Source organism: Cnephaeus nilssonii, assembly GCF_951640355.1.
Source record: "Cnephaeus nilssonii genome assembly, chromosome: 8".
Classification (NCBI taxonomy): domain Eukaryota; kingdom Metazoa; phylum Chordata; class Mammalia; order Chiroptera; family Vespertilionidae; genus Cnephaeus; species Cnephaeus nilssonii.
The window spans coordinates 100,917,567-100,989,655 of record NC_137079.1 but is presented as its reverse complement, the minus strand read 5'-3'; the positions used below and the strand labels follow the sequence as shown (position 1 = coordinate 100,989,655).

Below are 72,089 nucleotides of genomic sequence, written 5' to 3'. Positions count from 1 at the left end.
TGGAAGTGTTCCTTCCACTTGAATTTTTTGGAATAGTCTGAGGAGGATAGGTTTTAGTTCTTCCTTGAATGTTTGGTAAAACTCTCCTGTGAAGCCATCTGGCCCCGGGCTTTTGTTTGCTGGAAGCTTTTTGATGACTGCTTCAATTTCGTCCATAGTTATTGGCCTATTGAGCTGTTTACATTCTTCTTGATTGATTTTTGGAAGGTTATATTTTTCTAGGAATATGTCCATTTCCTCCAGATTGTCCAGTTTGTTGGAATAGAGTTGTTCGTAGTATTTTGTAACAATCCTTTGTATCTCAGCGGGGTCTGTTGTTATTTCACCTCTTTCATTTCTGATTTTGTTTATTTGGGTCCTCTCTCTTTGCTTCTTGGTGAGCCTGGCTAGAGGTCCATCAATCTTGTTTATCCTTTCAAAGAACCAGCTCTTGGTTTTGTTGATCTTATGTATTGTTTCTTTGGTCTCTATGTCATTTATCTCCGCTCTGATCTTTGTTATTTCCTTCCTTCTGGTTACACTGGGCTTTTCTTGCTGCTCTTTTTCTAGCTCTTTGAGTTGTAGGGTTAAGTAATTTATTACCATTGTTTCTTGTTTTTTGCAATAGGACTGTAGAGCTATGAACTTCCCTCTCAAGACTGCTTTCGCTGTGTCCCATAGATTTTGGATTGTTGTGTTTTCATTGTCATTTGTTGCCATGATGTTTTTTATTTCTTCCTTGATCTCTCTGGTGACCCAGTCCTTGTTTAATAGCATGCTGTTTAGTGTCCATGTGTTTGATTTCTTTGGATTGTTTTTATTGTAGTTGATTTCCAGTTTTATGCCACTGTGATCTGAGAAGATGCTTGATATAATTTCTATCTTCTTGAATTTGAAGAGACTTTGCCTGTGACCCAGAATATGGTCTATCTTTGAAAATGACCCATGTGCACTTGAGAAGAATGTATATTCTGTGGCTTTGGGGTGAAATGTTCTGAAGATGTCAATTAATTCCATCTGGTCTAGTGAGTCATTTAGGATTGCTGTTTCTTTGCTGATTTTTTGTTTAGAGGATTTGTCCAGTGGTGATAGTGGGGTATTAAAGTCTCCTACTATGATTGTGTTGCTATTAATCTCTCCCTTGATATCCTCCAGGAGTTTTTTTATGTATTTGGGTGCTCCTATATTGGGAGCGTATATGTTTACCAGAATTATTTCTTCTTGTTGGATTTCTCCCTTTAGTATTATGAAGTGGCCTTCCTTATCTCTTGTTATGGCATTTACTTTGAGGTCTATTTTGTCACATATAAGTATTGCTACCCCAGCTTTTTTTTTCATTTCCATTTGCCTGAAAGATATTTTTCCATCCCTTCACTTTCAATCTGTGTGAGTCTCTTGTTCTGAGGTGGGTCTCTTGTAGACAGCATATATATGGGTCGTGTTTTTTTATCCATTCAGCTACTCGATGTCTTTTGATTGGAGCATTTAGTCCGTTTACATTTAAAGTTATTACTGAAAGGTATTTGTTTGCAGTCATATCTATTTTTGTGTCTGTATTCCTTCTTACCTGTTTATTTCTTCTTTTTACAGTATTCCCTTTAGCAATTCTTGCATTGCTGGTTTGGTGGTGATAAACTCCCTGAGGCTTTTTTTGTCTGCAAAGCTCCTGATTTCCCCTTCAATTTTGATTGATAGTCTTGCTGGATATAGTATTCTTGGATTCAGTCCTTTGCTTTGCAACACTTTGTATACCTCCTTCCATTCACTTCTAGCTTGTTGTGTTTCTGATGAGTAATCATTTGACAATCTGATGGGTGTTCCTTTGTAGGTAACTCTCTGTCTCTCTCTTGCCGCCTTTAGGATTCTCTCTTTATCATTTATATTTGCCATTGAAATTATGACATGTCTTGGTGTGGGTCTTTTGGGGTTGATCCTGCTTGGGACTCTCTTTACTTGCGTAACTTTTATCTTTCCCATATCCGGGAAGTTTTCTGTCATTATTTCTTCAAATAGATTTTCTAATCCCTGCTGCTCTTCTTGTCCTTCTGGCAGCCCTATTATACGCATGTTACTTCGTTTCATGTTGTCCCGAAGCTCCCTTAGGCTTTCCTCCTGCTTTTTAATTTTTTTCTCCAATTGCTGTTCAGCTTGAGCTTGTTTCTGTACCTGATCTTCTAACTCACTAATTCGGTCCTCTGCTTCTTGTAATCTACTGTTGAAACTTTCCATGGTGTTTTTGATTGTAGCTATATCACTTTTCATTTCTTCCTGATTCTTGCATAAGTTGTTGATTTTCTCATCCATCCGATGTATAAATTCCATGACCATTACTCTGAACTCCTTTTCGGTCATGTTGCAAGCTTCATTTTCACTAATTTCCTTTCTTGGCGACTCCACATTTTCTTTCCTCTGTGAGTTATTTCGTTTCCCCATTCTGGCTATTACCAGAAAGCTCAAGCTTCTGTTTGCGTGGACCTGGGTCGTGTGCTGTGGGGACTTCGCTCCACCCTAGTTTCACTGAAGTGCTCTGACACTAGGACGTGTGACTGTCTTTGGTTGGTGGGAACCAAACTTGCCCAGGATCAGTGTCCCCAGTGTTCCGTGTGGTCTCGTGTGCACATTTAGAATCAGGGGCCCTGTCTGCACCACACTGTTGGTATGTGCCGAGAATGAGATTCTTAGCATGTGCCAGGAGTCAGAGTTTCCCTGTGTCTGCACCAAGACTCGAGTGTCAAAGTCTCTGTTGCCTTGTGCGGTTTCTCGTTGAGAATCAGGGTCCCTGTGTGTGCACGCACCAACAATTGGGGTCGCTGGCTCTTAGTGTGAATGCGCTGTGAGTCAGGGATCCCAGGCAGCTGTGTCCGGCGTGCCAAATTCCCTGAAGTGGGGCTGCGTCCTGTGTGTGCTCTCTCTACTGAGCCAAACCGGCTAGAGCGCACATTCTTAAAAACCTGAAGGTGAGCCGGCTCAGTGCACTCTCCCAAAGTCCCAGAAGGGGGGCGGAGTCCGTCCTGCGCGCCAAATTCCCCAAAGGGAAGCCCCTCTGTGCACGCTTTTAAGAATCTCCGAAGGGGGAGCTGTGCCCCGCGAGCCAAATTCCCCCAAATTCCCCGAAGGGGAGCCCTCTGTGCGCACTGACAGATTTCCCCGACGGGGAGCTGCTTCTGTCCTGTGCGCGAGCGCGCGCCAAATTCCCTAAGAGGGAGCGCGTCCCTGCGCAAAGCTCGGCAGCTTGGGCCAGGGGCGGGTCTATCAGTTACTATGACGCTGTCTGTGCGCGCGCCTGTGAGCAGCTTGGGGGAGGGGCGCGTCTATCAGTTACTATGGCGCTTTCCGCACGCCTGTGGGCGCTCAGCAGCTTGGGGGAGGGGCGCGTCTATCAGTTACTATGGCGCTATCAGCGCCTGCGAGGAGGGGGATAGGCTCTTTGACTCACGGAAATCTGCCGGGAAGTCTGGATTCTTGTTTGTTTGTCTGAAGCTGTGATAGCAGTTCTCTGTCCCCAGTGGCTGCAGGGTCCTGGTTTGTGTCAGAAGCCAGGATCCGAGTCTTGGGCAGCTCTGTTTCCCAAGATGGCGTGGTCTCTGCGTCCGCACCAGCCGCCGAGAAGTGTCCGCTTTGTGCGCGGGGCTCCGCCGTCTAGGGCTGCCCTGTTCGGGAGCCCCTTGGAAGACCTGCAGAATCTAACTGACCCTATCTCATACACACACACACACCACACACATCTACACTCTCCTCTATGGGTTCCTCACTCACACTCTCTCTCTCCCTACCTTCCTGCCGGTCGCCATCTTTTTTCTTGAGTCAATAAATGGGGTTATTTATTTAAAAATTTTATTAATTTTTTACAGAGAGGAAGGTAGAGGGAGAGAGAGTTAGAATCATCGATGAGAGAGAAACATTGATCAGCTGCCTCCTGCACACCTCCTACGGGGGATGTGCCCACAACCAAGGTACATTCCCTTGACCGGAATCAAACCTGCAACTTTTCAGTCCACAGACCGATGCTCTATCCACTGAGCCAAACCAGTTAGGCTGGGATTGTTTTTTAAATCTCTCTTTCTGTAATTTCACTATTGGTGTATAAAAATAGCATGGATTTCTTGGCATTAACTTTGTATCCTGCTACATTGCCAAATTCATTTATTAAGTCTTATCATTTTTTCATGGAGTCTTTAGGGTTTTCTATGTAGTGTCATGTAATGTGTGAATCATGACAGTTTTACTTCTTTTCCAATTTGAATATCTGTTATTTTTTCTTCTTGTCTAATTGCTATGGCTAGCACTTCCAGTACTATGTCGAACAGGAGTGGTGAAAATGGGCATCACTGTCTCCTTCCTGTTCTTAGGTGAAATGGTTTATCTTTTAGCCCATTGAGTATGATGTTGGCTGTAGGTTGTCATATAAGGCATTTATTATGTTCAGGTATGATCCCTCTATTCCCCTTTTGCTAAGGGTTCTATGAAGAATGGGTGTTGGATTTTGTCAAATGCTTTTTCTGCATCAATTGATATGACTATGTGATTTTTATCTCTCAATTTGTTTATGTGATATATCACATTTATTGATTTGCAGATATTGTACCACCCTTGCATCCCCGGGATAAATCCTACTTAGTCATGTTGTATGATCTTTCTGATGTTATGCTGGATCCAATTTGCTAGAATTTTGTTGAGGATTTTGGCATCTATGCTCATGAGGAATATTGCCCTGTAATTCTCCTTCATTGTGTTGTCTCTATCTGATTTTTGGTCTTAGATAATGCTGGCTTCATAGAATGAGCTAGGAAGTGTTCCTTTCTGTTGAATTTTTTAGAATAGTTTAAGGAAGATAGGCTTTAATTCTTCTTTGAATATTTGGTAAAACTCCCATGTGAAGCCATCTGGCCCAGCGCTTACATTTACTGGAAGCTTTTTGATTACTGCTTCAATTTCCTCCATAGTTAACAGCCTATTGAGATTTTTTTTTATTCTTCCTGATTAAGTTTTGGAAGGTTGTGTTTTTCTAGGAATATGTCCATATACTCTAGGTTGTTTAGTTTGTTAGAATAGAGTTGTTCATAGTATTTTTTAACAATCCTTTGTATTTCTGTGGGGTCTGCTTTTATTTCACCTCTTTCATTTCTGATTTTGTCTATTTGGGTCCTCTCTCTTTGCTTGGGCTGTGTGCAGCTCCTTCTCCTTCAACAGGGGCGGGCTGCTCATGCTTCTGCTGCTCCTTGGACAGGAGCAGGCTGCTTACATGGCTGCTGCTCACATGGTTGCCGTCCCCTTTGCTAAAGTGTTGAGCTAGCCAGAGGGGAGCATGCTTTGGAACTCATAGGGGCCTGAGTCAGGGTGGCTGGTGTCTTGGTGACCATGGGACCACAACTGGGGCAGCAGGTCCCTGGTGCGGGTGGCTGTAGAGTTCTAGTTTTTGTCTGGGCGCACCCTGGATGGAGGTGAGCCTGGGTTCCAAGTCACTGCAGCTCTCCTCTTCAAAAAGTTATGGCCTCTGTGGAAGAGCCAGCCACTCCGGGACTTTGCCATGGTAGCAGAGACTGCCTGGTTGGGTGATCCCATTCAGCCTGCCCCTGAATGTCCTGTGAAATCTAACTGTGCCTCACTAACACACATCCCCACACACCCCCAGGTCCACACACTCCTCTTTCACTCCCTCACTCACTCACGCGCTCTCCCTCACTGCTGCTGTCTTCCTGCCTCTGTAGTTGGATCTGTTCATGGATGGAGTCTCTTCTCCGGGTGTCTGGTTATGTGGCTTGCTCTGTACCACATTGACCAAATAGGACAAAATGCAACTCGACAAGACACAACACAAAGGGAACAAAACACAAATATACTCTCAACACCAACAACCCCAATATACGTGAACACCAGAGAAAAGAGAATTAGCAGAGAGAAAATAGAGCACAAATGATATTGAAAGAGAAAAATGGTATGAGAGGAAAGAAAAAGGAGAATAAGGAAGAAAAGAGTCGGTTGTTACGCCTCCGTTTTGCCGTGAGGTGTAACAACCGACCGCGTAACGACTGGATCACAGATCTGTAGGAGGTTGGGCCAGCAAACTACAAGCAGGTGACGGAGAGCTATAGGAGGGGACAGGGCAGCAAGCAAGTGGGAGGCACAGAGCTACAGAATGAGGCAGGGCAACAAGCTATGGGGGACAGGGGGAGCCACAGGAGGGTGGGGCAGCAGGCGGAGAGCTACAGGAGGGCAGCAGTGACCTAGTGGCACACAGATTCATGCACAGGGCTACTAGAGAAAACACCAGAGAACAAACAGATAAACCAAATCATACAAACACCAAATACCCAGTAAAAAGGGTGGGGGCAGAATCTGTAGAGGCAAAGCTTATATACAGAAAATACTAGTAAGATTAAGGAATTAGGTGAATATGGGGAGGACCTCAGTTCTGTATAGAGGAAGAAGAAAGATGATGAGTGGATAAGAAGAAAGAGAAAGAGAAGAAAAAATAATAAAATTTTAAAAATAGGAAAAAAATAGAATGATGAAAAATATGGTGAAAAGAAATAGAAAATAAAGAAACAAATAAAAATTAAAATAAAGAAAAAAGTAAAGAAGAGATAATAAAATAATAATAAAATAAAATAAAAATAAAAACAAAAAAAGTGAAGTGTCGTTCCTTTTCACAGTGTTTTAATTCTCCATGAGGGCTGGTTGAAGATCCCACTCTTCTGTACTGTCTGCCACTTCTCAGTTTCCTTTTGCTGGGACTGAATGGTCTCTCTTTAGGCCAGTCCCTGAGGACTCTCAGTGAGTATTCAGCTTTTTTTTTTGTATCCTTTGTACCACTCAGGGTGTAGTCTGGGTGTGGCTGGATTGGTTGCCTGGAGACTGCAGGGAGGGGCTATCTCTTCAGGATAAAATGGCTATCTAGGTCTGTCATGTCAGGTATGACTCAACACCAGACTTGCAACCACCTCTCCCCGACCTTCTCCTCTCCCCAGCCTGTCCCCAGACTCCACAGGTCTGCACCTCCACCTGAAACTTAGCCATGGGTGGGTGTTTGTATTTGAAAGGTCCTATGAACTAGGTTTAGCAAATAAAAGCAAAGACCAAAAAGAGGGGAAAAAGCTGCACCACTGCAAGCCCCTCTCCCTTCAGCATGGTGTGGCTTGGGCATCCATTCATGCTGCTCCTTAGCTCAGTCTCTCGTGGCTATTGACTTAGATCTAGAATCCCCTGCTGCCAGTAGTCCAGTGGACCTCATTTCCACAATCAGATGCAACGTCTGTCCCCAGGGTGCGGCTTCCTTCTGACCCCATACAGATTGGAAGTGAAGGGATGGAAAAATATTTTTTAGGCAAGTAGAAATGAAAAACAAGCTGGAGTAGCAATATTTATTTCTAACAAAATAGACCTCAAAGTGAAGGCCATAACAAGAGATAATGAAGGCCACATTGGAATACTAAAGGGATTGATAAAATAAGAAGATATAACTCAGACAAACATATTCACCCAATAGAGGAGCATTCAAATACATAAAAATCTTCTGGGAGATATCAAAGGAGGGATTGAAAGCAATACAATCATAGTAGGGGTCTTAAATATCCTATTGACATCATTAGTTAAATCTTCTAGACAAAAAATAAACAAAGAAACAGCAATTCTAAATGACTTAGATTAGAATGGAACTCATTAATATCTTCAGATCATTTCACCACAAAGCTATGGAATATAAATTCTTCTAATGTGCTCTTGGGACATTTCCAAAAATAGACCACATGTTAGGAAATAGGCTATGTCTTTACAAATTCAAGCATCTTCTCAAATCACAGTGTCATAAAATTAGAAATAAGCTACAATAAAAACACCCCAAAATAATCAAACACATGGACACTAAAAAACATGCTATTAAACAATGAATGGGCTACCAAAGAGATAAAAAAAAGCAATAAAAAGCATCCTGGAAACAAATTACAATTAAAACACAACAATCAAAAATCTATGGAACACAGTGAAAGCAATCCTAAGAGAGAAGTCCATAGCACTACAGGCCTACCTCAAAAAATAAGAAAAACTGGTAATAAGCCAACTAACTCTTCAACTTAAAGAATTATAAAGAGAGCAACAAGAAAACCCCAGAATAAGTAGATGGAAGGAAATAATAAAGATCAGAGTAGAAATAAATGACATAGAAACACACAAATAAACAAACAAAAAATAATACAAAAGATCAATAAAACCAAGATCTGGTCCATTAAATGAATACACAAGATTGATGAACCTCTAGCCAGGCTCACCAAGAAACAGAGAGAAACAGAAAAGGTGACATAACAACAAACTCCACAGATATGTAAAGGATTTTTAAAAATAATATAAACAACTCTATTCCAGCAAACTGGACAACCTAGATGAAATGGACATATTCCTAGAAAAATACAATCTACCAAAACTCAACCAGATAGAATCAGAAAACCTAATAGACCAATATCTACTGATGAAATTGAAACAGTAATAACAAAACTTCCATCCAACAAGCCCTGGACCAGATGGCTTCACAGGGGAGTTTTACCAAACATTCATAGAACTAACACCTATCCTCCTCAAACAATTCCAAAAAAATTCAAGAGGAAGGAACACTGCCAAGCTCTTTCTATAAGGCCAGTATTACTCTAATCCCCAAAGCAAATAAACACACTACAAAGAAAGAGAATTGCAGGCCAATATCACCGATGAACATAGATGCTAACATCCTCAACAAGTATTAGCAAATTGGATCCAGCAATACATTAGAAAGATCATACACCATGACCAAGTGGAATGCAAGGCTTGTACAATATCTGCAAATCAATAAAAACTATCCTACTGTAACAACAACAACAAAAATATTCTTAGGATTAAAATTAACCAGAGTTAAAATAACTGTACTCAAAAAACTACAGGACATTGAAAAAAGAGAGAGGAAGATATAAAAAAGTGGAAGAATATACCATGTACATGGATTGTATAATTAACATCATTAAAATGTCTATACTACCCAAAGTAATCTACAGACTCAATGTAATCCCTATTAAAATAGCAACAGCATATTTCCCGGACCTAGAACAAACTCTCCAAAACTTTATATGGAATACAAAAAGACATGGAATAGCTATAGCAATCTTGAGAAAGAAGAACAAAGTTTTAGGAATCACAATACCAGATATCAAGTTATACTACAAAGCCACTGTTCTCATGGTAGTAGCACAAGAACAGACATATAGACCAATGGAACAGAACAGAGAACCCAGAAATTGACCCACGCCATAATGCTTGACAAAGGAGGCAAGAACATATAATGTAAACAAGACAGTCTCTTCAACAAATGGTGTTGGGAAAATTGGACAGATACATGCAAAAGAAATACAACATATACAAGAGTAAACTCAAAATGGATAAAAGACTTAAATGTAATAAATGAAACTATAAAAATCTTAGTAGAATGCATAGGCAGCAAAATACTAGACATCCCTCTTAGTATGTTTACCAATACATCTCCTAGGACAATGGAAACTAATTAGAAACTAAACAAATGAGGCTATATCAAAATATAAAGCTTCTGCATAGCAAAAGAAGCCATCAACAAAACAACAAGACGCCCACTGCATGGGAGAACATATTTGTCAATGGTACATCCAACAACGAGTTCCAAAATTTATAGGGAACTCATAAAACTTAAAAGGAAGATAAACAATCTAATTTTAAAATGGACAAAGAATCTAAATAGACACTTCTCCAAAGTGGATATACAGAAGGCTAAGCAGCATATGACAAAATGCTCAAAGTCACTAATAATCAGAGAGATGCAAATCAAAATGACAATGTGGTACCATCTCACACTTGTCAAAATGTCTATCATCAACAAATCAGCAAATGACAAGTGCTGGTGAGCCTTTGGTAAAATGGAACCCTCATACACTACTGGTGGGAATGCAGACTGGTGTAGCCTCTGTGGAAAACAGTATGGAGTTTCCTCAAAAAATTAAAAATGTGGAGAAACCAAGATGGCGGCATAGATAAACACCTGAACCTGCTGCCTGTACAACCACTTCAAAACTACAACTAAAAGACAAAACGGACATCATCCAGAACAACAGGAAGGCTGGCTAAGTGAAAATTCTACAACTAGAAGGAAAGAGAAAAGCACAATGAGACTCAGAGGAGCTGAGGAAGTAAAGTGCAGAGGTACAGAGGCGCGCGCATGGAGGGCTGACAACTGAGTACTCGGCTGGCTTTTTCAATCTGGAGGGAGAAACAAGCTCCTGACTGCTCTGAACTCCAGTTCCAGGCGAGACTCTGGGGACCCAGACTCATATGGGGAGAAACTGGACTGTCTGGCAGCAGGCAGAACTCGAGGGCGGCTTTCTCTCAGAGATGCTTGCAGTGACTACCAAGGGACACTGTGACCCGGGGCCTCTTAGGGTAGGGCTGACAGGAAGCCATTGATGTTTGCTCTGCCCTTAGACTCTGCCCTATCCAAGCTGTGTGCAGAGGCTTTTGCATATGAATGGCCTGGTCCTTTGAAATCTAAACTTACCTAACAAACTGCAGCTGAGTCAGAAAGACCCAGAACATCCAAAAGAAGGCCCAAGGTTCACAGCAGCTTTCATTGCTTCACAGCTGGGCCTCATCTGGGCACCTCCAAAACACCAGCAAAGAAGAAGAATCTCCATATCTCTCCGTAGCTCCTGCTGGGTGGCCTCAGGCAGAGGCTAAATTAGCAACTCCTTGGAGATCCAAGAGCCAGTGCACCAAGGGGTCAGAGTAGGACCATCCGGATTACATCTCCTCAGATCCATAAGGGACACACTCAAGGGGCAGACTCAGTGAGAACCAAAGCCCCTCTGAAGCAAGTCTTGCCCCATAAGGGTGTCTCCAGCACAGAAGTTTTCCCATTGTAGACACAGCTGATCCACACAACCAATTGTCCTGGAGGTCAATTTCTCCCACTGATACCAACAACAATCAAGGCTTAAATACAACAAGACTGTGCACACAGCCCACAAAGGGGTGCACCAAGAGTGTCCACCTCAGGTAACTGGGGAAGCTGAGCCACTGATCCCTATAGGACACCTAGCACACAAAGCCACTCTATCAACTTAGGGAAGCAGCCAAAATTCAGAGACAAAGAAACAGGTCACAAATGACAGAAATGGAGGAAAGCAAATGACTGGATATAGAGTTCAAAACCATGGTTATAAGGTTTTTCAAGAATTTTCTAGAAAAAGACAATAAATTTAGTGAGACCCTTGAGGATCTGAAAAAGGACCAACTAGAAATTAAGCATACACTGACTGAAATTAAAAAATAATATACAGAGATCCAACATCACACTAGAGGATCACAAGAATCAAGTCAAAGATTTGAAATACAAAGAAGCAAAAAACACCCAACCGGAAAAGCAAAAAGAAAAATGAATCTAAAAATATGAAGATAGTTTAAGGAGCCTCTGGGACAACTTCAAGCATACCAACATCTGAATTATGGGGGTGCCAGAAGAAGAGAGAGAGCAAGATACTGAAAACCTATTTGAAGAATAATGACAGAAAACTTCCCCCACCTGGTGAAAGAAATAGATTTACAAATCAAGGAAGTGCAGAGAACCCTGGACAAAAGGAATTCATAGAGGACTACACCAAGACACATCATAATTAAAATGCCAAGAACAAAAGACAAAGAGAGAATATTAAAAGCAGCAAGAGAAAAATAGTTACCTACAAGGGAGCACCCATACGACTGTCAGCTGATTTCTCAACAGAAACTATGCAGGCCAGATGGGAGTGGCAAGAAATATTCAAAGTGATGAATGGCAAGAACCTACAATCAAGATTACTCTACCCAGCAAAGCTATCATTCAGAATTGAAGGTGAGATTAAGAGCTTCACAGATAAGAAAAAGCTAAAGGAGTTCATCACCACCAAACCAGTATTATATGAAATGCTGAAAGGTATTCTTTAAGAAGAGGAAGAAGAAGAAAAAGGTAAAGATAAAAATTATGAACAACAAATATGTATCTATCAAGTGAATCTAAAAATCAAGTGAATACAAAATCTGATGAACAGAATAATCTGGTGAATATAATAGAATCAGGGGTATAGAAAGGGAGTGGACTGAATCTTTGAGGGGAAAGGGATATGGACGGTGTGGGAATAGACTGGACAAAAATCATACACCTATGGATGAGGACAGTGGGGTGGGGGTAAGGGCATGGGGTGGTGTGAGAACCGGGTGGAGGGGAGCTATGGGGGAAAAAAAAGAGGAACAACTGTAATAATCTGAACAATAAAGATTTTTAAAAAATAATGTAATTCCCTTTTGACTCAGTAATCCCATTTCTATAAATATATCCCAAGAAATCAGAAACACTAATCATAAATAATATATGCATCCCTATGTTCATAGTAGGAAAATTTACAATAGCTAATATTTGGAAACCTCCTAAGTGCCCATCACCAGATGAGTGGATTAAAATCTGTGGTAAAGCGACACAATGGAATACTATGCAGTTGTAAAACAAGAAAGAACTCTTACCATTTGTAATAGTGTGGGTGGACCTGGAGAACATTATGCTAAGTGAAATAAGCCAGTCAGAGAAAGATAAGTATCACATGATCTCACTCATATCCTATCTAACAAAAGAGTAATATGCAAATTGACCATCACCCCAGCACACAAGATGGCCACCCCCATATGGTCAAAGATGGCTGCCTCCATGTTGACACAAGATGGCTGTCTCAAGATTGCCAGCAGGGGAGGGCAATTGTGGGTGATCAGACCAGCAGGGGAGGGAAGTTGGGAGGGACCATGCTTGCAGGAGAGGGCAGTTGGGGGAGACCAAGCCTGCAGGGGAGGACAGTTGGGGGGGATCAGGCCTGCATGGGAGGATAGTTGGGGGGGATCAGGCCTGCAGGGGAAGGCAGTTGGGGGGAACCAGGCTGTCAGGAGAGGGCAGTTGGGGAGGAACAGGCTGGCGGGAGAGGGCAATTGGAGGAGTCTAGGCCTGCAGGAAAGGGTAGTTTGGGGCAACCAGGCCTGCAGGGGAGGACAGTTAGGGGTGACCACGCCTGAAGGGGAGGGCTGTTGCGGGGGTACCAGGACTGCAAGGGAGGGCAGTTGGGGGGAACCAGGCCGGCAGGGGAGGGCAGTTTGGGGGGGCAAGGCCGGCAGGGGAGGGCAATTGGGGGGAACCAGGCTGGCAGGGGAGGACAGTTGGGGGGGGACACAGGCCTGCAGGGAGGGCAGTTGGGGGGGACCAGGCCTGCAGGGGAGGGTAGTTGGTGATGATTAAGCCAGCAGGGGAGGGCAGTTACGGGTGACAGAGCCAGCAGAGGAGGGCAATGGGGGTGACCAGGCCTACACAGGAGAAGAGTTAAGGGCAACCAGGTCGGCAGGGGAGGGCAGTTAGGGGTGACCAGGCCAGCAGTGGAGGGCAATTAGGGGCAATCAGACCGTCAGGGGAGCAGTTATGCATTGATCAGGTTGGCAGGGGAGAGGTTAGGGGGTGATCAGGCTGGCAGGCAGAACCAGTTAGGAGCAATCAGGCAGGCAGGCAGGCGAATGGTTGGGAGCCTGCAGTCCTGGATTGTGAGAGGGATGTCTGACTGCCCGGGCAGTCGAATATCCTTTGAGGGGTCCCAGATTGGAGAGGGTACAGGCTGGTCTGAGGAACACACAACCCCCGTGCAAGAATTTCGTGCTCTGGGCCTCTAGTCTATATATATATAAAACCCTAATATGCAAATAGACTGAACGGCAGTCAGAACAACCGAACAACTGGTTGCTATGATGTGTGCTGACCACCAAGGGATGCACATGGAACATGGCAGGCCTCAGCAGCAGGTGGCAGAGCGAGGAACATGGAGGGCATCTGCTACAGCGGGATGGTGAAGCAGGTGAGTGGGGGTGCCAGACCAAGGCTGGTCGCTGTCATCTGGGCGAGCCTCTGGTGGTTACTGAAAAATTCTTTGCTCCCGCACGGTCCCAAAGGGCGCTCACACCTGCTGCTGGCGCTGGTCCCACTTGCACCTACTGCCAGTGCCCATTGCCAGCCCCACTTGCATGCAGCCGGCACCCAGCACCGGTCTTGATCACTCAGCACCATCAGGTCAGTGGGTGCAAGTGGTAGTTGCCAGCCCCTATCACCCCTGAGGGCTTTTCGATCTCTCCCTGCTCCTGAGAGGTGATCTGGGCTGCAGCTGCCACTCGCACCCACTGATGGCACTGGCCCCAATTGTTCTGCACTGTCAGCTGGAGGGAGTGGCGGTGGCAGGAATGGGGCTGCTGGCAGACGGGGGACCAGGGGCCACAGGGGGAGTGACCAGATGGGGGCACAGAGGATGGGCTGAAACCCGTCCCTGTGCTCACCACAGCCTCGAGGACCACAGTTCCTGTTAAGATGCACAGATTCGTGCACTGGGCCCCTGGTGTGGAATATAATGCATAAACTGATTAACAAAAATAGATTCAGAGTTATAGAAGCCTCAAACAGACTGTCAAACTTAGAGGGATGGCTGGATAGGGTGGGTGGGAGGAAAGAGATCAACCAATGAACTTGTATGCATATAAGCAGAACCAAAGGACAGACAAAATGGGGGTGATGGCCTGGGCTGGGCTGTGGGGGCAGGATGGGAGAGGTCAATGGAGGAAAAAGGGGACATATGTAATACTTTAAACAATAAAGGATTAAAAATAAATAAATAACTATCTGAGAAAGTAAGAAAAAATTTTTAAAACTTTTTCAGAACCAAAGAGACAAAAACAATTGAGGGGAAAAATAACAGTCAAAAATAATTAGGCTAAGAAGTTCAACATCTCTCTATTAGTCTTTTCTGAAAAAGAGAAGAAAGAACTTTTAGGGAGATTGATTATAGAAAAAAAATCCAAATCTAATAAAAACATCTCTTTAGATTAAAAGGAATACCAAGGCAAAACAGCAAAAACACTCAGTTCATTCATGATGTTATTGGTGAAATTTCAAAATATTTTGCATCAGACATTGCCATTTATTCACTTGGTACTCTGCTCCTTTTCACTCACTGGAATTTGAATACATTCAGATATTTATTGGGAGGCAATATCATAAGAGAAGGCTGAAATCTCCCAACCACATAAGATCAGCCACATACTGCCCACTTGATCACTGATTGAGTGTAGATGTTTGCCAGTTATGACCAATAAAATAAAAGGAGTTGGCTAAGGGAAGCTTTGAGGGAAAATTTCTTTCTGATTAAAAGAAAGAAAGAGGTGGTACAGAGGAGGATAAAGGAAGATGATATGAAAAAGGAAGAAGATGAGGAAGAAAAAGGAGGAAAAGGAATGAAGAAGAGAAGTCTTTCATGCTTTCAAGCATGCTCAGGAGGCCATGATGCTTATGGTTGCTGCAGTTGACTTGTAACCATAGGATACAGCCTAGCGGCTCTCAGAAAATCTTACTTAAAACCCTCAAATCAAGTCCAGAAGCACCTATCTTTATATTTTCTTTTACATTACAAATATAAACACCTTATTATGTTATTTTATTTTTTAGCTGCAGTAAAAAATAACCGGACAAGCACAAACAAGACTTAGAAGCTCCAAAAGTTTTGAAAGGGTAATATCCCCATAAGAATGAGAATGAAACCTCTAAATACTTGATGACCATAGAATACTATTTTTATAAATTTTAATAAAGTTTAAAAATAGATTATTATAAATTTTTATTTATTTAAACCTGGGATTTTATAGCTTCTAAACTGTCAATTATAAAGGTATTCAAACATTTCTAGTTCTAAGATATAAGATGTCAAACCTAAGAAAGATTGAGTAGGCATATGGAAGAAAGAGAGAAAATAAAATCCCTGAATGACAGTTATGCATTAGTCATAAAATTTAATTTGTCCAAAACTGACCTTTTATCACGAAGCTGCATAATCATAAGTGCAGCGATAAAGAAGCATATATGTCTTATTGTTATGAGATTAAAGTAAGCAGTTAAAAATTCCACGAATTACAAAAGTGTATAAAAATTCATGATCCAAGGAGGAAGCAATGAGGTATGATTTCTAATGAGTGATGAATTTTAAGAAAATAGATGTTTTTCAACTTTGGTACCTTCAAGATTCTCCTTTAAACAGCACAGAACTTTTAAGTAGTTCTACTGCATGCTACTTAAAAAATTGTTCAGAATAAGCGCAGAGTGTCCATGGTTTCCCAAATGCAGCACTATGACACTTGTGTTAGGTGATTCTCTGCTGTTCTGTTCATTGCAGGATGTTTAGCAGCATCTCTGGCTTCCCCCCAGCATGTCTTTAGCACTCCAGTCATTACCACCTCAAATGTCTCCAGTCATCACTACAGTGTCTTTTCATAGGAAGGTGGTAAAGTTGCTCCTGGCTGAGAATCTCTTTTCTATACAAAACATGGAGGTATTTTTTTTAATCCAAAGAAATTACATAAATTTTGAATATGTTACAGTAGGGGTACATTGAGAGAAATTGGGTGATGGGCTCATAAGAAGTAGATGAAAGTAGAAATATAATATTTCTTCTTACACAGAGGGAAATTGAGATACTATCTAAAGGTCCTGAACCAGTAAATAAGTATTAAGGTTATTTTAAAAATTTAGACAATAATCAACAAACTAAAACAATATGTGTATTTTAAAAGACATTGGGAGGAGAAATGACTACAAGGGATAATGTATTTTTTATAATTGATAATAATTAAATATTGCTAAACAGTTATAAATAAAAATTAATGACTTAAATACATTATTTAGAGTTACTGAATTTACAACTACGACTATTAAAATAAAAATAGTCAAGGAAGTTTTTACTCTAAGGAAGAAAAGTTTGACTTTTTATTTTATAGTTCTCTATCTGTTTGTGTTTACACATACATACTTTACATTCATTAAAAGCTGAAATAGTTTTTTAAATAATAGATTTTATTTAACTGTAAATATCTCTTGGTATCTTTGTTACTCAAATTATCTTTGGGATCATTAGATTACATGGTGAAAGTAGTTATAATAGCATTAAAAATTGGGATTTTAGTCAATCTCTACTAATTTTTCCTTTTCACATCTACTTGGCCAAATTTTTCTTATATCAGAATTTAAAAATATTTATAGAATATTGTAGTTCAATTCCTCACCTGTTTGATTCATCTTGTTTTCCCGGCATCTATTCTTCATGTGTCAATGAGATAACTAAAGTTTAGGACATTTAAGATCTTTTAGTAAACCATTAATGCTCATTTAACCTCAAATTAGGGATCAGCAATTGAGCTCATAGTGAACAGCATCTGAGAGCTCACTGAAATGGATATAAAAATAATCCTTTGTTGGCAGAGGCTTTAAAGACAGCACAGAGAGTTCATTATGTAAATGCAATTGTCTAGATCTACTAAAAGTGAGGCTAAACTGCATGGACTCTAGGCATAAATATCTTCCTAGTATACTCCCCAACATGCAAGGAGACATCAGGATAGACTTTCTCGGATTTGGATATATATATTTATTCTGGAACTTATGAAGGACAAAAAAACTTATCTTGAAGATGAATCACAGATAGCTTAGAAAACTGGACAGAATAAAAAAGCAGTGAATTTTGTTTATCATATCTAGTCTTCAATGAATGCTTGAATATCCTGAAGCTCTGAAGTACTATTTTTTAAGAAATACATATAATATACAAACACATACACATTTGAATTCATTAAACACTTAAGTCAAATATATATGTACTAGAGGCCTGGTACATGAAATTTGTGCACGGGAGGGAGGGGGTTTCTCAACCCGGCCTGCCCCCTCTCACAGTCCAGGAGCCCTCAGGGGATTTCCTCCTCTGCAGGAGGCAACTGGGCTGATCAGGGAAGCACTGCCCCCATTACCCCACTGCTGCTGCCACTGCTGGCCACTGCAGCTGCCAGCCCTCAGCCCTTGCTTCTTAGTGCTGGCCCCGCCCCCCCCCACTGGTAGGTGGGGGGCAATCTGAGACCAGGCCGGTTGGGGGAGGGGCTGTGGGAGGTTGAGGCACAGCAGGTTCCATCCCGTCCAGCCTCTGTGGAGGCGTGGCACCTGGACCAGTCCCATACTGCTGCCTCTGTGGCTGCCTCTGCGAAACGGGCAGCACTGGAACCAGGCCACAGTGCAGCCTGTCCCACGCCACTATTGCGGAAGGGGGCGTGGTGCTGCCTTCTCGCTGCCTCTGCAAAAGGGGCTGTGGCGCCGGCCCGGCCCACTCCTCCCCTGCGAGTGCCAGACACACCCGCCTCTCCCATGTGGCACTGGCCCTAGGCCCTCGCAGCCACTGTGGCTTTTTCCGGATGGACATCTGGATGGACATCCAGAAGACATCTGCCATAATTAGCATATTACCCTATTATTAGTATAGACTAGAGGCCCGGTGCACGAAATTCCTGCATGGGGGAGGGTGTCCCTCAGCTGAGCCTGCACCCTCTCCAATCTGGGACTCCTTGAGGGCAGTTGGACATCCCTCTCACAATCCAGGACTGCTGGCTCCCAACCGCTCACCTGCCTGCCTGCCCGGCTGCCTGATTTCCCCTAACCACTTCTGCCTGCCTGCCTGATCACCCCCTAACCACTCCCCTGCCAGCCTGATCGATGCCTAACTGCTCTCCTGCCAACCCGATTGCCCCTAACTGCTGTCCCTTGCTGGCCTGGTCACCCCTAACTGCCCTCCCCTGCCGGCCTGGTCACCCCTAACTGTCCTCCCCTGCAGGCCTGGTCACTACCAACTGCCCTCCCCTGTTGGCCCAGTCACCCCTAACTTCCCTCCCTTGCCAGCCTGGTTGCCCCTAACTGCCCTCCCCTGCTGGCCCGATTGCCCTAACTGCCCTCCATATACTGCCAGTCTGGTCCCCCCAACTGCCCTCCCCTGCCAGCCTTGTCCCTCCCAACTGCCCTCCCCTGCCATCCCGGTCACCCCTAACTGCCCTCCCCTGCTGGCCTGATCGCCCACAACTTCCCTCCCCTGCCGGCCATCTTGTGGTGGCCATTTTGTTTCCACATGGGGGCAGCCATCTTTGACCACATGTGGGCGGCCATCTTGTGTGTTGGAGTGATGGTCAATTTGCATATTAGTCTTTTATTAGATAGGATGTTTATATATATAATTGAGTTAATATATATGTATATGTGCTGCATATGTGTGTCTGATTGTGTGTGTGTGTGTGTGTGTGTGTATGAGAGAGAAACACAGTACCCAGTAGCTGTGTGATGTGGGGCCAGTTACTTATAGATGATAAATTTCCCAATCATCTTATCATTCCTTATCATTCCTTATCACAAGCCTCAGTTTACTCATTATACAATGAAAATCATAGAAATATCATTCTAAAGTGTTTGCTCATAATGTTTTTGTAAGGCTAACACTAGATTACTTATGTGTAACATTATTATTTCTTAGATTTTCTGAAAATTTTTAAAAGCTTTATTTCTAAGTTTATTTACTTTAGGCATTACTTTGAGAGACTTAAAATGTGACGTGCTTAAAAAATATGCAATCACTGTACAAGTTCTCAGAATATAATTCTTGTGTGAATGAAAGTACATTCAGTTGAGCTATATCATCCACAAAGCCATGCAATGTCACCACTGTATGTCAAATGCACCTTAGATAGAGCACTTTTATGTCATGGACACTAGTGGTTACTAAGATTTTACATGAACCAAGAAAGACTCCATGTTACTCACCAGATTGCCTGTGATAGCTCCAGAGTTTATAGTACCTAAGCTTGAGAAATAAAGATTAGGATATAAATCAAGTACCAATTAAGACAAGATGATACTGGTTTTTGTTCATTCAAAATGGAAAATAAATATTTCCTATATAAAATACATATTTTTAATAATAGTTGGCCTATATGGTGACAATTGTGGCATACATTGTTGGTGCTAGTAGAAATTGATCAATATCTGGAAAGTGGTATCAAGTTATTGAGACATGCTCAATCACTTTAATGTATCTTAGAGAAATAAATTATGTACAGTTGTGTATAATACTATTTTAATGTATATGCTAATAATTGCAGAATAAGCTAAATAAATAAATCTTAGTATGTCCATAAATATAATAGATAATGAAATATATATGTGTATGTATAATATACAGTGTATATTGTGAGGATGTTTTATGGTATAATTTAAGTAAAATTTAAAAAAAATGTAGAAATATTAACTCTCATATCCCCCCAATGCATACACACAGCATACACACACACAAATTAAGGGGGGGAGTATCTGCTTTAAATATCACTAGTACGTTAATAGTTCTTTTTATTTCATAATGATTATACTTTTTTTCATGTATCATACAATGTATATACCACTTAGTAATCAGAAAAGTATTTTATAAAATGACAATTTAAAAGTAATATTTTTCTGTATTTGTTTTTTTTCCCCTGTTGGCTTATTTCCAACATGAAATATTCTTTTAAATGGGATGAAATGGGAAATGTTTGTTTTGAGCCCAGAATGTACATATTAAAGTAACTGAAAGCATGCAGTTTTCAAAAGTTAGTGACATTATTTAAGCAATTCATGTGTCTTATTCTTTCAACCGGTTTTTATAGAAGATTCAAATTAAATGACCTTTTCTAACTAAACATATGTGGCTGTAGTCACAGGTAATGATGGCATTATGTAAGCCCATTATCTGCAATAAGTCTAAAAAAGTGCATTCTTCTAACTAGCAATTTTCCCAATCAGCTTCTTATTTTACTGTGCCCCATTCTTTAAAGTCCTAATAATGGAGGTGGCTCTGTAGAAAGAACTGCGTTCCATTTGAACTCAGTGGGTAATGAATGTACAAGAACTGAATGTGCTATTTGCTTTCTGTAGCACAGTGTGTTTCCCCTATTTTATAGTCATTTTCTCCAATTGAATGCAAATTCTTGTAATTTTCCCCCAGAAATAAATGCTATTAAATGCCCTATTTCTCTCTCTTTTGTCAGAAACTTTATACCCCACCATTGGCTGTATTTTTTTCAAAATTAAAAATCTACGTGTAAACCAGAAACAACAACCCCAAATAGCCAAAGTTGTCAGCTAGGAATAAGTGAGACTTCCAAAATGCAGCAAATACTGGCAAGCAAGTATTTCTCTGTGATTGGCATTGTCATTCTTCATCTCTCCTGCTGAATCTGGTTGTTTTAATTTTAGGTCTAACTAAATAGCTTACAAGTTACCACACACACAAAAAACACACACACACACACACACACAAAAAAAACAACCTAATGAAAACTAGCATTATGATCACTTCCTAAATTTTAATCATTTCTGATTTATGATGACTTTCTTCAGATTTTATTTAAAGAAATAGGAAAACAGCTTCATTGGTAAAGGACTATTGCTTGGCCATATTCTACTTCAGACTAAACGAAAATTCTACAATAATTTTGGAGCCATTAAAAATGTTTTGGGATTTTTTTTTTGAGAGATTATGAAGCTATATTAGTCTAGATGTTAGTTAAACTAATATGTAGAGAAAGTTAAAGGAGAGCAGATAGAGGAAGCTGATCCTAAATAATTATTTTTATCATTATTTTGAAAATTTCATTAACCCTAAGAAATAAATGTAATGTGGCATGTCCTACCTGGAGAAAGATCAAATAGGAATACATAAAACATGAGTGCAAGTATTTATTTGCACTACAGATAGCTGACATGGCTGTAGTCATTGATCTCTCCAGGATAGCACCAACTAAGGAATAGTAGATTGAGGAGTAATAATCTGATTAGAAAGTACAATATCCTAGGCAATGAAACTTTTCCCTATAAAACCACATTGCTTATACTGTTCATTAAAAAAAATTAAAATGAATGAATTAAGGAAGACTTAAAAAACACACTTGTATATGACTACTCTTAATGCTTTACAAATGTTAACTTATTTAATTCTCATAACTCTATTTACAGTTGAGAAAACCAAGACAGAGAATTCAAATGTTAAATGGCCTCACACGGTTAGAAAATGGTGGAGCTTGGGTTCAAAACCAGACAACCTAATTCCAGAGATTATTCTCCTAATCTCTGCACCATATCACCTAGTTTGCGCTATTTTTGCATAGTTTTAGGGAGCCTAGCAGTTTCTTCAATGTGTTCAAAAGCTGACATCTGTGATTTTGCCATGGAATATCTACTTTTGTTTGTTTTATACAATTGAGTTATGTGTTAAATTGTATTTTTTAAACTATATTTTTATTAATTTCACAGAGGAAAGGGAGAGGGAGAGATAGAAACATCAGTGATGAGAGAGAATCATTGATTGGCTGCCTCCTGCACGCCCCACACTGGGAATGGAGCCAGCAACCCAGGCATACACCCTGACCTGGGATGGAATCATGACTTGTGGTCCACAGGTTGAAGCTCAATCACTGAGCCTTGCTGACTGGGCATGTGTGAAATTGTATTTAAAAGGAGAGGTGCATACAGTGTATTTTACAAAAATTCCTACATGTTGTTATGTCCCCAAATCCTTCAGGATCTTACAGTACCTCAGAATCAACCCTGCAAACATTTATTTGCACCACAGATAGCTGTTTAGACATACTAGGAAAGCAGTGGAAATGGAGAATAGTGGATGTGTCCTTTGTCTTTATAATTGTTTTTGTAACTTTATAGTGGGATGGTTAAGATCTTTAAGGTCAGACACACTGAGGGAAGTTGGAAGACAGTTGTATTTACTGGCTCCTATGTCAAAGGTCAAGCACAAGCTATGATGCCTGTACTTTTTCTCCGAGTTGAAGCTAACATTAATTTCTATTCAGATAAAACTAGGCATGACACAATATAATACTACCTATTAGATATGCTCTGTAATTTCATTTTCACCCCTTTATTTTTTTTTTCGGTTTTGGCATACTTCTCAGGGTTTATGTTTCGACTATATGTAGAGCCTTCTTAATCTATAGCGTATGTGATTTCAAATAAAATATATTTAATATTTATGATGTACATTGAAATATTTAAATACAATCTAGCTGCAGGCACTATTCAGATCTCCAAATAAGATTTTAGCTTAATTTATGACTTTATCTAATGACCAGGCCAAAAATTGTCTCATTTATTTGTCACTATAAATGCAGAGTTGCTCACAGTACAGATCTGTCTAATTGATCATACTGAAAATGACTCTTAACTTTGCTCAAAAAAAATTGTCTATTTTAAAACAGCGTATTTTGTAATTGCATATAAACATAACTGTAGACTTATATTTTCACAGATGTACTATTTTTTCCTGACATGTAATATTTTTCTTAAATAAAGCACTGTTTTAATATATACCACAAGAATAAATTATTTATTTCATTTCATTAATGTTTCTCTTATACTGCCTAATTTATTTCTAAAGGATGAATTGTCAGTTAATTTTTCTCCTATCAAATACAATGCACAAGAATGTTTATAATTTTGAATTAGTGCTATTTTGTCCATATTTATATTTCTTAATGGATACTAGTAAAGGAGATCAGACCGATTCTTGAGAGTATTCTTCCATGTAGATGATAAAATTATATTTTTGTATAATTACAGGTAATGACCACTCAATAAATCACAAATATGTGAAGAATCAAAATAATATGCAGTCAAAATATGGTTTATAGACAAAGAAAGGGTTATCACAGAAAAATATGAATTCAATGTTGAGCTTGAAAAATTTGTATTAGCAATAAGTTATGAAATAGCATGTCAGGGCATGCTTATGAAATGTTGAAAGAAAAGTAAGACATCCTATTTAACTCGGAGTAGCAGTATTTCCACCAACTACAGAGGGGAAGAATAGTGTGAAGCAGCAGCATAAATATGTAAGCTTTAAACAAAGCACAACTGTAGCAAAAGATGTGTAGCTCTTCTTTTCATGTTATTTATTGTCCTTCAGAGAGTACACTCGCAAAAAAAGATCATGACAGCCGCATGTCTGTTAACCTGCAGAATAGCTGTTAAAAATCTTAAAACACAGTGGTTACTATAATCATCTGATTAGCATCTTTGTTGAGAATATTCTAGCCTACATAGCTTATGATGACAAATGCTACAATTAGAATTGCATTAAAATAATAGCTATTTATGTGTGGAACCTGTGTAATAATATCCAAAGTACTGGAAGATGATAACATCCTATTGGATTGACCAAGATAGATCACAATAAAAGATGATAACCCAATACTACATTTTTAAAAAAATTTTCTGCATTGTGCATTTAAGTAATTAGACAGAGAGCCAGTTTTCTGGTTCCAAAGGCAGACGAAGGTTTAATCCCCAGAAAAGTTTCCAGATAACCAATGTAAATGATTCTTTAAGTCCTGATATTTGTCTGTTTTAAAATTATATTTATTACGAGTGCCCCAGTGCACAGATTCATGCACATGGAAGGTAAATTAATTAGAGGGTGGCCAGCAGGTTGGGACTGGGCAAGATGGGCCAGACATGCCCTGAAGCCAACCTCCCGCGATCCCTCCAAGCCACCTCACCTGGGGTGGCACCATGGCTCAATGGGCGTCTGCAGAGTGAGGGGGTCCCTCTCTCCAGCAGGTGGGGTCCCTCGGCCTGGCCTGCAGGGATCGGGCTGAAACCATCTCTCCAACATCCCCCAAGGGGTCCTGGATTGCAAGAGGGCGGTTCTCAGGTGATGCACCCTGGAATCCGTCTCTCTCCCCTCTGGTTCCGAGATGCATCACGCAAGAACCGCTGCTGCCAAGTCACTGCAGCTCGGCAGCATCTGTGTTGAGCATCTGCCCTCTAGTAGTCAGTTTGCGTCATAGCTACCAGTCTCAGTGTCATTGCATGCCATAGCTACTGTTTGGACGGTAGGATGGTTGCTTAGCCTTTTATACATATAGATAATTAAAATATTTCTAAAATATATCCCATTTTTCTATGACTTTTGTTTATTGTTATACTCTCACAGTGCATGACTCCTTTGGAAGATAGTTATTTGTGGTCATGTAAAACTTTCAGCAAGATTCTGAGGTCTTTAGTGTATTATAACAATTAAAATGATAACTGTGAATCATTAAGATAATATTAAGTTACATTATATGCAACCATATAAATTATGTCATAAAATATGTAATGCATGTTAGAAAGGCAAATATGTTTTTATTAGCATTTCAGATTTTTTGTCTTTCTTCCATCATCCTCTGCTGATTTTTAGTAATCACTGTTCAGGTATCTTTTGTTGTTGTTGCAATGGTAAATGGGATGGTTTTTTTCAGTTTCTTTTTTTGAGAGTTCATTGCTGGTATTTCAAAATGCCATCAATATTTGGATGTTGATTTGTGTATCCTGCCACTTTGCCAAATTCATTTATTATATCTAGTAGATTTTTGGTGGAATCCGTGAACGATAACAGTTTTACTTTCTCATTTCCAATTTGGATGCCTTCTATTTTTTATTTTTCTTGTATGATTATTGTGGCTATGACTTCCAGTATTATATTGAATAAGAGTGATGAAAGTGGATAACTCTGTCTTGTTCCTATTGTGGGAATCAGGACAGAGTATGCTGGATGGCCAAAGCCAGTTGAGTGTAGAGGCCTTGTTCAGAATATGCCTGATGTTCAAGGCCACTCTGAGCGTGGGACTCCTAATTAAAGTGTTCAAAGTTGAGATGCTATACGCAGGTGCAAAGATGCAGCAATTTAGACTGCGCAATGGTGCCCTTCCAAAACCCAAATGATTAATGTCATTATTTGATGGAAAACCTTTTTTTTTTAAGTAGTATTAAAGTATGTAACTATGGATACAGAGAGAGGGCTACAATTACTGTGTTAGTCTGTAGGTCTAGAGGTAGCACACTGCTGCTCAGATAGCAGCTGTAGAGACAGAGGCTGCTGCTACTTTGTGGGAAAAATGTATTGTTACCTAGCCAGTGTGCAGCTACCTACTGTATGGGACTATACTTTGGAGAACTGCTTTATCTAATGGCACCTTGTTAGCAATGGCTACAGGGCCACTGGCTTCTATAATAAAGACTCTTTGATACACCTACAACTTCTCATGGCTTCTCCATCTACCATCCAGCATCCAAGAAGGTCCAGCCCCTGGCAGAGGGGCTCAGACCTGACAGCTGGTGTAGTAGGGCAGGATGAAGGGCCTGTGCTTCCAACAGTGGTACAGTGAGCAGGGCTCAAGGAGGAACTTGCTCTCACAATTAGCACTGTGAGCAGGATTTAAGAGTAAGTACTCTAAGAATTAGACCTTGCTCTGAGAACTGGCAGACATGATCAAGGAACTGTCTTCCTGACACCTGTTCTTAAGGAAACTCTTTTAGTTTTTGCCCATTGAGTATGATGTTTGCTGAGGTATGTTATATATGGCCTTCATTATCTTAAGGTATGATCCTTCTATTCCCGCTTTGCTGAACGTTTTTATCAAAAATGGATGCTGGATTTTGTCCAATGCTTTTTCTGCATCACTGATATGATCATGTGATTTTTTATCTTTCACATGATATTTATATATCACATTTATTGATTTTCAAATATTGTACCAGCCTTGCAACCCCAGAATAAATTCCACTTGGTCATGGTGTATAATCTGTTCAATATATTACTCAATCTAATTTGCTAGTATTTTGTTGAAGATTTTAGCATCTATATTTGTCAAGGACATTGGCCTGTAATTTACATTTTTTGTGTAGTGTCTTTATCTGGTTTTGGAATCAGGATAATGCTGGTCTCATAAAAAAAGCTTGGAAGTATTCCTTCCTCTTGAATCTCTTGAATTTTTTGTAATATTTTGAGGAAGGTAAGTGTTCTTCTTTTAATGTTTGGTAATAACTGCCTGTGAAGTCATCTGATTCAGGAATTTTGTTTGATGGGAGTTTTTTTTTATTACTGTTTTAATTTCATTAGTTTTTATTAACTGAGCTAAGCATTCTTTTGAGAAATTAAATAGAAGCCCCAACTTGCAAAACAAATTGTACTGTGATTTTCTAAAGAGATAACCTGTACTAAAGCATAAATGCAAAGAAAACTATCTAAGCTCAGAAGTTTGAACAGCAGCTCTTTGAGATACATGTTTTCCAAGACCAGACCAGAGATAAACTCTGAAAGGACTCCTATGATCCAAAGATATGACCACTATCTTTCTCCTACCCCTGGATCCTCAACTCATCCAGATCTGACTTTCATATCTACACCACACTTAACCAATTTCTACTTTATGAAGACCCTACATTTAACTTCAAACCCCAAGCCCTAGGAGTACCCATTTCTAAATTCCCCTTTTGAATCATACTAATACCTTATCAAGACTATGTTCCTTTTGCTTATATAGTTTTGTGAACCCTGGTATCTTAGTAGCCTCCAGGGCTTCTGACTCTTCATTCATTTATCAATTTATTCCACTCTGTTGAGATAAATACTGGAAAGTAACCAATGGATTTGTCTCTATAGAGTTCATAAATGACATCAACAAGCATTTTCATTGGAGCAGTGGGAAAACAATCTACCATGGGCTCAAGAGGCAATGGAAGATGAGGAATTGGGGAAAGTGACTATATATTTTTTAATTGTTCCATAAAATAAAGCAGAAACTGGAGGGGATATAATTTGTAGCATGTTAATATGACAATAAGAACAACTCAAAAAAAGAGAAAACAATAGTGCAGGGGAGTAAGGGTAGAATTTCAGGATTAAAGAACTTAAGTGGTTCAGAGAAAACAGCATCAAATGTCTAAGAAGCTGACCTTACATAGGGGATGAATTGTTAATAGAATGAATGATTTCAAATATAAACAGGTTGGTTACTTTGGTGGCAAGATGAGAAAATTCTCTTTGAATTTCTTTTCTGACTAATCAGATAAAAATTTGTAAGTGAAAAGGGAGAAATAAAGGGGGGGGAAATTAGAGAATATGATATAGTGGAAACATTGGGGTCCAAAGTTAGAAGTTTAGATTCAAGTTTCTTCTATAACTAGAAGCTCAGTGCACGAAATTCTTGCACTGGGCGGGGGGGGGGTCCCTCAACCTGGCCTGCGCCCTTTCGCAGTCTGGGAGCCCTTGGGGGATGTCCAACTGATGGCTTAGGCCTGCTCCCCGTAGTCAGGGCGCGTCATAGCGACCGGTCGTTCTGCTGATCAATTTGCATATTAGCCTTTTATTATATAAGATACTAAGTAAATGCATGACTACTTCATCCTTCTAAGTTTTTATTTCTCTTTCCAGAAAATCGGAATAATATTACTGTCTATTATAAGTAGTACACTACACTGCCTCCTTGAAACTTTTTGTACATCTTTTTCTATTGTACTTATGACCTGGCATTCTAGTTGTGTATTAGCATATCTAACTTTTTTCATAACTAAAAGACTTTAAATTATTTGAGAGTAAAATTTATGTATAGATTATAACCTTTTTAAAATCCTAAGCATCAGCATATTAGGCCATGGCTGATATCAAATAAAGATTGATTGATTGATTGATACTAGTAAAACTTATAAAACACTAAGTGTGAGGCAGGCACTTTTCAAATTACTTTCTATATATTTATGCATTCAAGACTCAAAACAAACCTACCAAGGATTATGAGTGTCTTCATTTTAGAAATGAGAAAACAAGTAGAGAGAGTGGCAAGGCTTGGATTAAACTGGGGAATCTGATTCCAAAAGCTGAGCTCTTGACCTCTACATCTTACCATCTTTTTGTAAACTCAATTAATTTATATGTTGCAGATGAAAAAATCATGCTGTATGACTTTGGACTTTTGAGTTAAATATCTAACATAGGCTTCAGTATGAATAACATTTGAAATACTGATTTAACCTTTAACCAATAGCTTAAATAGTACATGGAGGATAGCACAAAGTTTGTTGTAATTACATAGTAGTAGTTTACTATAGCAGCAATCAGCATAGTTCATCATATCCTCAATATTCTTAATAGCTGAGAAGTAAGAATTTATAATAATTGATGAAATTTATTGAGAATTTTCTGTTTGGCAGACACTGAGCTAAGTGCTTAATATATATCATACTAGAGGCCCAGTGCATAAAATAAGTTCATGGGCTGGGGGGAGAGCCCTCAACCCAGCCTGCACCTTCTTGCAATCCAGGACCCCTCGGACATCCCTCTCACAATCTGGGACTGCTGGCTCCTAACTGCTCCCTGCCTGCCTGCTTGATCACCCCTAACCACTCTGCCTGCCTACCTGATTGCCCCTAACCATTTGCCTGCCTGGCTGATTGCCCCTAATCACTCTGTCTTCCTGCCTGATCACCCCTAATCACTCTGCCTGTCCACCTGATTGCCCCTAAAAGCCTCTGCCTCTGCCCCGCTGCTGCAGTGACTTCATCTGGAAGGACGTCCAGAATGACGCCCGGAAGGTCATTCAGCTGTCTGGTCTAATTAGCATATTATGCTTTTATTATTGTAGATTATTTAATTATCACAAAGGCCCAATTGTATTGATTTTTTTCCTCATTTTAGAATGAGGATAGCTAGTACCTGTTAGAGCATGAATTACAGTGCTGGTGTGCTGAGTCCAAATTCTACATACTTCATTTTTTTGTTCTATTGAGTGGGGACAGATGATCTGGAGCTGACATAGCAAGTGCAGGAGAAAGGCTAAAAGACAGAGCAAGTCTATGGTAAATCATTCAGAAGGCTCTTTGTGACTCAGTTTCTAATCATTATGAATAAAAAAGAATTATAAACAAAATCCAGCATCCATTTTTAATAAAAATTTTCAGCTACCTCATCAGGTTGTCATGGGATATAAATGAGTTAATAAAACTAAAGTGCAAAATAAATGAGATATTACTGTTGTTAATATTGTATAGTAGGATGTGTATTCTTGTTTTTATTATTATAGTTAATAATTACTGGATATTAGAATTCTTGGGAATTTAGTTTAGGAAAAAGAGAAAAAATAGCAAAGAAGTGACCAGATCCATTTGTTTCAAGTCAGCTACAAATGATGTAAAAAAAACCAAAAAACTAATCTAAAATTTTTCTCAGTGCTATATAAAACATACAATTAAACCAAGATTTAATAATTGAATTATTCATGCTGAAGAACAAGTTCTTAAATTATTCTTTTATTATTATATACATTTTAAAATGTTTTATTAGTGCCAGTACATATTTATACTAACATCTGTATCTCAACTTTGCAAAATACCCTAAGAATAAATAATAAGAGCATTACATTTTATATCTTTTCTTATTTTATAAGAATATCTTATGTTGTTATGTTTCATGCATTTTTATTCTCATAATGTTTCATATACAAAGTATTTCTTATGTTTATTAGCTAAAGTATTTCCTAGAAACTTCTCATACACTGAAGTATTACTGTTCTGGTTGGAACTATTTCTAATGATTTATGATTTGTCGGTGGAGAACAAAATTAGATTTGGGGATTATCTAGTTTATTTTATGTGAATATCCAATGGAGTTCTTTTGAGTCTTAGGACAAAAATACGTTTGACCTGCATTTTCCAACTTTATTTTTTGTACTAAACAAATAAGGCAACCAAGAAATATCTTCAATATGTGCTGAATTTCCATACAGTCAGTACTTATTTAATTCACCAGTTACTGCAGTCAAAGAACATATTTCCATAAAAAGAGATAAAGCAAGCACTCTAAAGCATTTCTTAGTCATTGCCTGGCTGATTTGCCTTCTCAGTTAATGTACTATTTATAGAGAGATGAAATTATTCAGTGTTAGTGGTCTGCATTTTCAAATCAGCTTTCTTTTATGGGTTAGAAAGTATTTAGTCTTGTATCTTGTTTGTTTGCTCTCTCCTCCCATGCCATCCACATGTGGTATATGGTGTAATGTCCTAAGAATGCTAATGTTTTATTTTAAAAAGCAAAATAGGCTTTGCCCAACATTTTAAAAAGGCAAAAGGACAGGAGGCATTGCAAAGGCTTCACATTCTGATTAGGCAACAGTTAGCAAGTCCCAAACTCTCTTGGGTTTATCATATCTAGGCTTCTCCTCCTTGCTTTAGTGACTTCTCAGGTCACATTCAGTGTCTAATATGCCTCTGCACTTTTCCACATCTGCTTAGCCCTTGTCTTTCTTATCAGAGGAAAAAATTTAAAAAACATAAAATAAAAATCTTTGTAAAACAGATTGTCACAGGCACAAAAGGCATTGAATAAAAGTCTAAAAAACAGCACCTCTATCATGCTCGTTTCATATAGTATGTTTATAAAACGGACCTTGACAACCTTCTCAGCAACAACACTGAATGATTCTGAGTGACTGTAGCACAATGTCATATTTATGTTATTTTAAATAATATTTAAATGATTATAGAGGTGAGGAATTAGGAAGAGTAGAGTAGTGGTAGTGAAGAAAACCTGAGAATGTTTTCCATGGTCATTGGATCACTCAAAGGGCCTGTAAAATAAAGCTTGCACAAATATTCTAGCTACAACTTAATTAACAAAATTAAAGCAGGATAGAAAGAAGCTAGAGAAAAGTCCTGACAAGTGGAATGAAGAAATAGCAATGGACATCACAGGCTAATAAGCTGCTAGGTCTTCTCACCAGAGGCCCCACCTCCACACATAATCAAAAGGAAACAGTTTATGGCAAGAAACACCTGTCGTGGTCACAGAAGTAAAAAACAACAAGGACTGGCTATAACTAGATTAATCAGAGATAAAGAAAAAGTTCAGGACAGAATGACCCCAAAGGTGATTATACCATCATTATAATGAAAAGTAACACTACAAGTAGAAGGAGGGTCAAAGGGGGATGAATACCATGACACTACGTGCCCTCCTCCCCCAAACAGAAGGTGGAGTCAAAATTTGGCACCACAAAATTCAGAAACAACCCACACTTGAAAAAATCATAAAATCCCAAGAACTGACTGACCCAGCAGCCAACTCACTAATCTGTCGCCTGCATTCACTTAGGACATGTACTTTCTCTTCTTTCACAGTAGCAGTCCTAGTGTCTTTGCCTCTACCTGAATGCAATTTACTTTTGCTCTTACTCGGACCATCACTTGGATTTGTTCTTTTTTGTTTTGTTATATTTTTTAATTTATGTTTTAAATTTATTTTTATATATTATTATTTAATATTTTTATATATTATATTTAATATTTTTATTTATTATTATTTAATTTCATTATTGATTAAGGTATTACATACGTGTCCTTATCCTCCTATTAACCCCCCAACACGCCCCACTCATGTCCTCACCCCCCCTGTTGTCTGTGTCCATTGGTTAAGCTTATATGCATGCATACAAGTCCTTTGGTTGATCTCTCCCTTTTACCCTCACCCTCCCCTACCTTCCCTCTGAGGTTTGACAGTCTGATCGATGCTTCTCTGTCTCTGGATCTGTTTTTGTTCCACAGTTTATGTTGTTCATTATATTCCATAAATGAGTGAGATCATGTGGTATTTATCTTTTTCTGACTGGCTTATTTCAATTAGCATAATGCTCTTCAGTTCCATCCATGCTGTTGCAAATGGTAAGAATTCCTTTTTTTTACCACAGCATAGTACTACATTGTGTAGATGTACCAAAGTTTTTTATCCACTCATCTGCTGATGGGCATTCAGGCTGTTTCCAAATCTTAGCTATGGTAAATTGTGCTGCTATGAACATAGGGGTGCATATATCCTTTCTGATCGGTGTTTCTAGCTTCTTAGTGGGATCGCGGGGTCAAATGGGAGTTCCATTTTTAGTTTTTTGAGGAAACTCCATACTGTTCTCCACAGTGGATGTACCAGTCTGCATTCCCACCAGCAGTGCATGAAGGTTCCTTTTTCTCCGCATCCTCCCCAACACTTGTTTGTTGATTGGTAGATGATAGCCATTCTGACAGGTGTGAGATGATACTGCATTGTCGTTTTGATTTATATCTCTCGTATAATTAGTGACTTTGAGCGTATTTTCATATGCCTCTTGGCCTTCCTTATGTCTTCTTTCAAAAAGAATCTATTTAGGTCAGTTGCCCATTTTTTATTGGGTTGTTTATCTTCCTTTTGTTAAGTTGTATGAGTTCCCTGTAAATGTTGGAGACTAAACCATTATCGGTGATAACACTGGCAAATATATTCTCCCATGCAGTGGGATTATGTGTTGTTTTGTTGATGGTTTCTTTTGCTGTGCAAAAGCTTTTTATTTTGATATAGTCACATTTGTTTATTTTCACTTTAGTTTCCATTGCCCTAGGAGCTGTATCGGTGAAGATATTGCTTCGGCATATGTCTGAGGTTTCGCTGCCTGTGGATTCCTCTAGTATTTTTATGGTTTCCCATTTTAAGTTTAAGTACTTTATCCATTTTTAGTTTATTTTTGTGTATGGTGTAAGTTGGTGATCTAGTTTCATTTTTTTGCATGTATCTGTCCAATTTTCCCAACAACTTTTATTAAAGAGACTGTCTTGACTCCATTGTATATTCATGCCTCCTTTGTCAAATATTAATTAGGCATACTGGTTTGGGTTGATTTCTGGGTTCTCTATTCTATTCAATTGATACATATGTCTGTTCTTGTGCCAGCACCAGGATGTTTTAAGAACAGTGGCTTTGTAATACAGCTTGATATCTGGTAATGAAATCCCACCTACTTTGTTCTTCTTTCTCAAAATTGCTGGAGCTATTTGGGGTCTTTTTTTATTCCAAATGAATTTTTGTAAAGTTTGTTCTAGGTCTGTGAAATATGCCATTGGTATTTTAATGGGGATTGCATTGAATCTATAGATTGCTTTGGGTAGTATGGACATTTTGATGATGTTGATTCTACCAAACCATGAACATGGTATGTTCTTCCATCTGTTTACGTCTTCCTCTATCTCTTTTTTCAGTGTCCTGTAGTTTTCCACATATAGGTCTTTTACCTCCTTAGTTAAGTTTATTCCTAGGTATCTTAATTTTTTGGGGGCGATGGTAAATGGGATTGCTTTTTTAGTCTCTCTTTCTGTAAGTTCACTATTGGTGTATAGAAATGCCATAGGTTTCTTGGCATTAATTTTGTTTCCTGCTACATTGCCAAATTCATTTATTAAGTCTAATAATTTTTGATGGAGTCTTTAAGGATTTCTATGTACAGTATCATGTCATCTGCGGATAAGGACAGTTTACTTATTCTTTTCCAATTTAGATGCCTTTTATTTCTTCTTCTTGTCTAATCACAATGGCTAATACTTCCAGTACTATGTCGAACAGGAGTGGTGAGAGTGGGCATCACTGTCTTTTTCCTGTTCTTAGAGGAAATGGTTTTATTTTTTGTCCATTGAGTATGATGTTAGCTGTGGGTTTGTCATATATGGTTTTTATTATATTGAGGTATGATCCTTCCATTCCCACCTTGCTGAGAGTTTTTATCAAGAAAGGGTGTTGGATTTTGTCAAATGCTTTTTCTGCATCAATTGATATGACTATGTGATTTTTATCTCTCAATTTGTTTATGTGTTGTATCATGTTTATTGATTTATCCTTGCATCCTTGGGATAAATCCTACTTGGTCATGGTGTATTATCTATCTGATGTATTGCTGCATCCTATTTGCTAGAATTTTATTGAGGATTTTGGCATCTATGTTCATGAGGGATATTGGCCTGTAATTCTCTTTCATTGTGTTGTCTTCATCTGGTTTTGGTATTAGGGTAATGCTGGCTTCATAGAATGAGCTTGGAAGTGTTCCTTCATCTTGAATCTTTTGGAATAGTCTGAGGAGGATAGGTTTTAGTTCTTCCTTGAATGTTTGGTAAAACTCCCCTGTGAAGCCGTCTGTCCCTGGGCTTTTGTTTGCTGGGAGCTTTTTGATGACTGATTCAATTTCTTCCATATTTATCAGCCTATTGAAATATTTAGAATCTTCCTGATTGAGTTTTGGAAGGTTGTATTTTTCTAAGAATATGTCCATTTCATCCAGGTTATCTAGTTTGTTGGAGAGGAGTTGTTCATAGTATTTTTTTAATCAATCTTTTGTATTTCTGTGGGGTCTGAGGAGCAGGGCCCGGCACCTTCCCGTTGGTCTCTGTGGCGGATTGCCGGGGCCCGCGCACATGGAGCCGGCAGAGGAGCGGGGACCGGCACCTTCCCGTTGGTCTCCGCGGCGATCGGGAAGCGGCCCCACCCCGCGCACACGGAGCCGGCCGAGGAGCGGGCCCGGCGCCTTCCCTTTGGTCGCAGAGGCTATCTGGAAGACTCCAGTGCCACCAGAGCAGGGCATGGTGGCTTCCTGATCTCGGCAGCCGGGAAGCCGCCAGGCCCTGCAAAGCCGGGCATAGAGGCTTCCTTAGTGGGGCAGTGGCAGGGAAGTCCCCAGACATGGCAGACAGAGCCCAGACAGCAGGGCTTGGGGGCTTCCTTAGTGGGCAGTGGCGGTGGAAACACCCCCAGGCCCGGCAGACAGGGCCCGGACTACAGGGCATGGGGCTTCCTTAGTGTGTCCGTGTCTGGGAAGCCCCCAGGCCTGGCAGACAGAGCACACTGCAGGGCATTGGGGCTTCCTTCACATGGCACATGGTGGCAGCAGGCAGAGAGCTACAGCAGGGCATGGGGGCTTCATCTCCATGGCTGCAGGGAAACCTCCAGGCCCCGCAGAGAGCAGAGAACCATGGGGAGTGGGCCTAAGCCATCAGTAGGATATCCTCTGAGAGCTCCTGAATTGTAGAGGGTTCAGGTTGGACTGAGGGACCCCCGTGCACGAATTTCGTGCACCAGGCCTCTAGTGTATAAAATAAGCTGCAAGACTGCCATTCTCGAGTTTTCTTAACCTGTTGAGATTTTGTTTTCTAACAACTGTCATCAGTTTGGCTTAAATAAAATCACAAAAGTTCTCTATAGGTTTGGACATTTCTTAAGTTGACAGTTGTTATTCTGTGATATTTTAAATAAACCTTCTATTTTGAGATAATTATGAATTCACATATAGTTGTAAGAAATAATGCATTGGTGATCAATTTGTAGCAAGTCAGTGAGTCAGGAAAGTATGAGAAACTCCCCAGTAAAAATGAAGATTATTTTAAAAACATCAATTTGAAGCTCTGGAAATGGTCCTAAGGGCAAACAAGAAAGTAAAATATCACCTGTAATTAAAATTTGACTAATCCAGGGATGCAGGTATAAGAGTAGGTCATGCAGCACTCTGTCCTCCCAGCCATCTTAAAAGGTCAGAGAGAGAGAGAAAATGGCGGCAGAATAGGCAGATGTGTCCTGGGCCTTGTCCTGCAGCGTATAGAAGGAACAACTAAGTCAAATAACATCCACCCCAAATTGGCAAAGTAGACACAGCTGGTGAGACAATTCTCAGCTAGGAAGGGCAGAGGACACCTGAAGAATGGCAAAATCAGGGATCTGGGCTGGAGAGAATTACAAGACCTCCAAGCCCAGAGGGTCAGAAGGAAGCCGCATGGCACCAAGGCAGCATCCCTTAGGACAGGCATAACATCTGACTGTGGAAAGGAAGTCCACAGGGCTGCTGGCAGCAGGGGATTCTATATATAAGCCCACAGCCACTAGAGGCTGAGCCCAGAGGGGGCAGCCTGAACAACTGCCCAAGCCATGCCATGCTAGGGGAGAGATAAATTTGTAGTGGTGCAGCTCTTCCCCTCTTTGTTCTTTGCTTTTATTCACTAAACCCAGTTCATGTGTTCTTTCAAATACAAACACTTACCCGTGGCTGAGGTGCAGGTATAGGTGCAGACTTTTGGAGTCTGGGGAGAGGCTGGAGAGAGGAGCATCTCAGGAAGAGGTGGCCGGGAGTCTGGCACTGAGACATACCTGACAAGCTGAACTTAGGCAACCATTTTCCCCTGAAGAGATAGCCCCTCTCTGCAGTCTCCTGGCAACCAATACAGCCACACCCAGACTACACCCTGAGTCGTACAAAGGATACCAAAATAAAAAAATCTGAATAGTCCCTGATAGCCCTTAGGGACTGGGCTGAAGAGAGGCTGTTCTGCCCCAGAAACCTCCCCAACTATAGCCCTGTCAGAAACAACCACTTGAGAGATTAAGATTGAAAGTGGGCAGATAGGCTAAGTGGGAAAACTGATCCCGCCTGCAGTCAGTCAAGGCTGTGGAGATAGACAAAAACAGAGGAGTGGTGGACCGCTTGGAACTTCAACAATCTAACAGGAAACTGAGAAGTGGCAGACAGTACAGAAGAATGTAATCTTCAATGAGCCCCCATGGGGCATTAAACTTGGCAGGCACTTCACTTTTTCATTTATATTTTTATTTTATTTTTATTTTGTTATCTCTCTTTTTTATTCTTTTTTTTCTGAATTTCCTTTTTTGTTTGTTTCTGTATTTTTATTTCTTCTTGGATTAATTTTTCATCATTCTATTTCTATTTTTTATATTTTATTTTTAAATTTTATCCTATTTTTAAATTAATTTTTAAATGTTTTTCTTCTTTCTCTTTCTCTTTCTGCTTATTCACTCATTCTCTTTCTATTTCCTCTATACTGAACTGAGGTCCTATCCTTATTCATCCAATTCCTTAACCTTACTTTCTGCATATAAGCTTGGCCTCTACAGATTCTGCCCTCACCCACTTTTCTCAGTTTTTGGTGTTTGCATTTTTTGATTTATCTGTTTGTTCTGTGGTGTTTTCTCTCCATACATATATATTATTTTCCTTTTTCATCCTTTATCTTCTTTTTCCTTTCTCTCTGACCATTTTTTCTTTCCTTGATATCATCTGTGCTCTCTTTTCTCTCCCGTAATTCTCTTTACTCTGGTGGTCACTTATATTGGGGTTACTGGTGTTGTGAGTACATTTGTGTTTTGTTCCCTTTGTGTCATGTCTTGTCAAATTGCATTTTGTCCTCTTTGATCAATGTGGTAAAGAGCGAGGCACAAAACCAGACATCCAGAGAGGAGACTCCATCCACAAATGGGTCAATAGCACTCCAGACCCAACTACAGAGGCAGGAAGATGGTGGCAGTGAGGGAGAGTGCATAAGTGAGTGAGTGGGGGAGGTGAAAGGAGAGTGTGTGGACCTGTGGGATGTTTGTGTGTGTGTCCATGAGTGAAGGACAGTTAGATCCTGCAAGATATTTGGGGGCAGGAAGACTGGGCTCGCCTAGCCGGGCAGCCTCTGCTACCATTGCCAACAGTTCAGGGCAGCTGGCTCTACCACAGAGGCCATGACTTCTTGAAGGGGTGATCTGCTATGACTTGGAGCCCAGGGTGCCCTCAGAAATGACCTAGGACTCTATAGATACCCCAGAAGGAACCTGTTGTCTTGGATGCAGTCCCATGGTCACCGAGAATTCAGCCTCCCAGGCCACAGGCTCCTGTGAGTTCTGAAACATACTCCCTCTGGCCAGCCCAATGCTTTATCCCAGAGCACCACAACCACCCAAGCAGCAGCAGCACTAGGAGCAGCAGCCCAGAGAGCAGCATGCACCAATCTGAGGAGCAGCAGCCCCACACAGCTGGCCCACATCTGAGGAGCAACAGCTCCATACAGCCAGAGAAGCCACCAATGAAGAGAGCAGCTGTGTGAGCATCACCCACTAGAGGAGCTGATGCCCACTGAGGAGCAGCCACTGCCATGACCACCCGAGGAGCAGCCACCACCCAAGGAGCCACTGCCACCTAAGGAGCAGCCCCGGCATGACTCAAGACCTATATCCTTCAGTGAGAGCAAAAATGGGGAGACAAAGAAACCCCCAAAGGAAAGAAAAGGGTGAATCACCAGAAAAGGATTTAAGCGAAGCAGAGGATGCAATATGTCAGAAAAAGAATTCAGAATAAGGATCATACAGTTCATAAACCAGATGGATGAAAAAAATCAATAACATATGTAAGAACAAATAAAGAGTGATATAGCTGCAATAAAAAACACTATGGAAAGTTTCAACAGTAGAATAGGAGAAACAGAGGACCAAATTAGCAAATTAGAAGACAGGAAAGAAAAACACACCCAAACTGAACTGAAATTGGAGAAAAAAAATTAAAAGACAGGAGTCAGAGCCTAAGGGAGCTTTGGGACAACATAAAACGTAGCAACATAAGAGTACTATGGGGTGTCAGAATGACAGGAAAAGAAACCAGGGTTAGAAAACCTATTTGAAGTAATAATGTTAGAAAACTTCATGACTGTGGGGAAGAAAAAAATCACACAAACACAGAGAGTTCCAGACAAGATGAACCTCAAAAGACACACAACAAGACATTTCATAATTATGATGGCAAACGTTCAGGACAAAGAGAGAATCGAAAGGGGTACAAGACAGAGACAGAAAGTTACGTACAAGGGATCTCCCATTAGATTATCAAATGATTTATCAACAGAAACACATCAGGCTAGAAAGGAATGGAAGGAAGTATACAAAGTGATGCAAAGCAAGGGACGAAATCCAATAATACTCTCTCCAGCAAGGCTATCATTCAAAATTGAAGGGGAAATAAGGAACTTCACAGACAAAAAAAGGCTAAGGGAATTTATCACTACCAAGCCAGCAATGCAAAAAATGCTAAAAGAAAGGTGTAAAAAGAAGAAATAAAAAGGGAAGAAGAAACACAGGCACAAAAAATAAAAATGGCTACAAACAAGTACCTATCAATAATAACTTTAAACATAAATGGACTAAATATTCGAATCAAAAGTCATTGAGTGGATGAATGGATTAAAAAAAAATGATTGATATATATGCTGTCTACAAGAAACCCACCTCAGAAAAAGGGACTCAAAACAGACTGAAAATGAAGGGATGGAAAATATATTTCAGGCAAAAGGAAATGAAAAAAAAAAAGCTGGGGTAGCAATACTTATATCTGACAAAATAGACTTCAAAGTGAAGGCCATAACAAGAGATAAGGAAGCCCACTTCATAGTACTAAAGGGATTGACACAACAAGAGGATATAACCCTGATAAACATAGATGTACCCAATGTAGGAGCACCCAAATACAGAAAAACAAAACAAAACAAAAAAAAACTCCTGAAAGATATCAAGGGTGAGATCAACAACAATACAATCATAGTAGGGGACTTTAAATTCCACTGATATCACCGGATAAATCCTCTAGACAAAAAATCAGCAAAGAAACAGCAATCCTAAATGACTCACTAGATCAGATGGACTTAATTGACATCCTCAGAACATTTCACCCCAAAGCCATGGAATATACATTTTTCTCAAGTGCACATTGGACATTTTCAAAGATAGACCACATATTGGGTCACAAGCAAAGTCTCTCCAAATTCAAGAAGACTGAAATCATATCAAGCATTTTCTCAGACCACAATGGCATATTAGAAATAAACTACAATAAGAACAATAAAAAAATTTAAACACTTGGAAGCTGAATAGCATGTTATTAAACAATTAGAAGCTCTGTGCATGAAATTCGTGGACGGTGGGAGGTTGTCCCTCAGCCCAGCCTGTACCCTCCCCAATCTGGGACATCCCTCTCACAATCCAGGACTGCTGGCTCCCAACTGCTTGCCTGCCTGCCTTCCTGATTGCCCCTAACCGCTTCTGCCTGCCAGCCTGATCACCCCCTAACCACTCCGCTGTCAGCCTGATTGATGCTTAACTGCTCCCCTGCCAGCCTGTTTGCACCCAACTTCCCTCCTCTGCCAGCCTGGTCACCCCTAACTGCCCTCTCCTGCAGGGTTGATCACCTCCAACTGCCCTCCCTTGCAAGCCTGGTCCCTCTCAACTTCCCTCCCTTGCAGGCCGGGTGCCTCCCAACTGCCCTCTCCTGCTGGCCATCTTGTGGTGGCCATCTTGTGTCCACATGGGGGCAGGATCTTTGACCACATGGGGTTCAGCTATATTGTGTGTTGCAGTGATGATCAATTTGCATATTACTCTTTTATTAGATAAGATAGAGGCCTGGTGCACGGGTGGGGGCCAGCTGGTTTGCCCTGAAGGGTGTCCCGGATCAGGTGGGGGTTCCCTTGGGGCGTGGGGCGGCCTGAGCGAGGGGCCTGTGGTGGTTTGCAGGCCGACCACGCCCCCTGGCAACCCAAGCATTGGCCCTGGTATCTGGGATTTATTTTCCTTCTACAATTGAAACTTTGTAGCCTTAAGTAAATAAATACAATTTGTATATCTCTGATGAGAATAAGAGATTCTCTGAATGTGGTTCTTTGAAATGTAACTCTTGCAAGCTATTAGAACCATATGGGCTTAGTTAAGAGAAATAGCACCAGGAGAACAACAATATAATCTCTTTCTACATTATAGCTATGAATTCCTTGAATTGACTCTAAATAAAATGGGGTCTAAGTAGATTCCTTAATACATTTTGTTAATTGCTTCATAGTTATGTTTTATGGAATCAGAAACAATATAACACAGGCCCTAAGTGTTTAAACTTTGGAGGTGCCATTCCTATTTAGACTTTATCACCTACTAACTATATAAACATGACAAATTATTTAACACTCTTAGCGGTTATTGTTTTTGATGTTGTTATTGTTGCCTTTTTATTTATTTATTTTTGGTGAAGATTAAATAGCATTATACAAGTGAAGAGTTTATCACATTTAAATACTAAAAAGATGTTAATGACATTATAAGTATTAATGTTAATGACATTATTACTAGAATTATGTAAAAAGTGGTAAAAATTCTAAAGTAGAATATTTGAAAAGCAGAATACCATGGACTATAAAATATATTTTTTACAAAGACATAGCCATAGATGAATTGTTGAAAGGAAACTCCTATTGGCTTTTACTCCAAGGAAAATTTATTAAAGCTAAAGTATTCATGTTCTATTTATAATGATGGAGTCTTTTGATTCAATAATTAACAAAATCAAAGGGTCTATTGAATTCTAAGTTTAAGATAAGTATGACAACACTGTTAATTCTCGCTGTTTTTCCCCCCAAAGTCACCATTCCATAGGTAACCCTACTCCATCCAATTAAGTAACCACCTTTCCTATGGCACTACACTTTGCTGTTTTCTTTCTCCTTTAGTCCTATAAATACACTGGCACCTGGCCTTTAACACTTATTTCTTTCCATTTGTCTTCTTCACACTTTAGCATGGCTAACTTCTATCAACTAGATTTCAAATCCTCCAAGAAGCCTGTTGGGGTCATGCACCTCCACAATGCCCAGCAGCATCAAATACTTTCCCTACTAGAACATAAATCCCTATTTTGTAATTGCATTTAACATGCCAGATTGACTCCGTAGATCAGTGATATTCAGTGATTTCAGCCCTATTGACATTTTGGATTGGGTGGATCTTAATGTGTGTAGGTAAAAGGAGAACTAGCCTGTGCATTATGGGATATCCAGCAGTATCCCTGGCTTCTAACTATTAAATGCTGGCAGCAATTACTTTCATCCTTAGTATGACATCCAAATAATTCCCAGTCATTGCCAAATGTTTCTGGGGAGAAAATTGATCCTGGTTGAAAATCACTACAACAGAAAAATGAATCTCAATCATGCTGTCTTGGGAAAGTCTGTTTCAATTGATTGTGTTTGAGATGAAACTTGATCAGGATTCAAAATAAAGAATAAGACAAAAGAAAAAATACACTTAGCTTGTATTAATCACAAAAGATTAATCTCTATCTTAGTTGTGGACTATAATAAAACCTGACACTTTGGGGACAATTATTAGATATTTTGGTATGATGAAATGAATAAATTAGCTATCTGTGCTTATCTATATCACACACATGATTGCACATTTTATTGTCATTCTCTATTTTTTATTATCTCTATGTTACACACTCCTTGCAAGAATTTGTCTTTATATTTCCACAAGAGGCCCAGTGCATGAAAACTCGTGCACTTGGGGGGGTCACTCAGCCCGGACTACGCCCTCTCGCAGTCCAGGACCCCTCAGGGAATGTCCACTTGCCAGCTTCCCGGGGGATCAGGCCTAAGCTGGCAGTCAGACATTCCTCTGGCAGGCTGGGAGTCCTCAGGGGTTGTCTGACTAATGGCATAGGGCGCTGCTAAAGCCGTTAGTCAGACATCCTTGGCACTGCTGCAGAGTTGGGAGAGGCTCCTGCCACCGCCGCTGCACTGGCCAACCATGAGCTGGCTTCTGGCTGAGCAGTGCTCCCCCTGTGGAAGTGCACTGACCACCAGGGGCAGCTCCTGCATTGAGCATCTGTTCCTTGGTTGTCAGTGCACATCATAGCGACCGGTTGTTCCTGGTCATTCCGCCTTTAAGGTCAATTTGCATAGTACCCTTTTATTATATAGGATTCTATCATAGTACATTTAACTTTTTGTTGTTGTTAATCTTCAACCAAGGTTATTTTTTCCATTGAATTTTAGAGAGAGTAGAAGCTAGGAAGGAAGAGAGAGAGGGAGAAAGAGAGAGAGAGAGAAAAGGAGAAGCAGAGAAAGGGAGAGAGAAAGAGAGAGGAAATCAATGTGTCACACTGATTGGTTGCCTACCCCATATGCCCCAGCCAGGGGCAGGGATTGAACCTGCAACCCAGGTACATGCCCTTGATCAGGAATCAGATGCTCTGAACACTAAGCCACATTGACTAGGGCCGTGGTCGGCAAACTGTGGCTCGCGAGCCACATGCGGCTCCTTGGCTCCTTGAGTGTGGCTCTTCCACAAAATACCACGGCCTGGGTGAGTCTATTTTGAAGAAGTGGCGTTAGAAGAAGTTGAAGTTTAAAAAATTTGTCTCTCAAAAGAAATTTCAATCATTGTACTGTTGATATTTGGCTCTGTTGACTAATGAGTTTGCCGACCACCCGCTAGGGCTATTTAATAACTAATATGTATTTTTGAAAGGGTATATAAATGAGTTAATGAATAACTGCAGGAACCTTCCTTGTTCCTTTTGTGGCAGAGACTGCTGGATGAAGTGTTCTATTATCAATAAAAGTTTGGCCATTCGATATCTATTCTCTTTTTCTCAAGCAAAAAACAAAAACAAAACAAAATTGATTTTATTAGAGAAAGAATATTCCAGCTTAAGGACTATATTTTCTAGCCTTTTTGTAGCTGGGTGTGGTTATGAGAATATATCTGGCCAGTGAGATGCATGAAGAAATTGTTGAATGTGGTTTCTGGAGAAGCTCATTAGGAGTAAGGGGAAAAAATGACACATCTTTTTCTATGTTTCATCTTCTTATTTTCTTGCTCCCTAATACAAATGGCTGGAGATCCAGATGCTATCTTTGACTATGAAATGACTTTAGAATAAAGGTAATTTGGTCAAGATAGGAAGCAATAATCATAATCATGTGTTACCATACCAGTTCAGACTGTTCACCTTTAAATTTGAGTGAAAAATAAATTCAGTCTAGTTTCTGATCTTTGTTACTAACAGCTTAATACAATTTGTAGCTACTACAATAGTCAATAGAACACTATTGAAAAGCCTATTGTTTATCTTTCACTATCGTAAGCACTTTTCATGGGAAAAGGGCATACATTTTAATTGTCTCATTTTATCATAATGCTTATGAGTACTGATATATCACCCTATGATTTGGGCACATGTATTGATCTGGTTTCTCATATTAAACTATTGTGTTCCTTTATAAAAATGAAGTCAAGCGTTTTGTTTTTTTCAGAATTACAAAGATGCCTTTAATACATGTCTAGATTCCACTTCACATTGTTCAATTGCCTTTAACGGAATTTTCTTGCTGTTAATTTGTTGTTCATGTAAGATTGGCTCCTTTCAGAGTTTTTAGTAAAGATTGCAAACTACACATACAAAGAAAATGATTGACATGCCTGCTGTTAAGTAGTTGCTTTTAGAAAAATGAATCTTTTCTTTCTATCAAGATTCAGTTACTTAAATTCACCCAAATGGAATGGAAATTGCTCTTTCAACTTGAAATGTTCACTTAAGGATAAATGTCTATTGGTAATTACACTCAATGTCCACCATCTTTATGATGTAAAAAAGTAATTTTCCAATATTCTATTGAATATTTAAATGGTAAAATTGTGAAAATATTTTAAGATTTTAGTGAGAGAACTCTAAAATATTTGTAGGCCTCAGATTCTCCCACTAATTGCTTAAAAGTATGCACTCAATAGCATAAACCCTCATTCCCTCTCAGCTCCCCAAAATATAAAAGTAATAAGAAACTTTGTTAATTTATTTTCTCATAAAAGTTACATTGCATTTTTTCAAAAATGTGAAAGCTGCACTTTTGTTCCTCTCTTACATCTCATTCATGTGTTTGGGTATTATTTTCTCTTTCATAGGTAAATAAGAAATATGTTATTCTAAAGGAGAAAAATAAGAAAATTTTTGAGTAGATGAAATTTGAATCAGTTCCATAACAAATAGAGCAGTGATCATTTGGAAGGCAGATTACTTAGAACAATAATAGGAATGGAGAATACATTGCCACATTATAGTCATTGTAAAAAAAAAGTAATATAATACATTTAATCCAGCTGTTTTAAACCAAATAAAAACAATTAATTGTGTGGCAGTTCTAAAAGATCTTAGGTACAATTTTGTTATTAACCTATTGATAATATAATAGGAAGACAACTTTAATTTTTAACTTTTATATATCTTATTATTACTTGGAATATATTTACAACATTCTGGGTGGGTAGAGTTGTTTGAAATTCATATGGAGAATACATTCTATTAGATACAAAAAAGGCATTTTAGCTTATTGAAAAACATGATCCTCAGTTTAGGAAATCATACACATTACTTTCTTCAGTGTTTTTATGAGAACTATAATTAATGTTTTTCTGAATATATTTCATCTAGACCAGTGATGGCAAATCTAGCCATTTCTGATGACATGTGGCCTCATGCCGAGGATGAAACATTTGCTGCTCCTGAGGATGAAACATTTGTGACTAGAGTCTTGGAGTTAGTTTTTTTCCTCAAAGTGACACACTAACCGAGTTATGCACAGTTTTTTGGTGAAGTTTGACACACCAAGCTCAAAAGGTTGCCCATCACTGATCTAGACTATGTGAAATTTATTAGGCAGAGTGTGTGGCATGATAAGTAGAGAAAGAAAGCACCTGAAAAAGAGACCACAGAGGCAATGGGGAAATTAGGAACAATGAACTAAAAGTATTTGGGAAAGTGAGTTCTCAACACTGTAAAAAATTACTAAAAAGTTAAACAAGACTGATGAAGCTTTAGCCAGACTCATCAAGAAACAAAGAGAGACAGAGACAAAAACAAACAAACAAAAAAACAATACAAAAGATCAATGAAACCAAGAGCTGGTTCTTTGAAAGGATAAACAAGATTGATGAACCTCTAGCCAGGCTCACCAAGAAGCAAAGAGAGAGGACCCAAATAAACAAAATCAGAAATGAAAGAGGAGAAATAACAACTGATCTCACAGAAATACAAATGATTATGAAAAATACTATGAACAACTCTATTCCAACAAAATGGACAACTTAGATGAAATGGACATATTCTTAGAAAAATACAATCTCCCAAAACTCAATCAGGAAGAATAAAAAACCTGAATAGGCCAATAACTACCAAAGACATTGAAGCAGTAATCAAAAATCTTCAAGCAAACAAAAGACCTGGTCTGGATGGCTTTACAGGGGAGTTCTACCAAGCATTCAAAGAAGAACTAAAACCTATCCTCCTCAGACTATTCCAAAAAATTCAAGAGGAAGCAACATTTCCAAGCACTTTCTATGAAGCCAGCATTAACCTCATTCAAAATCAGATAAAGACACTACTAAAAAAGAGAACTAAAGGCCCTCATGAACATAGATGCCAAAATCCTCAACAAAATTCTAGCAAATAAGATTCATTATATTAGAAATATCATACACCATGACCAGTGAAATTTATTCCAGGGATGTAAGGATGGTATATATCTGAAAATCAATAAATGTGATACATCACATAAAGAAACTGAGAGACAAAAATCGGATAATCATATCAATAGATGCAGAAAAAGCATTTAACAAAATCCAACACCCTTTCTTGATAAAAACTCTCAGCAAAGTGGGAATAGATGGATCATACCTCAACATAATAAAAGCCATATATGACAGACCTACAGCCAACATCATATTCAATGGGCAAAAACTAAACTCATTTCCCCTGAGAATGGGAACAAGACAGGGATGCCCACTTTCACCACTCCTGTTTGATATAGTACTGGAAGTGCTAGCCATAGTGACCAGAAAAGAAGAAGAAATAAAAGGCATCCAAATTGGAAAGGAAGAAGTAAAACTGTCTTTATTCACAGATGACATGATACTATACATAGAAAACCCCAAAGACTCCATCAAAAAACTACTAGACCTAATAAATGAATTTGGCAATGTAGCAGGATATAAAATTAACACCCAGAAATCTACGGCCTTTTTATACACCAATAATGAACTCAAAGAAAGAGAAATGAAAAAAAAAACAACACAACACAATCCTATTTACCATTGCACCAAAAAAACTAACATACCTAGGAATAAACTTAACTAAGGACGTAAAAGACCTATACTCGGGAAAACTACAGGACATTGAAAAAAGATATAGAGGAAGATATAAACAAATAGAAGAACATACCATGTTCATGGATTGGTAGAATCAACATTATTAAAATGTCCATACTACCCAAAGCAATCTAAAGATTCAATGCAATCCCCTTTAATATACCAATGGCATACTTCAAAGATCTAGAACACACTCTCCAAAAATTCATCTGGAATAAAAAAAAAGACCCGATGTAATACTTTAAACAACAAAATAAATAAATAAATAAATAAATAAATAAATAAATAAATAAATAAAACTTAAAAAAAAGACCCAGAATAGCCAGAGCAATCCTGAGAAAGAAGAAGAAAGTTGGAGGGATCACATTACCAGATATCAAGCTATATTACCAAGCAACAGTTCTCAAAACTTCCTGGTACTGGCACAAGTACAGTCATATAGACCAATGGAACAGAACAGAGAACCCAGAAATCGACCCAAGCCATTATGCTCAATTAATATTTGACAAAGGGGCAAATGCATACAATGGAATCAAGACCGTCTCTTCAATAAATGGTGTTGGGAAATTTGGTCAGATACATGGAAAAAAATGAAACTAGATCACCAACTTACACAATACACAAAAACAAACTCAAAATGGCTAAAGTACTTACATGTAAGACAGGAAACTATAAAAATTCCACAAGACTCCGTAGGCCACAAAATCTCAGACATATGTTGTAGCAATATCTTTACAGACCCAGCCCCTCTAGGGCATTGGAGACTAAGGAGAAAATAAACAAATGGGACTACATCAAAATAAAAAGCTTCTGCACAGCAAAGTAAACCATCAACAAAACAACAAGAAAGCCCAATGCATGAGAGAACATATTTGCCAATGATAGCTCCAAAATTTAGAAAACTCATACAACTTAACAAAAGGAATATAAACATTCCAATCAAAAAAATGGGCAAAGGATCTGAATCGACACTTTTTGCAAGAGGACATACAGAAGGCCCAGAGACATATGAAAACATGCTCCAAGTCACTAATCATCCGAGAGATGCAAATCAAAACATATGCTGGCGAGGATGTGGAGAAAAAGGTACCCTGGTGCACTGCTGCTGGGAATGCAGACTGGTGCAGCCACTGTGGAAGATAGTATAGCTTCCTCAAAAAGTTAAAAATGGAACTCCCATTTGACCCAGTAATACCACTTCTAGGAATATATCCCAAGAAACCAGAAACACCAATCAGAAAGGATATATGCACCCCTATGTTCATAGCGGCACAATTTACAATAGACAAGATTTGGAAACAGCCTTAGTGCCCATCAGCAGATAAGGGGATTAGAAAACTGTGGTACAGAGAATGAATGGCTGCAGCAGCTGCCACTGCTGATGAGGGGGAGGCAGAGGCTCCAGCGCAGGGGGTGCACCCGGGGCCCAGGTCCGGCCCCAGCTACCGCTATGGAGCTTGCCAGGAGCCCCCGTAGCCCCGTGCACATGGAGATTCCCAAACTGGCAACAGCATTCTGGATTGCCTGAACGGGCAGCGGCTTCAAGGCCTGTACTGTGATGTGTCAGTGGTGGTCAAAGGCTATGCCTTCAAGGCCCACCAGGCCGTACTTGCTGCTAGCAGCTCCTGCTTCTGGGTGTGTTCAGCAGCAGCCGGAGCGCTGTGGTAGAGCTGCCGGCGGCTGTGCAGCCCCAGTCCTTCCAACAAATCCTCAGCTTCTGCTACACAGGCCGGCTGAGCATGAATATGGGGGACCAGTTCTTGCTCATGTACACGGCTGGCTTCCAGCAGATCCAGGAGATCATGGAGAAGGGCACTGAGTTCTTCCTCAAGGTGAGCTCTCCCAGCTGCGACTCCCGGGGCCTACATGCCGAGGAGACTCCGTCTTCTCAGACATTGAGCTGGACGGCCTGCAGCACCCCGTTGCCCCTGGTGTCCCATGTCAAGACAGAGCAGCAGGAGTCGGACCCTGTGCAGTGCACGCCCGTGGCCACCTGGCTGTGGGACAGCAGCCAGAAGGAGGCCGGGGTTGGCCGCAGCAGTGGTGGCAACGGTAGCGGAGAAATGGCCAGGTTCTCCACATTAGACCTGGCTGCCAGCCGGCCACCTCAGCAGGCGGAGTGGTGAGCGGGCCCAGCCTGTCGGAGCTGACCAGACTTGGTACCTATACTAGCGACAGCCCGGCTCCTGTCATAATGAGGAGGACGAGGAGGAGGATGCAGGCGAGGAGGGCACAGACCAGCAATACCGGCAGATCTGCAACACGTACACCATGTATGGCATGATGAATGTCTTTGGCCGAGAAGGTGGAGGCCCTCCCGGAGCAAATGACCCCTGAATCCCGGACTCGCGTCCGGGTGAGGCAGGACTTGGCGTCTCTCCCAGCCGAACTCATCAACCAGGTCGGTAACCGCTGCCAACCCCAAGCTCTATGATAAGGTCGACCCCCGGAGAAGCTAGAGCTGGTGACAGGCACCAATGTGTACCTCACAAGGGCACAGCTCATGAACTGCCATGTCCGTGCAGGCACACGGCACAAGGTCCTGCTGCGGCGCCTCCCGGCCTCCTCCTTTGACCGGAACACACTGGCTAACAGCTGTGGCACTGGCATCTGCTTTTCCACCAACGATCGCAAACCGCTGGACAGTCGCATCCTCCATGCTGTCAAGCACTACTGCCAGAACTGTGCTCCGAACTTCGAGGAGAGCGAAATGAATGCCATTGTGGGCCACATGTGCACCAATGCCTGCCGCGTCCTGGGAAGAGCTGGGTTCCCAAGGGGAAGCCGCCTGAGGGTGATACCCACACCACCTTCATCAGTGACACAGGCAAGCTGGAGCCAGACATGATGGGCGTGGAGCTCAGCTTTGAAACAGCCAGCCATGATGGTGAGGCTGGCCTCTCAGCCGAAGCCCTCCAGTAACCCCCACCAAGCCCTCCATGAGGCCATCACACTCCCCCTCCTGTCAACCACCCACCCACCATCTGGTCACGAGCTACTTCTGTCTTTCCCTCCTCAGGACTCGCAGCCTGTGCTGCATACTCCAGCCTCTTGGCCTGCAGTCCCACCCCTGACCCCAGTCTGAGTGGGATGGGAGAGGGTGGCCGTGGTGCGAGCTCTGCGTGGCTCTCTCTCTCTCTCTCTCTCTCTCTCTCTCTCTCTCACACACACACACACACACACACACACACACACACACACACACACACTCGTGCACAGTCAGGGAGTACTCACTCCCCCCTCTCCTAATTTCTAGCAATTGTTTTCCCATTCCACTCAACCAGGCCTGGCAGGGGAGGGGCAGTCTAGGGGCAGTCCTCTGCTCCACCCTTCACTGCAGCCCCATGGGACTCGCAGGGGCTCCGGGCTGCTCAGGACCCCTCCTGCCACCACCTCCCAGTGCTTCCACGTTTCCAAAAGCGCCTTCCTGTCTCCTTCGTCTGTCTCTGCATCTGGGGCTCGGGTAGGCGAGGCTGTAGGGACTGCTCTTGTGACAGCTGAGGAAACCTGAGGCTCAGAGAAATTACACCACTGACCTAAGCCGACCTAAGGTGGGAGGCGGTGGTGAGCCCAGCGCCCTCTCTCCCCCACCCTGTACTCAGCCTCTCTTGCCCCATCAGTCCCCTCACACCTGAGTGGGGCAGGTCCTGAGTGGGGGTACAGACCCAGAGTTTCTGAGGATAGGAGGAGAGGTTTTGGAGGCTCACAGGTGCGTGTGCGTGTGACTGTGGACAAATTCACTTATTAAATCTGGTAGTTATGAGGTGGATTGTGTAAGTAGAAGGATACAAACATGTATCCAAAAATTGATGGCATTTTTATATATTAACAATGAACTCTCAGAAGAGAAACTAAATATATATATATATTTAATATATAATATTTTAAATATATAAATATAATATATTACAAATATATATAATAAATATATACTAGGTGTACCAGTTAATAATGGTGGATTTTGTAATCAAAGAAAACACAATAACTTCAAGAGAAACATCAAAAGTGCTTTATTCAAAGTAATGTCCATCGCTAGCTACACATTTCCCCCATCTTTCAGGTAATTTGTGGATACACTCCCAATAGAACTTTTCTTGTTTTGAGGCAAACCATTCAAAGACCCAATTTTCCACTTCTTCATATGTTTTGAAGGGCTGCTCAGAAAGTGTGTGTGCCATCAATTGGAACAAGTGGTAATCTGAAGGAGCAAGGTCTGGTGAATATAGCGGGCGGGTTAATACTTCCCAGGCAAGATCTTTTAACGTGTCTTTAACTGGTTTTGAAGTGTGATGGTGCGTCATCATGAAGCAAAATTATTTTGCCATGTCTTCTGGCCCATTCTGGTCATTTCACGATCAAAGCATGGTTCAAATTGATTATTTGTTGTCGATAGCTATAGTATTAATGGTTTCACCTGGTTTTAGAAGCTCATAATACACCATATCTTCCTGATCCCACCAAACACAGAGCATTGTCTTCTTTCCAAAGCGATTTGGCCTTGCAGTCGATGTTGATGGTTGACCTGGATCAACCCATGATTTTGTGCATTTGGGATTCTCAAAATAAATCCACTTTTCATCGCCAGTCACAATCCGATGCAAAAAAGACTTTCTTTAGTGTATTGAAGCAACATTTTACTGATGACTTTTCAGTTTTCCATTTGTCTTTTATTCAGTTGATGTGGCACCCAATTTCCTTCCTTTAAAATCTTTCCCATTGCTTGTAAACAGTTGGAAATTATTTGCTGAGCAGTGTTTAATCTTTCTGCAAGTTGTTTTTGAGTTTGACACTCATCTTCATCTAATAATGCTTGTAATTGTTGCTCTTCAAACTTTTTTGGTTGACCTGGATGTTCTTTGTCTTTCACATCGAAATTATCACTTTTAATGGATTTAAACCAGTGTTCACAAGTATCTTGAGATGGAGCATGTTCACCATTAGCTTCCTGAAGTATACGATAACTTTTTCTTCAAAATAAAGTAATGAATCAAAACTTCCCACAAATGCTCTTTTTTGGCATGAAATTCAACATTTTTAAGCTTAAAGATATCTATGATGTTAACACCTTCAGCAAATTTGACATATGAAGTTTTGAAGCTTGCAGTCAATACAACACAATAGCATACATATCAAATCGCATACATATCAAAATATGTGTAACTCCATCTATTGGAAAAATCTGCATTATTAACTGGTACATCTAATATATACTGTATATACTAGAGGCCCAGTGCATGAAATTTGTGCACTGGGGAGGGGGTCCCTCAGCCCAGCCTGCCCCCTCTCACAGACTGGGAGTCCTCAGGGGATGTGCTACTGATGGCTTAAAGCGGGCCTAAGCTGCAGCCTGGCCTCCCTCTGCAGGAGGTGACCGGGCTGATCAGGGGAAGGTGCCAGCCCCATCACCCCGCTGCTGCTGCCACTGCCACAGTCACCAAGGTGTTTTCATTAACACAGACTCCAGTCCCTTCACCATGAAAAAATTACAACGTTTTTTAGGCATTTTCAAGATGATTCTTTCATAGGATATGACATTTCTTTTTTTCTTTTTTCTTTTTTATCCTCACCTGAGGATATGTTTCCAGTGATTTTTTAAAATATATTTTATTGATTTTTTACAGAGAGGAAGGGAGAGGAATAGAGAGTCAGAAATATCGATGGGAGAGAAACATCAATCAGCTGCCTCCTGCACTTCTCCCTACTGAGGATGTTCCCACAACCAAGGCACATGCCCCGGACCAGAAGCGAACCTGGGACCCTTCAGTCCACAGGCCAACGCTCTATCCACTGAGCCAAACCGGCGAAGGCAGGATATGACATTTCTTAACCCCTCCAGCAGCGGACCTTAGTTTTTTCCTCCAGGAGTAAGGTGGGAAAACCCTAGATCACCTTCTTGGAGTCTTATTACCCATGTTACCAAGAACACTGCAAGTGGCAGCGTACAGGGAGCTTAGCCAATGAGCGGTCAGAAAATGTGTTTCCTCTGCAGCTCATACACAGAGGACCCCCAGAGTTGTGTCCGCTGGGATGGGGGCATGTCCTGAGCTGCGTGGCAGCTGCCGGGAGCACGCCCCCAGCCCAGCAGCCCTGCGTTGTGTCCGCTGGGCTGCATTGTGTCCGCAGCCCTCCCTCCCTCCATGGCCAGGACGCGGGACGTCAGTGTCCCAATGCACCCCCCCGTACCCCCTCCCCTGCCTCTTCTTTGAGGTCTGACGGTGATTCCATGCTTCTATGTCTCTGGATCTATTTTTGCCCATCAGTTTATGTTGTTCATTATAATCCACAAATGAGTGATATCCTGTGACACTTGTCTTTCTCTGGCTGATTTCACTTAACATAATGCTCTCCAGGTCTATCCATGCTGTTGCAAATGGTAAGAGTTCTTTTTTTTTTTTACAGCAGAGTAGTATTCCATTGTGTAGATGTACCACAGTTGTTTGATCCTCTCATTTGCTGATGGGCACTTAGGCTGTTACCAATGTTAGCTATTATATTAGGTGTACCAGTTAATAATGCGGATTTTGTAATCAAAGAAAACACGATAATTTCAAGAGAAGCTTCAAAAGCGCTTTATTCAAAGTAATGTCCATCGCTAGCTACACATCTCCTCATCTTTCAGGAACTTTGTGGATACCATCCCAATAGAACTTTTCTTGTTTTGAGGAAAACCATTCAGAGACCCAATTTTTCACTTCTTCATATGTTTTGAAGCGCTGCTCAGAAAATGCTTGTGCCATCGATCAGAACAAGTGGTAATCTGAAGGAGCAAGGTCTGGTGAATAAAGCGGGTGGGTTAATACTTCCCAGGCAAGATCTTTTAACGTGTCTTTAACTGGTTTTGAAGTGTGTGATGGTGCCTCATCATGAAGCAAAATTACTTTGCTGTGTCTTCTGGCACATACTAGTCTTTTCACGATCAAACCATGATCCAAATTGATTATTTATTGTCGGTAGCGATCAGTATTAATGGTTACACCTGGTTTTAGAAGCTCATAAAACACCACACCTTCCTGATCCCACCAAATGCAGAGCATTGTCTTCTTTCCGACGCGATTTGGCCTTGCAGTCCATGTTGATGGTTGACCTGGATCAACCCATGATTTTGTGCATTTGTAATTCTCAAAATAAATCCACTTTTCATCGCCAGTCACAAATCGATGCAAAAAGTCTTTCTTTCATGCTGTTGAAGCAACATTTTACTGATGACTTTTTGGTTTTCCATTTGTCTTTCGTTCAGTTGATGTGGCACTCATTTTCCTTCCTTTAAAATCTATCCCATTGCTTGTAAATGATCAGAAATGGTTTGCTGAGCAATATTTAATCTTTCTGCAGGTTGTTTTTGAGTTTGGCACGCATCTTCATCCAATAATGCTTGTAATTGTTGGTCTTCAAACTTTTTCGGTTGACCTGGATGTTCTTTATCTTTCACATCGAAATCATCACTTTTAAAGCGTTTAAACCAGTGTCCACAAGTATCTTGAGATAGAGCATGACCACCATAAGTTTCCTGAAGTATTCCGCAGCACGTGTCTTCAAAATAAAGTAATGAATTAAAACTTCCCGCAAATGCTCTTTTTTTGGCACAAAATTCGACATTTTTAAGCGTGAAAATATCTATGATATTAACACCTTCAGAAAATTTGACATATGAAGTTTTGAAGCTTGTTATCAATACAACAAAATAGCATACATATCAAATCGCATATATATCAACATATGTGTAACTCCATCTATTGAAAACAATCCGCATTATTAACTGGTACACCTAGTAAATTGCACTGCTGTGAACATAGGAGTGCAATCTTTCTGATTGGTGTTTCTGGTTTCTTGGGATATATTCCTAGAAGTGGAATCACTGAGTCAAATGAGTGTTCCCTTTTTAACTTCTTGAGGAAACGCCATGTTGTTTTGCATAGAGGCTGCACCAGTCTGCATTCCCACCAGCAGTGTATGAGGGTTCCCTTTTCTCCACATCCTTGCCAGCACTGTCATTTGTTGATTTGTTCTGACAAATGTGAGGTGGTATTTCATTGTTGTTTTGATTTGCATCTCACAGATGATTACGAATTATGAGCATGTTTTCATAGTCTTCTTGGCTTTCTGTGTGTCTGCTTTTGAGAAGCATCTATTGAGGTCCTTTGCCCATTTTTTGATTGGATTGCTTATCTTCTTTTTTCTATGTTGCATGAGTTCCTTATAAATTTTGAAGATTAAACCCTTATCAGATGTCACATTGGCAAATATGTTCTCCCATGCAATGGGCTTTCTTGTTATTTTGTTGATGTTTTCTTTTGCTGTGCAGAAGCTTTTTACTTTGATGTAGCCCCATTTGTTTATTTTCTCCTTGGTTTCCATTGTCCTAAGAGATGTATCAGTAAACATCCTGCTACAAGCTATATCTGATATTTTGCTGCCTATGTATTCTTCTAAGAGTTGTATGGTTTCCATTCTTACATTTAAGTCTTTTATCCATTTTTAGTTTATTTTTGTGTATGGTATAAGTTGGTGGTCAGGATTCATTGTTTTGCAACTATCTGTCCAAATTCCTTGCATCATTTATTAAAGACTAGTAGCCATGTGCACAAATCAATGCGCCAGTAGCTCACTGCTGCCCTCCTGTAGTTCCCCCCTATCCCCCTCCTCCTACACCCCCTCCCCCAGCCCCCTCATAGCTTCTGCTCTGCCCTCTCCTGTAGCTGTCTGCCACCCACGTGTAGCTCGCTGCCCCACCCTCCTGCTGATGTGTGATCCAGTCGTTACGTGGTTAGTCGTTACGCTTCACAGAGTAACAACCATTTGCATATTACATCTTTATTATATAGGATATTGTAGGAAGCGGTTATAGGGTTAAGCCTTGGACTGACCTGCTGGCAAAGTCACAAACAAGTCCCAAGCTTGGAAGGGCACAGTCCTCGAAGCATAATTAAGCTTGATCTTGTAACTGATCCCTAGATCTTTCCTGGGTAGCTAGTGGGCTGTGGGAGGGGCAGCAAGTGCTGCCAAAACAAGTGAAACTTACAAGAACATTGTCAATTGCCTTGTTTGTCCCTGATTATAAATAAAGCCTCAGCTTTGCAGTCTGGATCTGTTCTGTGGCCTCAGCAAGGCACAGAAAGATCCACCCAGCTCCATGAATCTATTTCTGTGTCTTGTTTTCTTTATTTCTAATATTTCTCAATCCCTGGCCACCTCCATTTAGAACCGGTTCATTCATTTCTCTTTCCGCATGGGATACAGAAAAGGGAGATCCCCGCCATGTCTGGCCCCCACCGCATCAGGCTCCCGCAGGATATTGTCTTGAGCCCATTGTATGTTCTTGCCTCCTTTGTCAAATATTAATTGATCATAATAGTTTGAGTTGATTTCTGGGTTCTGAGTTCTGTTCCATTGTTCTATGTCTGTTCTTGTGTCAGTACCAGGCAGTTTTGAGAACAGTGGTTTGTAATATAGCTTGATATCTGGTATTGTGATCCCTCCAACTTTGTTTTCCTTTCTTAGGATTGCTGCAGTTATTCAGGGTCTTTTTTTATTCCATATGAATTTTTGGAGAGCTTGTTCTAGGTCTGTGAAATATGCAATTGGTATTTTAATTGTTATTTCACTGAATCTGTAGAGTGCTTTGTGTAATATGGACATTTTAATGATGTTGATTCTACCAATCCATGAATCCATGAACACGGTATATTCTTCCATTTTTTTATGTCTTCCTTTGTCTCTTTTTTCAATAGCCTGTAGTTTCTGAGTACAGCTCTTTTACCTCCTTAGTTAAGTTTATTCCTAGGTATCTTAATTTTTTTGGTGCAATGGTAAATGGGATTTTGTGTGTGTGTTTTTTTTTGTTTCTCTTTCTGTGAGTTCATTATTGGTGCATAAAAATCCCTTAGATTTCTGGCTGTTAATTTTGTATCATGCTATGTTGTCAAATTCAGTTATTAAATCAACTAATTTTTGATGGATTCGTTTTGGTTTTCTATGTACAATATCATGTCATTAGGAAATAATGACAGTGTTACTTCTTCTTTACCAGTTCGGATGCCTTTTATTTTTTCTTGTCTGATTGCTATAGCTAGCACTTCCAATGCTATGTCAAACAGGAGTGGTGAGAGTGGGCATCCCTGTCTGTTTCTGATCTTACGGGAAGTGGTTTTAGTTTTTGCCCATTGAGTATGATGTTGGCTGTAGGTTTGTCATATATGGCTTTTATTATTTTGAGGTATGATCCCTCTATTCCCACATTGTGAGAGTTTTTATCAAGAAAGGGTGTTGGATTTTGTTAAATGCTTTTTCTGCATCAATTGATATGATTATGTGATTTTTATCTTTCAATTTTTTATGCGATATATCATGTTGATTTTATTTTTTTCCTTTTTTAATTAAGGTATTATATGTGTACATATCTTACCATTGCCCCTCCCCACTCCCATACATATCATGTTTATTAATTTGTGGATATTGTACCAGCCTTGCATGCCAGGAATAAATCCCACTTGGTCACGGTGTATGATCTTTTTAATATATTGTTGGATGCAATTTGCTTATATTTTATTAAGGATTTAAGTATGAAAGAATAGAATTTTTTTAAAAAAGGATTTAAGCATGTATTTTCATCAGGGATATTGGCCTGTAATTATCTTTCTTTGTATCATCTTTATCTGGTTTTGGAATTAGGGTAATGCTGGTTCATAAAAACAACTTGGTAGTGTTTCGTCCTCTTGAAATTTTTGGAATAGTCTGAGGAGGGTAGGTTTAAGTTATTCTTAGAATGTTTGGTAAAACTCACCTGTGAAGACATCCAGATCAGAGCTCTTGTTTGCTGAAAGTTTTTTGATTAATACTTCTAGTAGTATTTCCTCAGTAGTTATCAGTGTATTCAAATTTTCTGATTCTTCCTGATTGAGTTTTTTTTAAATATATATTTTATTGATTTTTTACAGAGAGGAAGGGGAAAGGATAGAGAGTTAGAAACATTGATGAGAGAGAAACATCAATCAGCTGCTTCCTGCACACTCCCTACTGGGTATGTGTCCGCAACCAAGGTACATGCCCTTGACCAGAATCAAACCTGGGACCCTTGAGTCCACAGGCCGACACTCTATCCACTGAGCCAAACTGGTTAGGGCTTGATTAAGTTTTGGAAGATTATATTTTTATAGGAAAATGTCCATGTCATCTGAATAATTCAGTTTGTTGGAATAGAGTTTTTCATAGAATTTTTATTACAATCCTTTGTATTTCTGTTAGGTCAGTTGTTACCTCACCTCTTTCATTTCTGACTTTGTTTATTTGGGTCCTCTCTCTCTGCTACTTGGTGAGCCTGGCTAGAGGTTCATCAATCCTATTTATCCTTTCAAAGAACCAGCTCTTGGTTTCATTGATCTTTTGTATTGATTTTTTGTCTCTATGTCATTTATTTCTGCTCTGATATTTATTATTTTCTTCCTTCTGCTCACTCTGGGATTTTCTTATTCCTCTCATTCTCATTTTTTTTTTAAGTAGTAGAGTTAGATAATTTATTATCAGTTTTTCTTGTTATGTGAAGTTGGCCTGTAATGCTATGAACTTGCCTCTCAGGACTGATTTCACTGCGTCCTATAGATTTTGTATTATTGTGTTTTCATTGTTATTTCTTTTGAGATTTTTTTTTATTTCTTCTTTGATCTCTTTGACAACCCAATCATTGTTTAATAACATGCTGTTTACCCTCCAAGTGTTTGAATTTTTAAGATAGTTTTTATTGTAGTTGATATCTAATATTATGCCATTGTGATCTAAGAAGATGCTTGATATGATTGCAATCTTCTTGAATTTGAAGAGACTTTGCCTGTGACCTAATATGAGGTCTTTCTTTGAAAATGTCCCATGTGCATTTGAGAAGAATGTATATTCTTTAACTTTGGGGTGAAATGTTCTGAAAATGTCAATTAAGTCTATCTTATCTAGTGAGTCATTTAAGATTGTTGTTTCTTTGTTGATTTTTTTGTCTAGAGGATTTGTCCAGTGATGTCAATGGGGTATTTAAGTCCCCTACTATGATTGTATTGCTGTTGATCTTGCCCGTGATATATTTCAGAAGCTTTTTTATGTATATGGGTACTTCTGCATTGGGTGCATACATGTTCACAAGAGTTATATTCTCTTGTTGTATCAATCCCTTTAGTATTATGATTGGCCTTCCTTATCTCTTCTTATGGCCTTCACTTTGAGGTCTATTTTGTCAGATATAAGTATTGCTACCCCAGCTTTATTTTCATTTCCATTTGCTTGAAAGATATTTTTCTATCCCTTCACTTTCAGTCTGTGTGAGTTCTTTGTTCTGAGGTGGGTCTCTTATAGACAGCATATATATGGGTCATGTTATTTTTATCTACTCTGCCACTCTATGTCTTTTGATTGGAGTAATTAGTTAATTTACATTTAAGGTTATTATTGTTATGTACTTGTTTGTAGCCATTTTTATTCTTTATGTCTGTGTTCCTTATTCTATTTCTATTTTTTTTCTTTTTACAACTGTGTCTTTAGCACTTCTTGAATTACTGTCTTGGTAGTGATAAACTCCTCTAGCCCTTTTTTTTTTTTTTTTTTTTTTTGTCTGCAAAGCTTCTGATGTCCCCTTCAATTTTGATTGATAGCCTTGCTGGATAGAGTATTCTTGGATTCAGTCCCTTATTTTGCATCACTTTGTATACTTCATTCCATTCCCTTCTGGCCTGATATGTTTTTCTTGATAAATCATTTGATAACCTAATGGGAGTTCCTTTATAGGTAATTCTCTGTCTCTCTTCTGCAGCCTTAAAGATTCTATCTTTGTCTTTAATGTTTGCCATTGTTATTACGATGTGTTTGGGTGTGGGTCTATTTGGTTTCATCTTGTTTGGGACTCTATGCTTGTGTGACTTTTTTCCTTCCCCAAATCAGGAAAGTTTACTGTCATTATTTCTTCAAATAGGTTTTCTAATCCTTGCTGCTCTTGTGCTTCTGCTACCCCTATTATATGTATGTTACTTCATTTCATGTTGTCCCAAAGCTCCATTAGGCTCTCTTCCTGCTTTCTATTTTCCCAATTGCTGTTCAGATTGGATATGTTTTTCTGCCTTTCCTTCTAACTCACTAATTCAGTCCTCCCCTTCTTCTAGTCCAGCGGTTGCCAACCTTTCAGACCTCAAAGACCACCAGTGGTCTGCGGACCACCAGTTGGCAACCACTGTTCTAGTCTACTGTTGAAACTTTCCATTTTGTTTTTTATTGTATGTATATCATTCTTAATTTCTTTTGATTTTTATGTCAGTTCTTGACTTTCTCATCCATCTGGTTTATGAACTGTACGATCCTTACTCTGAATTCTTTTTCTGACATATTGCATGCCTTCATTTTATTTAGTTACATTTCTCGGGACTCCTCTTCTTTCCTTGGAGGTTATTTCTTTGTCTCCCCATTTTTGCTGTCTATTTATGGTCCTGGTTACCCTGCTTAGGTTCGAAAGGTTGAATACCCTATCAAGGAAATGGTACAGAAATTATTAGCCAAGAGGCTGGGTCTTCCTTGAGTCTCATGCCTTTATTGTCTCTGCTCTTAGTTGTATCCCCTTCTCTCATGGATCTGGTCCCTCAATTTTCTGCTTCATATGCTTGAGTTGATGGGGGCGTGTGCAGTTCCTCTGATGTGTGACTCCCTGTGAGGACCCAGAGCCCTCTGGCCTGCAATTTGCTGTGAGGCCCAGCACCCACAGCAGGTTGGGACCCTAGGTCCTTCTGCAAGTGCACTTGTGGCACAGTCCTGTGGCCCCTGGATGGGCACACTGTCTTGCTTCAGGTTACCCCATCAGCACTTTCCTATGGCCTGGAGTGAGGTGTGTGCTGGGTTGCTCCAAGTAGCCCCTTCAGGATTGTTCCAGGGGCTGGGAGAAGCAGATGCAGGTTGCTCGAGTTTCATAGTCATAACTCCTCTGTGGCCCTAGTGGGGCACATGCTGGGTTACTCCAGATTTCCCAGGAAGCAGACGCTGGTCTTGGGGTTAAGTGTGCATGGGTTGCTCTGGATCACACAGTCCCTGCTTTCTGGTAGCTCGGAGTGAGATGTGTGCTGGGTTGCTCCAGTTCACCCCTCTTCAGTTTGGAGCAGGGCGGGTTGCCCTGGTTATCTCAGTCTGTGCTTCCTTCTCTCCCCGGGTGAGGTGCACATTGAGTTGCTCCAAATGGACCCACAGTACTGTCCCAAGGGGCAGAGTGGATCAGGCATGGGTTAATCTGGGTTGGAAAGTCAGAACTCCCCTGTAGCCAAGACTGGGGCATGCTCTGGTTTGCTCCTGGTTGCCCTGACAGCAGGTCCCAAGGCTGGGGGTGGAACAAGTGATGGGTGGCTCTGGGTCAGGCTAGCAGCATGGTTCTGGGATCTGGGGTGGGATGGGGCAGAGGGTTCCCCCTGGCTTGCACTCACTGTGGGTTCTTGGAGCCTGCTTTTGGGATGCTGGATCCCAGTGGGCTGGTGAGAAGGCCTAGTGTTTTGAGTGGCTTTCTGGTAGCTCCGAGTGAGATGTGTGCTGGGTTGCTCCAGTTCACCCCTCTTCAGTTTGGAGCAGGGCGAGTTGCCCTGGTTATCTCAGTCTGTGCTTCCTTCTCTCCCCGGGTGAGGTGCACATTGAGTTGCTCCAAATGGACCCACATTGAGTTGCTCCAAATGGACCCTAAGGGAGGTTTTCTATCATTATTTCTTCAAACTGGTTTTCTATCCCTTGCTCACTTTTTTCTCCCTCTGGTACCCATATTATGGAGATGTTGTTCCATTACCTGTTGTCCCAAATTTCCTTTAACCTTTTGCACTTGGATGTCGAGTGTGACTCGACACGGTTAGCATCGGTAGCAGCTCGAGAAAAAAGCAAGCGAGTGCAAAGGGTTAAGCTTTCCTCATGCATTCAAAGTATTTTTTTTTTCATTTTGCTGCTATTATTAAATTATTTTTTACTTTGTCTTCTAATTCACTTTTTCAATCCTGTGCTTCATTGATCTTGCTTTTAATTTTTTCCAGCATATTTCTTAATGTCAGATATACTATTCTAAATTTCTGTTTGATGTTCATCATTTCTAGGTCTTTTTTTATGCTAATGTAGCTTCCATTAAATTCTTTGAATTCTCACTTAGTTCCCTGAGCATCTTTGTAAAAATTACTCTAAACTCTGTTTTATAAATTGTTTACCTCCATCTGATTTCAGTCTTTTTCTTCAATTTGGAAGTCATTTCTTTGTCTATCCATTTTAGTTGCCTCTTTGTGTAACTATATTTTAGATATACTTGTTATGACATCCAGTCTTTGTGGTGTGGGCTTTTCTAATAAATGTCTTGTAGTATCCAATTGTCTAGTCTCCCAGTACTACTGAAGTATATGCTCAAAGAGTGACTCCTGTGGGTTATTTGGGCTCTTCTGTTGTAAATGGGAATTTATTGTTTTTTCCCCATTTGTGGGTGCGCACTCCTTTTGGCTGGTTAAGATTAAGACTCAGTCATGCAAACTGTTGTACAGTTGCCTACAAGAAAAAACAAAACAAGTCCAAACAAAAAGGAAGCAAATAGGAACATGCAAAAGATCCCAACAACAACAGCAAAAACAAGCAAGAAGAAGATATAGGACAGAGAAAAGAGAAAAAGAATAGCAAACAATAAAGAGAGAAAAAGAGAATATTACTAATAGTAAAAGTAAATATACAAAGAATAATGGAAGAGAAAGGGGGAAGAAAATATTCTGAAATGAAACAAGGGAGAGAAAAAATAAGATTAGAGAGTACGAAAAGAAAAATGATAGAAAAAAAAAAGACAAGAAGGCAGAGAACATAAAAAAGTTATGCAAAGTTAAAAAATAGAGAAAAACATAAGGGGAAAGAAAGAATAGAAAAGAAATAAGAAAAATAAAGCCAAAGTAAGAAAATGAAGGTGGCCAAGAAGAGATATAAAAGAAACTACAAAGAAAAGAGCAAAACTATTAATAAATAACAATAACAATACCAAAACAATAAAGAAGAAAAATTGAGAAAATATTGAAAAAACAATGATAACAAAAAAGCCAACTGAAATTTGTTTGGGAAGATTATGTTATCTGCAGTTCACTGTTTTGGATACTGATTTCAGGCCTCCCAGGAATAATTTTGTGCCATCCAATGTCAGGAGCTGTCCAAGTTTGGACCTCGGTGTCTTATTGTAACTATGTTTGGTCTGAGGGTCCCTGAGGACTGTCTTCACCTGTCAGCTACTCCACTGCCCCCGCCCCCTGAGGTTGCCTGGTATTCCTCCACTGCCTTCTAAAGAGAGCCTTCATGGTGGAACCTGGCTAGTGTATCTAGGGCTACTGGGCCTCCTATATACAGATTATGTCATCAAGCACTCAATGAGGGGAAATAAATATCTGCTTCAAAGCCAAACTCCTCAGTCTCTACCATATATTTCAAATCTAATTCCTTTAAGGTGGCCTGGTACAGGTTCAGGTTGAATACATTCTGCTACCTTTTCTGCAGGAGAACTTTCATCTGTCTATGTCCAGTGGGATTGATCAAAAGATTCTCCAGTTGATAATATTGCCAGCCCAACCCACACGAAGGGCTAGGCATTTTCTTTGTCCAAGACAATAGCCTCTGAGGGTCTTGCTCTTGGAATATCCTGCTTTGAGCTATTCTCCTAATACTCATTGAACTGCATCCACTGGGGTTATCTGGGGCTTCAGAGAGATGATTCAAGCTGTTTCCTGTTGGGGTGGTGTTACCAGCATACAGGAGGGGGGATATGCTCTACCTCTTTTTTCTGGGACTTAATCTCACAGAGAGGTCAGGTCAGCCAACCCAAAATTTCAGTCCCAAACACAGCTCTCACTTGTCTATCTTCACAATATAAACCTTATCAGGGGATGCTGTCCTGTAAAACTGCTCTGCTAGGACCTGGCACCCTTGTGCCACAGGTCCAATCAGAAGGGTTTACAAAGTCAGCCCTGTGCAGAAGTATGGTCTGTCCACACAGTTATTCCATGCAAATGGAAATGGAAAAAAAAAAAAGAAGCTTGGGGAGCAATACTTATATCTGACAAAATAGACTTCAAAACAAAGGCCCTGTCAAGAGACAAAGAAGGTCACTATATAATAACTAGGGGCCCAGTGCACGAATTCGTGCACCTTGCAAGGAACTGTGGGCCAAGAGGCTGTGGTGGGCACAGGGACAGGTCTCGGCCCATCCTCTGTGCCCCAGCCAGGCCACTCCCTCCACAGCCCCTGGTCCCCTGTCTGCTGGCAGCTCCACTCCTGCTGCTGCCACTCCACATGCTGACAGTGCTGGCCCCACTCTCACCCGCTGACAATGCTGAGCAATCAGGGCTGGCTCTGGGTGCCGGCAGTGGGTGCAAGTGGCAGCTCCGGTGTGAGCAGCAGGTGTGAGCAGGGCCAGCGTCGGCAGCTGGTGCAAGTTCTGGGTGGGACCACAGCACGTGGGAACAAAGAATTTTCAGTAACTACCAGAGGCTTGCCCCTAAGATAGTGACTGGCACCCCACCTTTGTCTGTTGGCCCCACTTACCTGCTCCACCATCCTGCTGTGGCCGACACCAGCCATGTTCTGAACTCTGCAGTCTGCTGCCAATGCTCGTCATGTTCCTCGCACGCGCCCTGGTGGTCAGCGCACAACATAGCGACCAGTTGTTCAGTTGTTCGATTGTTCCACCATTTGGTCTATTTGCATATTAGGGTTTTATGTATATACTAGAGTCCTGGTGCACAAAATTCAAGCACTGAGTGGGGGGGGGGGGGTGTCTCTCAGCCCAGCTCTCCAATCCAGTAGGATCAGGCCTAAACTAGCAGTCAGACATCACTCTCACAATCCAGAACTGCTGGCTCCCAACAGCTTGCCTGCCTACCTGCCTGATTGCCTCTAACTGCTTCTGCCTGCCAGCCTTGTCACCCCCTAACCACTCCCCTGCCAGCCTGATCGATGCATAACTGCTCTCCTGCTGGTGTGATCTCGCCTAACTGCCCTCCCCTGCCGGCCTAGTAACCCCTAACTGCCCTCCCCTGCCGACCTGGTCACCCCCAACTGCCCTCCTCTGCCAGCCATCTTGTGCGAAGGCATGAGGGTCTATTTGCATATTACCTCTTTATTATAAAGGCTAGATAAAGGGATCAATCCAAAAAGAGGATATAACATATATGCACCAAATATAGGAGCTCCTAAATATATCAAAACATTTTTGGTGGACATTAAGGGAGAGATTGACAGCAATAAAGTCATAGTAGGGGACTTTAACACCCCACAGTCAACAATGGATAGGTCTTCCAGACAAAATGTCAACAAGACCTTAAGTGACTCACTAGACCAGGTGGATTTAATTGATATCTATAGAACATTTCATCCCAAAGCAGAGGAACATAGATTCTTCTCAAGTGTACATGGAACATTCTCAAAGTTATAGCACATGTTAGGACACAAAAGAAGTCTCAATAAGTTTAAGAAAATTGAAATCATATTAACCATCTTCTCTGACATGTAATTACAAATCAGCCATGACAAAAAAAAAAAAAAACAAACCCTGAAATATGCCAAAACATGGAGGCTAACAAGCATGTTATTAAATAATGAATGGATTATCAATGAGATCAAGAAAGAAATTAAAATTACCTTAAAATAAATTAAAATGAACACACAGCCACCCCAAATACATGGGACAGAGTAAAAGCAGCCCTGAGAGGGAATTTCATAGCTTTACAGGTTTATATCAAAAAGCAAGAAAAATCTCTCTTAAACAGTATAACCCTACACCTAAAGTAATTGGAAAAAGAACAGCAGGAAAAGCCCTGAGTAAATAGAAAAACAGAAATAATAAAGATCAGAGTAGAAACAAATTACATAAACTAAAAAAAGTAGAAGGTCCTTCAAAGTCACTGCTGAGTATTACCATGGAGCCCCTCTGCTGGACCCAGACACAGCAGGACAGCCTTTCCAGTACTCAGACCTCAGAGTGAACTTCCCATTCTAAGGCGGCTAACAATATGAGTGCTCCTTCACTGGGAAGGGGCAGTCCTCGTCTACCAGGCATATAGAATTCCCCTGGTTCCCTCTGCCCAATGCTTCACCAGGTCTTCGTCCAGTCTCTGCTGCTCTGTGTTTGGGACTCCTGCATGGGGTTTAGACCCCTTACCAAAGGAAGATTTGCATCTGATACCACTAGGCCTCCTAGCCAAGAAACTGTTACAGGGGAGCTCCGCCTTTCCGTGACTTCCATACTATTATCAGACTCTACATTGTTTCCTCAGTGCTCCTTATATATAATACTAGAGGCCCAGTGCACAAAAATTCGTGCACTCAGGGGGGTCTCTCAGCCCGACCTGCACCCTCTCACAATCCGGGACCCCTTGGGTAGGGTCCCTAGGCCTGGCCTGAGATCAGGGCCTATCAAGGCTTTCCTTCCCCCGGCTGCAGGCAGTTGGCCCCACCCCCGCCCTTGCCACTGCTTGCCATCTGTGCAGTGCTGCCCTCCCTCCCCTGCCACCAGTTGCTTCCCTCTACAACAGGCATTGGGTGTGATGGCTTGGCCGGCCTGGGCTTCCCTCTGTGGGGTAATTGCTGGCTGGTTGCACACCTACCACAGCGTCACCGGCTGGTGGCCTGGGCCTCCCTCTTTCTTTTTTTTTTTTTTTAAAGTAAGAGTAATGCTTACTGAGCGATACAGAACTGAGTACTCTGAAGGGTTTACCAGGAAGGAAATGCACCGCACCCCACCCCAGCCACCCCCAACACCCAGAGACTACAGTACTTAGAAGGTACATGCAACGGCCATAACTGCTGAGTATCTGTTCATAACAAACAAACCATAGCATATTTATACTGTATCACATCGAGTGATTGTAGAAATCCATTTATATATTGCTTGTATAAAAAATATTTTTGTAAAAAGTATTTTTAAAAAACGTGCATTTGAAAGCCTTGCTAGGATAGCCAGTCTGTAAACATTCAGTGAGTATGTGCTTTGGAAGGGCGCCCGTGCCTCGTGCCCACAGCAACTCCAGCAGGGATGGCCAGGGTGTGCCCCGGCTGCCACTCCAGGAAGGACTGAGCTGGACCACGGTGGGTGGGTATAGCAGGGCCTGGCACTGTGCTCTTCTCCAGCCTTCCATCAGGATCACGGTCAGGGTCAGGGTCAGGGCTGGGGGCAGGCAGATTGCAGTTTCTCTCTGAGTTCCATACTCAGCCTAATTTTGGTTGCAATTCATGGCTTTTCCTGGCTGCTCAGAGGTCCTTTGGGTGGGTGCCCTGGCGGAGAAGCTGGAGAAGTGCCCACAGCTGCCTGGTTGGGCGTCTCTCCAGCCCAGAGCCTCTGCTCTGCCTCCTGCAAGCCTGGCCCCAGGCAGAACAGTCCACCTTCAGGACTACTTTGGTCTTAGTGCTTGGTCCTGGGTTTCATCAGCCTGGGTTTCTTCCACTGATGTGGCTGATCTGAGTTTCACAAAAAGGCCTGCCCAATGCTGGCTGTGCTGAGCCTCATTGAAGAGTTTTTCATGCAGCAAGGAAAAGCCCTCTGGGACTGTCCTCCTCCTCCCTCTCCTCATCTCCTCCTCCATTTTCCTCCTCCCAGCCCATGGTCACTTCTCCAGCTGCTCCAGCAGTGGGTTGCCTTCTGAGTTGGGGGTCTTAACACTGTCGGCCCTGATGATGCAGGTGGGGCCATGCTGGCTGAGCATCAGGATGAGCTCCTGCCACTCCTGCTTCAGCTCATACATTTGAGTTTTCAGCTCTGCATTCATGAGCTCCAGCCACTCAGATTCCCACTGCAGAAACTCCTTCCACTCCTTCTTCTTGTTCCGGCATCAGGCTGCCACCACTTTATTCTTTTCCCAGCACCTATCCTCTGCACTACTTGTAAAATGCCAATCACATAAAATTTTCATGATGAGTCAATGTTATATCAAATATATATCCAGGGACTTAAGTCTTAATATTCAGTGCCTATGCACTCCTTCTCAGTTATTCATTATATGATTTTAGTTCTCTATTCATTAAAAAAACAAAAACAAACTATAATTACCGTTCAATATAAGGAAGCTTTTTAAAAATTGATTTTTAGATAGAGAGCTGAAAGAAGAAAGAAAGTGAAACATTGATTTGCTGTTCCACTTATTTATGCATTCATTGGTTCCCTAAAGCCTACAGACCAGGGGAAAGGACCAAGAGGCCAATCTGATCACAGCATGGTTCCAGTTCCCTGGAGCTTGGGGGCCAGGGGGAGGGACCAAGAGACAAGTCCAATCACAGCATGGCTCTGGTTTCCCAGAGCCTGTGGGCCAGGAGGAGGGACCTAGAGGCAAATCTGATTACAACATGGCTCCAGTTCCCTGGAGCCTGGGGGCTGAGGGGAGGGACCCAGAGGCCTGTGGGCCAGGGGGAGAAACCAAGAGGCCAGTCCGATGGCAGCATGGCTCCGGTTCCCCGGGTCTGCAGGCCGGGGGGAGGGACCAAGAGACCAGTCCGATGGCAGCATGGCTCCGGTTCCTGGGAACCTGCCAGCTGGGTGGAAGGACAGAGAGGTGCTCCATGCACCTCATGGTGACCGGTTGTTTGGTCATTTTGGTCGTAACGCCTCTGGCCTTTTATTATTCCAATGTCTAATCAGCTACAATTCTTTTGATTTTTCAAGTTCATTATGCGGTATTTTAGCTGTAAATCCAGTCTCAGGCTGGGAGCAAGGGCATGTAGCTTCCAGTTATTGGGCAATGATTTCATTCTCTCAAAAATTCTTCATCCTAGATATTAAAAACTATACCAAATAATCAAACAAACATACTAGAAATAAAAAAGCAATATTTGAAACAAAAATTTATTTGATGTTTATCAGGATAAAAGCAAGAGAGGAAAAAATCAGTTAACTTGAACATAAATCAAGAGGAATAATGAAATCTGAAGAACAGAAAGAGGAAAATAAACAGAGATTTGTGAGACCATATTAAACTGTGTAATATTTGTTAAATTGGAGCTTAGAAGTGAAGGAGATAGAATTTTGTCAGAAAAAAATGTTTGAGGAAATAATGCCAAATATTTCCAAAAGTTGTTAAAAAAACTGAAAGTTTTAGGCTTTATAAGTTCAGCAAACCCTAAATATGACGAACTCAAAGAAAACCATGACCAGCTACATTACCAACAACACTAATACATTAACAGCAATGAAAATAAATAAATAAATAACATATTACATACAGGAGAATTATAATTCTAAATAGATTGGAATAAGTTAGTATATATATTATAATACCTTAATTCAACCACTAAAAATAATACAAAAGGAAAGTTATTTTAAAAACTCAATAGATTAATTTAAATGGATACTAAGACATTCAAATAATTCAAAAGAAGACAGGAAAGAGGAAACAGAAAAATTGTAAAACAAACAAAAAAGACCAGGATTAAAAATTATATATATACTAGAGGCCCAGTGCACAAAATTTGTGCATGAGGAGGGGGTCTGTGTCCCTCAACCTAGCCTGCACCCTCTCCAATCTGGGACCCCGGTGGGATTGGGCCTAAATGAGCAGTTGGACATCCCTCTCACAATCCAGGACTGCTGGCTCCCAACCACTTGCCTGCCTGCCTGCCTGATTGCCCCTAACGTCTCTTCCCTGCCAGCCTGGTCACCCCTAACTGCCGCCCCCCGCCAGCCTGGTTGCCCCTCACTGCCCCCCTGCCAGCCTGGTCACCCCATGCAGTCTGCTGGTCAGTCATTTGGTCATCTCTCGCTAACCCCCCTGCCAACCTTGTTGCCCCATGCAGCCTGCTGTTCAGTTGTTACTGTGAGAGCATAATGACCAATTTTCATATTAGCCTTTTATTAATATAGACAGTTTTAATGGAATCCGCATCAAAATCCCAATGTCATTTTTTAAAGAAATAGAATGAGAAATCATCAGATTTATATGGAACCAGAAAGACCCCAAAAAGCCAAAACAATACTGATAAAAGAGAATGAAGCTGGAGATATAATACTACTTGACTTCAAATTTTACTACAGAGCTATGATAATTAAAAGAGCATGATATTGGCAGATAAACAGACATACAGATCAATAGGATGGAATAGAGAGTCCAGCTATAAAACCATATCTATATGAACGGACAATTGTTGACAGAGGAGCCAGAAACACAATGGAGTAAAGATAGACTCTTCAATAAATGGTGCTAGGAAAACTGTAAAGCCACATGCAAACAAATAAAACTGGATTATAGTTTGTCCCCATGTATAAAAATTAATTCAAAAATGTATCAAAGACCTCAATATAAGACCTGAAACAATAAGTTACTTAGAAGGAAATATAGATACCAAACTTATGGACCTTGATCGTAGAGAACATTTTATGAACTTGAACCCAAAGGCAATGGAAGTAAAGGCAAAAATAAATGAATGGGACTATATCAAACTATAAAGCTTCTGCACAACATAAGAAATTGATAACAAAATAAAAAGGCAGCCAACCACGTAGGGGATAATATTTGCAAAAAGAAGCTCTGTAAAGTCTTAATTTCCAAAATATATAGAGAACTCACAAAACTCAACACCAAACAAACAACTCAATCAAAAATTCAGCAGAGGACCTGAAAATACACCTCTCTCAAGAAGATACAAAAAGCCAATTGATCTATGAAAGGATGTTCAACCTCACTAGCAATTAGGGAAATGCATATCAAAACTACAATGAGATACCACCTCACACCTGTTAGGGTGTCCATTATCAACAAGACAAGCAATAACAAGTGTTGGGGAGGTTGTGGAAAAAGGGGAACCCTCATTTACTGCTAGTGGGAATGTAGACTGGCATAACCACTATGGAAAGCATCATGGCAATTCCTTTAAAAATTAAGAATAATGCTACCATATGACTCAGCAATCCCTTTCCTGGGTATATAGCCAAAAAACTAAAAACAAACAAACATGTATTTGTAAAGTTATATGCACCCCTATGTTCAATAAAGCATTATTCATGGTAGCCAAAACATGGAAACAACCAAAGTGTCTTGCAATAAAGGGCTGGATAAAAAAGATGTGGCACATATACACAACAGAATACTACTCAGCCATAAGAAAGGATGAAATACTGCTATTTGTCACAACATGGATGGAGAATGTTATGCTAAGTGAAATAAGTCAGTCAGAAAAAGCTAAGAACCGTAAGATTTCACTCATATGTGAGACATAAAACTAAAATTCATGAACACAAACAGCAGTGTGATTGCCCAAGGGAAGGGGGTAGGGGTAGAAAGGGATCCTAATATATGGTGATGGGAGATTTGACTTTGGGCACACCATATAATATAAAAATATTGTAACATAAAAATCTACACCTGAAAAATGTATGATCATATTAACCAATACCACCCCAAAATTTTTAAGAAAAAAAAAAGAGAAAAAGAGAGAAAAGAATACGATACAGCAACAGCCTTCAAGAGCACAGATACAAGAGTATTTACAAACATATGAGTAAATTAAGCCAGGAACTGAATTCATTTAATCCTATATAATAAAAGACTAATATGCAAATTGTCCCCTCGACTGGGAGTTCGGGCGAGAGTTTGACCAGGAGTTCGACCAGGGTGCGGGGCCGGCTGCTCAACCGCCCACTGCCCCTTTCCCCAGGCTAACCCCACCCCTGATCAGCCCGCTCCACCGGATCCGGAGTGGTGCCAGCCCGCCAACCTCCCGCATCCCCTCCCCCCAGTCCTATTGGGCTTATTGGGGCAGACCAGCCGG

At 40.7% G+C, this 72,089-nt stretch overlaps 1 pseudogene across 1 annotated transcript; it reads left to right on the top strand.

Moving 5' to 3' along the window:
* The first annotated feature begins 13,838 nt into the window (after positions 1-13,838).
* LOC307104084 (nucleus accumbens-associated protein 1-like) lies at positions 13,839-50,264 on the top strand (annotated as a pseudogene). The gene is made up of 2 exons: positions 13,839-13,874; positions 48,819-50,264. The product of its transcript is annotated as a nucleus accumbens-associated protein 1-like (transcript).
* The last annotated feature ends 21,825 nt before the right edge of the window (positions 50,265-72,089 follow it).